The sequence below is a fragment of the Corvus hawaiiensis genome, chromosome 12 (genome assembly GCF_020740725.1).
Source record: "Corvus hawaiiensis isolate bCorHaw1 chromosome 12, bCorHaw1.pri.cur, whole genome shotgun sequence".
NCBI lineage: Eukaryota > Metazoa > Chordata > Aves > Passeriformes > Corvidae > Corvus > Corvus hawaiiensis.
Genome location: NC_063224.1, coordinates 2,575,244 through 2,643,272, shown reverse-complemented (window position 1 = coordinate 2,643,272; position 68,029 = coordinate 2,575,244). Strand labels below are relative to the sequence as shown.

The 68,029-nt window shown below is 53.5% G+C and overlaps 4 protein-coding genes across 10 annotated transcripts; 1 reads left to right on the top strand and 3 right to left on the bottom strand.

The window, feature by feature from the left end:
* Positions 1–23,044: 23,044 nt before the first annotated feature.
* Positions 23,045–32,054, bottom strand: IRF8 (interferon regulatory factor 8). Its single transcript, XM_048317001.1, has 9 exons — positions 32,005–32,054; positions 30,083–30,257; positions 28,792–28,975; positions 27,725–27,813; positions 27,209–27,320; positions 26,881–26,928; positions 25,837–26,223; positions 25,147–25,262; positions 23,045–24,242 (listed from the first exon to the last, which is right to left on the bottom strand). Exons 2-9 carry the CDS (start codon positions 30,254–30,256, stop codon positions 24,072–24,074), a joined length of 1,281 nt encoding a protein of 426 aa, XP_048172958.1. The 5' UTR covers position 30,257; positions 32,005–32,054; the 3' UTR covers positions 23,045–24,071.
* A 2,812-nt stretch (positions 32,055–34,866) lies between these two features.
* Positions 34,867–47,584, bottom strand: LOC125332299 (dual specificity protein phosphatase 22-A-like). Of its 7 annotated transcripts, XM_048317053.1 has the most exons (8): positions 47,518–47,584; positions 47,304–47,379; positions 45,963–45,996; positions 45,398–45,480; positions 43,081–43,130; positions 40,410–40,484; positions 39,865–40,036; positions 34,867–36,169 (listed from the first exon to the last, which is right to left on the bottom strand). In XM_048317053.1, the coding sequence occupies exons 2-8, from the start codon at positions 47,322–47,324 to the stop codon at positions 35,963–35,965; spliced, it is 642 nt and encodes a 213-aa protein (XP_048173010.1). In that variant the 5' UTR covers positions 47,325–47,379; positions 47,518–47,584; the 3' UTR covers positions 34,867–35,962. The 7 variants fall into 7 exon arrangements, 6 of the variants coding, with proteins under 6 accessions (XP_048173010.1, XP_048173008.1, XP_048173006.1 ...); XM_048317052.1 differs by having other exon boundaries at positions 36,077–40,036; XM_048317051.1 differs by lacking the exons at positions 47,304–47,379; positions 47,518–47,584 and having other exon boundaries at positions 45,963–46,182.
* Positions 47,585–48,314: 730 nt separating this feature from the next.
* On the bottom strand, positions 48,315–52,736 carry LOC125332105. The gene is made up of 5 exons (XM_048316727.1): positions 52,639–52,736; positions 51,810–51,889; positions 50,832–50,999; positions 49,422–49,553; positions 48,315–48,580 (listed from the first exon to the last, which is right to left on the bottom strand). The coding sequence occupies exons 2-5, from the start codon at positions 51,886–51,888 to the stop codon at positions 48,444–48,446; spliced, it is 516 nt and encodes a 171-aa protein (XP_048172684.1). The 5' UTR covers position 51,889; positions 52,639–52,736; the 3' UTR covers positions 48,315–48,443.
* Positions 52,737–54,999: 2,263 nt separating this feature from the next.
* EMC8 (ER membrane protein complex subunit 8) lies at positions 55,000–62,375 on the top strand. Its single transcript, XM_048316726.1, has 5 exons — positions 55,000–55,266; positions 59,338–59,414; positions 60,825–60,894; positions 61,356–61,450; positions 61,703–62,375. The coding sequence occupies exons 1-5, from the start codon at positions 55,069–55,071 to the stop codon at positions 61,860–61,862; spliced, it is 600 nt and encodes a 199-aa protein (XP_048172683.1). The 5' UTR covers positions 55,000–55,068; the 3' UTR covers positions 61,863–62,375.
* The last annotated feature ends 5,654 nt before the right edge of the window (positions 62,376–68,029 follow it).

Here is a 68,029-nt window from a genome sequence, read left to right as displayed (position 1 = left end):
AGTCCTGGCTGAAGACAACAGAGGTCAAACCCCACTGCCAAGTGCCAACCCAAACTTTCCCAGAACTGGAGGTGTTTGGATCTTCAGACGGTTTTTTATGAGCTCTTCCTGGTTCCCAACCAAGTGCTTACACATCAGTCTCTGCTCATCTCATCCTGCACTCAAGAGGAGACCAATAGCCTATGAGCCATAAAGGAAACCCTTTTCCCACTCTAACCCTGACCAGCCTCCCTGGAAACCTTTAGGGACCACTAGATTCTGACAGGATTTGCAATTTTTCCATCTTTTCAAGCAGGATGGGCTACCAGAAGCAGTTGTGGAGGATCAGGGACCCAAATCCTGGTCTCTGACCAGGCAACTCCACCAGATCCCCATCCACCCAGGAGCGCTCACCGTGCAGCTGCCTCCTCCTGCCCTTCAAAAAATGCAGAACATTTCACAAGCACAATCCCTCGTCGTAATTTGTGACTCTCTTAATTCCACTCTCAGACAGAAAAAGAAACAAATTACTGGAAGAGGCAAAGCACCCTTGGAGCATTTGACTCCCATCCGAGCCAATCCTTAATCTGGGGCAGCCCTGTAAGACAAACAGATAAACTCCCTGGAACGTGTTTATTCCCAGCACCCCAATGTATTTCCTCATACTGATCATATTTAAAACTCCTCTCCTGGCATGAGTGCATTCAGTATTTGGTTAGAAGGCGGATTCCTCTGCCAAGCAGGAAAAAAAAGAGGTGGCATTGCTTAAAAAGGATTTAATGGAAGTAGTGCCGGGCCCGGGCTGAGTTTTTGTCACTTAAAAGCTCTGTAACCAAGGCAGGAAATTTGGTATTAATGAGCAGGGGAGCAGCTCGGAGTTTCAGCAGCCCTTCTAGGGCAGCACAGCCACCCCAAAGCTCCGGAGGAGATCTCGTTTCTCTCATGTGCTGCTTCTGACAGTCCCGCCATGTAAAATTAGAACATGGAAAGTTTCAGGAACGAATTCTCAAATGTGCTTCAGCTGCAAGAAGTAGAAGAAATTAATACCATGGGGAAAATTTCCTCCCAGGCTGAAACTCTTGTCTTGACAAATGAAGAGAGAAATGCTCTGCCGAGTCACGGGCACAGAGAGCGGGGAAGGATGGAGGAGGCCGAACATTTAATCTCCAAAATTCTTGACTCAGACTTTCATGGGTCTTCGTATGAAGAGTGCAAACGCTCGTGCGATTCCTGCTTTGCCAGTTCCTGCAGCGACAGGAGAGGCAGGAACAGAAGGAGCATTTCTGGGCAGCCGAATCAGCCCCGAGACTCGTCTGCAAAGCCTGGGTAATGTCACTGTATAAATTCATGAGCCCATTCCTCTGGGGAGCCGGGCTTTAGTGCCAAAAGATATTGCAGAATTACAGCAATCAGAAAACAATAAAGAGCTTGGGAAAACGCTGATGAGGGAAACCAGAGAAATTAGGGTAGTTAGAAAGATAAATGAGAAGGAATAAAACCCAGGTATTAAATAATTGGTGGGAGGCGGGAGGTAGATTAAGAGCTGTTTTCATGGCTTGGACTCCGAGCACAAGGAGCCATTAGATGAGAGGAATAGATGGGAGATCAAACCCCCTCCAAAGGGCAGCACTTGCACTTGGCAGAGGTAATTAGAGTGGGGAGTTCAGGCTGCAGCCACCATCTGAAGAGGTTCACGTGAGCAACGAGAATTCCATGTGCTCTGCCATTAACAGCAACAAAAGCAGCTCTGAAAGGGCTTTCAGAAACCCAGCCTGGCCCCCGCCTCTCGCTCTTTGCCTTTCAACATCTGCAGGGAAGCAGCTGCTGGACCACAAGACTGAAGCAAGAGCCTGATGAAGTCTTGACCAAGAGAGACCTCAAGCACACCAGGGACTGCTGACACCCACAGGAGTTTTCCCCCACAGCCTTGACCCACTCTGTCAGGGAGATATTTCAAATCAAGCCCATTATTCATCCCTATGGATGACCTTAGCCCGGCACATTTCTGGGAATCCAGCGCTGAGACACCTCGTTAATGTTTAACTCCAGATTGGGGGGGTTGCTGCTATCAGAGCACGGCGCAGGCAATTTTCCCCTGAGCCCTGATAAGCGATAGCACATCCTACTCTAGGAGTTAAATAATCAGGGATTAAATAATCCCAGTGAGTTAAATAACACACTGGAGCTGCTGGAGTTTATGGCCTGACTTGCTCGCTCTTTGCCCTATATTGATACAATCCTATAAACCAAACCATATTCAAGAAGAAAAGTGGGAGTCCCTTATTGGAGTGCTGCTTTAATAGGATCAGAGTTTTGGAAGCACGGGTGATTATTCACCCTTTTAGGATGAGTTGTACAATACTCATTAATTCTTTTTCCCTGTAAATCTCCAGCTCCCGGAGTCCTGTCATTACATGAGAATATCACTCTTCCTTTTTTTGAAAAACAAGAACTGCCAGGGCTCCCCGAATGGAGGGACAAGACACAAATGGGTATTTTTCGCAGAGATTGTGCCTTTTAACCCAAATTTTCTGGGTTGTCTCGGGGCTGACTTGTGACAGTCTGGAACATCTTGATTTTTTTTGCGTGGTTCCTGACCTTGGCAAAAGTACAAAGAGATGGTGGCCAGCAAGATAAAATAACTGGGGTGATTAATGCTGCCTCTTTAATTTGGCCAAACTTTATAAACAGCTTGACCTCAGAAGGCAAGAGCTCAAAAGTGAAAATAAAAGCCAGGACAAAGGTCACTTATTCCACGCCAGGGGGGCAGAATTTGCTTGGCTTTCACAAATACTCTCCCAGAAGTTTTATGAATGACTTGTCAGATTTCTTGGTCGTTCTCACGTCCCCAAACAGCCTCCAGCAGCTGGGACCAGCCCAGATCCAGCACTCAGGGATCCCAAAGTGGGAAGGACAGGTCAGGGGCAGCCCCATCCCTGCACCACAGGCTGGAAATGTGATTTCCTCTCCATTTCATTGCAAAACTTGCAGGTGAAATTTCTAAGGGAATGGCTGCAACCTCTGCATTTCCAACTTCTCCACCTCTCCAAACGTCAGCAGGTGACATTTGGAGAAGAACAACCCAAAAACTGAAGACCTTGACATTCGAAGCTGCATTGCAGATGTCCTTCTCTAAACAGTATTTTTAGTTCAGGAGCAGAGGCTCCGTCTGTTTCTTCCTCCTTTCCTATAAGTTAAATAAAACCAGAATTCCTGGAATCAGCTCCTCGTTCATTTAAGTGAGCTACAGTTTTAAAATCCCATCACGTTTTGAGTTTTTCCCCTTCTGGTCCCATCAGTTTGCATTAACACTGAAAGCCAATTCTCCAGCAGCCACAAGTACCTGGAATTTAGGATTTCATTTTCTCTGTTATTCCACTCTCTCCAATCAGCAAAACGTTTTCCTTCAGATGAGGAGAAACTGTCACGGCCTCTATCACATCCTGGGGGCCAAAGAACACCTGAAACAAGGTCTTTGACATGGGGTGACACGTCTTCTTAGCTCACAACCCATGGAATAAAATCACAAACATGTGTCTGATGATAGTCCCAGTGTCCACCCCATCTCCTGGAGGTGCCACCACATCCGCCTTGGAGATTGGTTTTTGTGTGGGATGTGCCTGGTCTGGAGTGGGGCCACCTCACAAGTTTTGCCTTCATCTTCTGTGGGGTTTTTCAGTTGTTTGGAAGGTTTCAGACAGAAATAGTTTTCCCCAAGCCAAAAATAGGCTTTCAAGTGTGTAATTATTTTCAGGGTGCCTGCAGAGAGCTGCTGTGAAAGCCGTGCTGCACCAGACACATCCTTCCCCCACTGCTTTGGGTCAGCAAGTGGAAACACCAATAAACCCCAGGAAAAAGGAAAAATGGATGGGACTAGGACCCCAAAAATCCTCATTCCCCTGGTGTAGCTGTGCATACAAGATGCTGGAAGTCTGTTTGACTTTGAATGGAATTGTTTGAGGTGTTCGAGCATCCTTTGACAGGTAACACAGACGCTCCTCACAATCCCCACCGCTGCTGCTCTTTGGTGGGATGTGACGCGGTTTTCTGCACGTTTGCTCACGCCTTCCACAGCACCATCACCCAGCCCCCGAGCCAGGCAGAGGCCGAGCAGAGCCGTTTGAGCCCTTGCAAAGGCTCCTCAGGCCTGGCTGGGGCTGTGTTTCCTTTTCTGGGAGGGCGCTGGAGCCGATGCCAAGAGCTCACAACTGGTGTTGCACAACCCCAGGCCAGCGCCGGCTCCCAACCGTCAGCGCTCGGAGGCAGCACTGGCGGCGGGAGGGGAGGACGTGCAAAGTCGATGCCTTTTGCGGCCCCTCAGGCTCTTTTTATACTTTAGAGAAGTTGGGTTCATCCCTAAGTTCCTCTCCCACAGATTGTTCCTGTTGTTGTCGCTGCTCCGACCTCGCAGATCATGTGGCTCGGAGTGACCTGGGCGCAGCAAGGCCGGTGGCTGGGAGCTCCCGGTGCCTGCCCGTGCTGGGGGCAGCAGGGACGCTGTGAACAGAGGTCCCTGTGGCTCCACAGCTGGGTGCTTGTGCCTCTTCACCATCTCCTCACCCTCAGTCCATCCCTTTAGGGAACTCGCTCCCCCTTTAACTTCCTAAATATCAAGCGCTCTCTGTTCCTCTACCACCTACCTTGGCAGCTGTGCCAGGGAGAAACTCTGGCTTCCAGCACCCCAAAAAGCTGTGCCCAAGCAGAGAGAAGGGATTTCCTTTTGGGGGAGCATCCCTTGAACACACTTGGCAGGAAGGGCAGAGTCATGGGTAAAGGTGAATCTTTCCCATCCCCCCCGCCGGGCTGCTGGGTGTCTTTCAGATTTTATTCTGCCGGCTGGGTTCAAATTCCCGGTTGTTTGGGTGCAATAAACCCTCACTTATTTATGGGATCGGGAGCTTAAAACCCAGAGCCAGGGGAGTCGGAGGCTTTGCTGTGGATGAACAGGTGATGAACAGGTGATTAACAGGTGATTAAGCTCCCTTTCGAGCTACTGGCCTTGGATGGACACTCAGCGTTTTTTCCAAGTTTCCAGTGCTGGCGGGCAGTGACGAATCCCATTCCTTGTGCTACTCCCGACAACTCCCAGGAGCACGGAGTGGATTTGAGCACAAAAATCTATTTTTCTGGGGGGAAAAAACCCCAAAAAGCAGAGCAGACACTTGGCAGTGGAGCATCCACTCAGCCTCCCCAGAGACGGACCCAAATCCATGCCCTGCATGCAGAGGTGCAAACCAGCCCATTCTGGGGAATATTTAAATTTTTCCATGCCAATGACCAGTTCCTGCATTAACTGGATCGTCTGACAGCGCAATTCCTGATGGAGGGAGCAGTCGGCGAGTCAAAAGAGTGAACTTGGCTGTTATGTAAGAACAGGATGAACAATAATGGTTTGACTCTGACCGTGCAGTTACATTTATGGCCGGAGCACGTGGGGAAGGGGATCAAGGTGTGCGGGGAGGAGGGAAAGAGCAGAAAAAGAGCCCAAACAACCCCCAAAACATGCAAAAAACCGCAGCAAATGGGTGGTGGAGGGCTGTTTTTGCAATCGCCCAGCCCCTAATTGAGCTAGAGGGGGTGGTGATGGAGGTCCTGGTCCTGGTGCTGCACAAGGCACCACAAGCCCCAGCCAGGATTGTCACTTATGTCACAGCAGGGTTGGTAAAGCTGTGGGGATTTGTCACAGCACAAAGAAAATCATGGAAAAGTCACGAAATCAGAAGTTTCAGGGTTTGGAGGAAGGGGCAGGGAGATGGTTCCCAGGGGAATGGCCTCTCCACTGAGCCCTCGAGGCTCTCCATTCTCTGAGCTGCAGAAAGCACATTCCTAAAGCCTGGTGGAGCCGCTTCCCAGGCTGGCAGAACCCTCCCTCCCCGGCATTTTCTCTGCTTTCTCCACATTTTCCCTCAGCAACACGCGTTGTGCCCACCTGGTTTCTGCAGGACCTGCCAGTGGCGAAAGAGCAGCGCCGATTTGGGGAAGTGATTTTCCACAGCCCTAAAGCTTTCTCTGCGGAGAAGAGCACCCTGAGGCAAGGCTGGATCCATCCAAAGGAGCTCTGCCTGCAGAGGGAAGGAGGAGAAAGACTTCTCAATTCCCTCTTTCCCACCTTTTGAGGGCGTGGAGCCACATTCCTGCCTTCACGGGGATGCTCATCCCTGGTAGAGACATGAGATCTCCCAGGAGAGGCTTCCCCATCACCCTCTGAGGGTGCAAAACGAGGCTGGAGCTGGGGAACAGGGGGTACCATCGCCAGGATTTGGGGTTGCTGCCCAATTCCAGGCTCCTCCATCACTCAGGATCATGGAAAATCGCACCTGCTCATATGTTTATATTTTTTGTTCATTTTTTTTCCCCTCTAACAACAGCCTGTGGTTTTCCCAGTGACTCAGCAGCAGCTCTGTGTGTCAGGCTCTGTTCTCAGTCAATCAGCCCTAATTAACACTGACTCTAATGGTTCTCCATGGCTGTGGATTCTTCCTGTTCAGACGGAATATTCCCGCTGCTCCCTTCCCAGGCTGTGCCTGTTATTTCTAGCGAGATCTTTTCCTCCATGAAGGGGAAAATCCAGAAGGATTTAAAGCTCCTGATTTCCGAGATTTGCTTAGAAGTCGTGTTTTTCATGCTGTTCTATTTATTACAAACAGAAAACCACATTTTTTTCCAAGCAAATACCAAGAATAAGCAGCTAAAAAAGAAATCAACACCCCGAACAAGTCCCTGTGATCTCAGCTCTGTGTTTTAGCAACACTGGAACCGGGATATTTGCATTTTGTTAAGGCGTGAGCAAAGTTTGTTAGCAGCAAAATAATTCCCAGGCTCCCTAAAAGATCCTCAGCACAAACATTCCCACTCCCAATGATCCAGACGGTTGCTTTGGGGGTGGAATTTAAAGGAATCCACACAGAGAAATGCTTTTAGCCCCTGGAAATTCCTAGGAACTCTTCAATGCACGCAGAGGGAGGGGTTTGGCTGGGGAAGTGCAGGGCACCAGGGAATGTGGGATTCATGGCAGACGTCAGGGAATGCACCAGGGGCTGTCCATGAGCCTTAAAGGTCCAGATAAATGGAGGGAAAACCCTCTGGATTTGTTATGGGTGAGCTTAATCTTGTCTGGAGGAGCGGTTGGTGTCTCTGGAGGTTTTAGGGGTGTTGCTGGTTGGAGGGGGGATGATTTAACGAGCTCATCACAGCCTGGAGGTGGGGATTCACAGAATGACGGAATGGCTTGGGTTGGAAAGGACCTAAGGATTGGAAAGGATCACGTCCCACCCCGTTCTGTGGGCAGGGACACCTTCCCAATCGATCTGTGACCCCACAGCACAGGGCAGGTTTGTTCCACCTAACCTGCTGGAGCGAGTCCAGAGGCACCAGGGTCATCACAGGCATGGAGCAGCTCTGCTGGGAGGAAAAGATGGGAGAATTGGGATTGTTCAGCCTGGAATAGAGAAGATTTAGGGTGATTGAATTGTGGCCTTCCAGCGCCTGGAGGGAGCACACGGGAAAGATGGACTTTTGGATGGGGCCCTGCATTGCTGTGCAAGAGTGGGAATGGCTTCAAACTGAGTTTAGATGGGATTTTGGGAAGGAATCGTTCCCTGGGAGGGTGCCCAGAACAGCTGTGGCTGCCCCTGGATCCCTGGCAGTGTCCCAGGCCAGGTTGGACATTGGGGCTTGGAGCAGCCTGGGACAGTGGAAGGTGTCCCTGCCCATGGCAGGGGTGGCACTGGATGAGCTTTAAGGTCCTTCCAACCCAAACCATTCTGTGATTTATGATCCCACTCCCAGTGCTGCTCTGGCTGGATCCCCCCTCCCCACCTCACTCTCATGCCACCCTCCCTGGCCAAAAGCCACCCCAGAGCCAACCCAAGCAGCCTTTCAGTGGCACTCGGTGCCAAACAACCCCCACCCTCCCCACCCCGAGCAGCCCTCGCCTGTGTCCCGGCCGGGAAAGTGGTCGGAAAATGAAAATGCAGTTTCCCTCAGCAGCAGAAATGCTGGGGTGAGCTTTGATTATTTTGGGTGACAGCTCCAGCCAAGCAGAACCAGGCCTGGGCTGTCCCCGCCTTCGAGCAGCACCCGCTGCGCTCTCACCCCTCTCTAGCGTGGTTCCTGCCAGCACCCAGCAGTGCCTGGGGGGGCTTTTGTCACTCATCCCCAGCTGGGTGGGATGAGAGAGGTGCCCAAACCCCACCAGCATCATGCCCCGACTGCCCTCAGCACCCCCAGGAAGGTCGAGGGGTGATCAGTGCAAGGCACAGCCATAAAAAGGCTTTATTTCCTTACAAACGCCATCATTTCAGCTCAAATCTGGGGGGCTTTTCCCCCCTCACTGTGGCTTCTTGCATGCAAGGAGCCTTTTCTTGGGAAAGCAGTGGCTCAGGGAGGGTGGGTGACCTGCCCTGAGCCATCCCCACAAAGACGTGGAATCGGGAAACGCTCCTGAGAAGCTGCACTGAAAGGCTGAGCTGGTTTTCAAAAACATTTTTAATTTTCTTGTCAATTTTGCACTGCCCTGTGGCTTCGTGGGAACTCGTGGGAGTCTCTGGGCACGGAGCTTTTTCATTAAGGAACAAGAATCCTGGCTTTTTACAGCCCTTCCTCATCACCCAAACCCAAAGGGAAGAAAGAAGATTATTACCCAGGAGACAACGAAAGTGAGCCTTCCTAAATCTGCGCTTTGCAGCTCGTGGCTCCTTGCAAAAGCTGCAAGCAGCAGGAAAAAACTCCCTGGATGAGGATGGGATGAGGTTGTGATGCTCCAATCCCAGAGCCTGGCCTGGTTCTGCTGCTCTCCAGCTCCTTTTGGGCCAGAAAATGAGATTTTTGGGGATGGGAAAAGCCCCACAATCTCTGTAACCACCCACTTCACGTTTCCTAATTGCCTTTCTGCAGGGGTTATTATTGAGTAATTCCTATTTTGTTGAAAAATTGCACCATAAACAGCCATTGGGGAAGGAAATAAATAATTGCTAATAAATGTCAAAGTGGATTAGCAAAGCAGAAAGGCCAAGAAAAGACAAGGTGGTTTTTTTTTCTTTCTGTTATTTTTTGTTGTTGTTTGGCTTGGAAAACAACTCCTTGCAAAGATTGGCTTTAAGGAAAATTATTTCAGTGCCTTGCAGGGGAGTTAATGCTTTGTCATTTCCTCAGAGTGGGTTAAAATCTGTCTGACTCCCACACAGCCTGGAAATAACAGCCCTTCCTTCTGTAAAACAGGGAAAAGGCACAAAAAAATTGATGGATTTCTCCTGAGCACACCAGGAGCTCAAGGATATTGGATGCAAAGCATTCAAATGTTGGGAAAATTGGCAAATCTGGCAGGTTTAGGAACTCTGCAAGGTTTGAAGCCTCATCACGTGCATTTCACTGACATTTAGCAAAAAAATCAGCTTCCAGGCCCGTTCAAAAGTGGGGGAATAGGATTGAAAGCCTTCAATAAAGTGTAAACCAGGTATAAATTAGGAAAAAGTGGAATAACAAAGATGAAAATGCTGCTCCTTCACAGCCAGGCAGTGTTCAGGAGTTCTCTGAGCAGCCCCAGCGTGGCCCTTTCTGGAAGGAGACACCAGCTTTGCTTTGGCCACCACAAAACTTTGATTTAAAGACTCATTAACATCCCTGCAAAGCTGGGCTTGCCAGGCCGGCTGCTGGGAGCCGTAAAAGTGACTTATGGAGATGGGAAAAATGGGAAAAATAAGGAGAAAGCCCCCTCAGCTCTGCCCTTGGACCAGCAGCACCATCCCAGGGTGTCCCCCTTTGCCAGGCAGGGCTGGTTCCTCTGCTTGCTGCAATGATCTCAGGTTTTAAAGCTCAAAAAGCTCATTTTTTATTTATTGTTTTTTTTAAACCAGCATGCAAAGAAACAGCTCGATTTTGAGCCACTTCAGCACAAATCCCGGGCAGTTCTTTCTCCTTTTCATTGTCTCCTCTTTCTCTCAGGAACTCGTATTTCCCTGCAGAAATAAAAGCCTCAAGAGCGCAGAGGATGCTGAAATGAGCCGCCAAGCCCTCTGTTATTCCTCGTGGCTCCCCCAGCTCCTGCCAGCTCAACTTGTGGTTGAGATTACAGCGATAAATCACAAGCTTCTCTTTGAAATAACAGCTCTGATTTCACCCAGCGCGAGGAAGGAGAAGGAGAAGGAGAAGAAGGCCAGGAGGGTTGTGCAAGGTGGGGGGACGGGGATGGGATGGATTCCCCTGGGCTTGGTGGGGAATAGAGGAGTCCCAAATAGGACCACAACCAATTCCAGGTGTGTCCCAAGCTCCTGGATCATGGGTGGAAACATCAGAGAGAGGTTTTCATGCTCCAGCTGCTGTCCTTGTGTGAGGATGGAGGGTTTGGGCATCCTCTTGGGCAGGATGGGGCTCAGCTGGAGGGTGCAGCTATGCTGGGATGCTAAACCAGACACTCCGGATGAGGCAAAGGTGCCAAACCCCCAGATTTCAGCCACAAAATTAAAATCTGTGGATACAGCACAGCTTTAGCACCTCTGGTCCCCACAATGCAGCTCCCTGTGAGGGTGATGACCCCAAAAAGCAATCACAGGCCATGCCCCGAGGTGAAGGGGGTACTCCACTAAACCCATGCCCAAGAAGGCTCCCCCATTTCTCCTGCTGGGCCCCCCCAAGCAGAAATAACCCCAAAGACACCCTCTGCTCTTCAGTTAACCCAGCCCGAATTTCACCTCACGCTTTGGGATCTCCAGAAACTTGCACCACACCCCTATTTTTAGCCTGTCCTCTCAGCCCCAGCTGCTCTGACTGTGAGACCCTCGCAGGACTCCTGTGGCCAGGCGTTATTTGGGGGTATTTTTAGCTGTGTCCATCTGCCATGGGCCAGGCTGGGTGAAGGAACGTGTGGTTTGAGCATCTGCGAGCGAGACAGGCCAGGCAGGAGGAGCAGAAACGGCTCCAAGGGCTTTTAGGCCGTGGCCAGCAGCAAATGTGGAAGTGGCTCCTTGATGCTGGGCTCGGGGAGGGTTAAATAAAGAAAAGGGTCGCTGTGACCGGTGGGTTTTGGTGCAGCTGAGCCCGACCTCACTGGCAGGAGGGGAGAGATGGCGAAACTCCGTGTCCAAACCCATCCATGCCCCTAAAGGGGCAGAGAGGGAGGAGAAGAGGCTTCTCCTCTTCTGCATCACCCCCGTGTCTCGTTCTGCAGCTCCTGGCTCTGCCACGGGAACCTCAGCATCGCTGTTGCATTGCTCAAGCTCAGGGTGCTGGATTTTACCCCAATTTTCCTCTCCTGAGGGGCAGATGCACAACTCCCCAGCACCCATGGCCCCAGCGCTTCCCTTTTCTCAGAATAAAGGGTGATGTCTCTCCAAGAGCAACAACAACATTGAAAAAAAAAAAAAACACAACCCCCCAGAAAAGCAAGGCTGGAACTTTTACTTTCCTTGTGCCTTTTGCTACATTTCAGGTGGGATTTGGGAAGTTGCTGCAGGTTCGGCAGCTTTCGACTTCGTCTTTTCACTTTTTAAAGTCTGCTGCGGTGACTGAGATCTGCCTGCCCCTCTCACACTACCTTTGTCTGGAAATACCCACTGGTACACGGAAAATAAAAAGAAACAGCTCCAAAGGAGCCTCTGGTTTCCCTGACGGTCTCACCAGAGTCCCTGGGGACCGCTGGGGACCAGGGGCCCGTGGGTGGGTGGAAGGCAGCTCTCCTCCTGCCTCTGAGGCTGCTGGGGACATGAGCAGCCTCTCCAGAGGTGGTGGTGACTCCAGGTGTGGACCTGGAGTGGCCACCTGGCCTCGCTGATCATGGAGTCTTGGCATGGTTTGGGTTGGAAGAGACCTTAAAGCTTATCTCCTTCCACCCCCTGCCACGGGCAGGGATACCTTCCCCTAGTCCAAGTTGTTCCAAGCCCCATCCAACCTGGCCTTGGACACTTCCAGGAATTCAGTCCTGGATGTTAATCCCTCATCACCCAACCCCTGCAGGGACATGGAGCCACCCAGGATTTCAGCCTCAGCTGGGCACTGTGCGTTGGATCCCAGCACCACCCTCACCATCATCGACACAGGGGATGCCCATGAGCTCCTGGGTGGAGTCTCCACCCCAAAACTGGTCACACAGAGCTGTCCCATTCAAGCCCCACCACCTCAGCTGGCCATTTCCAGCTGGACGTCACTCCAGGCCATGGCACGGAGCATCCAAGCCTGCCCTGATCCCACCCACACACCAGAGCCGGACTTTGGTCCACGCCGCGCCGGCTGCCCTTCCCCTCACCCTCTCCTGCACCCTTCCCAACCGGGGCTCATCTTCAAAGCACACGGCTCAGGATTTATAAATAAAATAAATAAATAAGGTCTTTTTATGTTCAAATTTAGCTCCGGGCAGACAATGTGTCCGCGCAGTGAAAGACTCGGTTTCCTGTCTGTTTGTCGGGGCTCCTTAAGACGCTTCCTCTGCATAACAAACCCGGCCGGAGGGCGGAAAGGGTAAGGACCGAGCTGAAACGTGAACAACGCGATTGCACAACATCCCTGGCCATCGGCAGCCTCCCAGCTCTGCAATCCACCGGGATCTGGAGGCTGGGGGTGCCGTGTCCCTTGTGCACCCACCTGCCCCGGGTGGCTGAAGGTCCCAGGGCAGCATCAGCAGGGGAGAGCGCCGGGGCAGGCGCACACCCCGTCCCAAAATAGTTCTTGGGATCCACAAAATGAGTCATTTGATTTCTCGACCAAAAATATCTCCCTCCTCAACACATGGGGCTGAGAGGAAAAGCCGGATGCCGTCTGCGCCGGGCGCTGCTCGGCGATGCCGCACGCAGTGCCAGCGGATCCTCAGCCTGGAGGACGTTTGGGAGGCTGATCCCTGCTGGGAGTGTGGGAAGAGCAGAGCCAGAGCTGAGAATGATGATGCAGCGTTGTTCTTGTGGTATTTCTGGCCCAGCCAGAAGTGGGAAGTGTCAGAAATCTCATGAGGCGCAACTCGGCCTTGTGAGATTTCCAGCTCTTTTGCAAACCCCCTGAGGCCTGGATTCATCTCTGACCTGGTTTTCTCTCTCTTTTGATTGTTTATTCCTATAAAACACCCTTTTGCCCTAAAGGGATGCTCAGTTCTGTCTTCCACCTCGGTGTAGCTACAAGGATGTGGAAGGAGCACAAGGATTGATGTCCCATCCCACCCTGAGACCTCCTGCACCAAAAATGGTGGGGAAAAAGGGACAAGGAGTCCATCAATAACAGCAGGAAAAGGAAATACATCTCTCTCCTTCAATGTGGCAGAATAAACCCTCCTGCCCAGCCCTGCAGCTCGTCTGACCCTGCATTTATTGGATAAGGAATGAGTGGGATGTCACAAAAGCTCCTTCATTAAGCACTGACTCTTAAACGTGTCCCTTTCCACATGGATGTCCCCAAGCTCAGCTCCTGCACCCATGCCCAGCAAGTTGGGGCTTCAGGGACATGGAATCCTGCAGCATTCCAGGGTCAGACCACGGGAATCCATCTCCCAGCATGGCTGGAACACCAGCTCCCCTCCACAAAGCACTTCTATTTCCTTCAGGTGCAAAGATGAACACTTGGACAAAATACCTCGGGGAATTTTTCTTGAAGAATTTTGTTTGCTCCAAGCCCCACCCAGTACTTCCAAGAATGGGGCAAACCTCCTGGGAGGAGCAAATACGACAATAAAATCATTTAGGTCAGAAAAGATCTCTGAGGTCATCAAGTCCTGACATTAAACTAGCCAAGGCCACCACAAATAGAGGTGACAAAGGAGAGGCTCAACCCCATTACAAGACACCAGAGAAGGAAGGAAAAGAGGTTTGGCAGCTCTCAGGCCTTTTCCCTCTTCACGATCTTGCTCCAGCCCTGACACAGATGAAACCAGCTGGGGGGTTTTAGGGCAGAGCCTGGCGCTGACAGGAAAGCGGCTCACGCCCGACTTCTCACCCGCCGAGATGTAAATGAGCCCCGAGGCCACTCCTGCACCCAGCCCGGCACTCATCACTTTTTCTGCCAGAATTTCTGCGAGGAAATTCTGATTTTTAAAGCAGGGGCACCCCCGGGCTCAGCGTCCCACGGTGGGAAACCCGAGAACTGAGATCTCGCTAGAAGCAGCGCGCTGTGGAATAATTAATTCCCGGCAGAGGCCAAAGTCCAAGCTCAAGGCTCATTTTGTCAGAGGGAATGGATCTCATCCTGGCTCATCCCAGCAGGAAAAGTCCTCCCCGACTATTTAGGAAGCTTCAGTCGAGTAGAATAAATATTTATTTAGTGAATTTTGGTTTTCTCTGCACACTGGTTTTCTGCACTGCAGCTCATTGGTTGAATTCTTTTTTTTTTTACTTGCTTTTCAAAATTTGGTCTCAAGCCAGAATTCCTCTCAAATTCCAGATTCAGGAGGAGGCTGTGACACGACCACACGATAAAGAGCTGCAAAAGGAGAGGAGTTACAGGATGGGGAGGACTTTTTTCAGCTCGTGTCAGTGAAACTCCAGGTTGTGCCGGTACAAAACTGAGAGCAGCTCTTGGTGTTGGGGGAACGGAGTTGGGGAAATTTCTTTGCAGCTCTGTGAATTTCCAAAGCTTAAGCACTTGCCTTTTGTAGGGCAGAGGGGCTCCCTCAGAGTCAGCTGAGATGGTCACACCTGCAGACTCCGAAGCTGAAGCATGTGATGGAAAGATGCTGGTTTTGGGGAAAATTGGGTCTGTCCCAAATCCAGCCTGAGAAAAGCTGATTGAACATACAAGACAGCAGCTCTGACTCTGCCAGCCTCCCCTTGCACCAAGAAAACCCTAATAAAGCAGCTAAACCAGCAGAAAATTAAGGAACAGGAGAGATATGATCAACTCACCACTATTTCTTATCTCAAGGAAAAGTAGAGGCGTGCTAAAGTCAGCTCACCCTGGGGTCACAGGTCCACGGGCCACCCCAGGCACGATTCCCAGAAAGCCAGGCTTACCACATCGTGCCCAACTGATGGCTCAGGCTGGAGGTGAACCTTTACTCCAATAAAAGGGACAACAAACGTTACCATTTATTCCCGTCCTATTTTAAGATCCGGCCCTGCCCTGAAATCAGATCCCGTCTCTGGCAGCACCTCAGCGTCCATCGGTGACAGCCACACAAATCAAGAGTGAATTATTAAATTCACCGGGCTCCTTTCCAGCCTCACCTCTCCCGAGAGCCCTGCGGGGGTGATAAGGAACAGGATGTCCCAAGGACTGCGTTGTGATGAATCAGCTCCTCCTGAATGGCTCCTGGTTGTTTGGAGATGAATGAATTCACCGTGGGGCAAGGTGAGAACCGGCCCTGGGGGATTCAGCTTTTGGAAGATAAACCTTCATGGACAGGCAAAGTTTTTCCTGCACCTGGGGTTGCTGCTCCTGTGCAAAAATGTTCCAGAGGTTCCAGGCACCGTTTATTGCCTTCCTGTCATTTCTCATTTTAGAAAGAGGCCGCTACAAACTCCACCAGTTTCAGAAAAGTTAGGGTGGAATCCCCAGTTTTCCACTGTTGTGTTTAAGTGTTTAAAGTATTCAAGCTGTGGCTGCTCCTGGATCCCTGGAAGTGTCCAAGGCCAGGCTGGATGGGGCTTGGAGCAACCTGGGATAGTGGAAGGTGTCCCTGCCCAGGGCAGGGGGTGGAACGAGAAGATCTTTAAAACCCCTTCCAACCCAAACCATTCTGGGTTTCTGTGATTCTGTGGAGAACCAAAATTAGGAGAGAGGGCCAGAAAAGACACAGTGACCCCTTTTCCTGCAGCAGCTCGAAAAGACGATGTCACTTTACCAGAAATATGGCATAATTTCTCCACAAGGCAAAACCAAGGCCAGGTTTTTCTTTCACACCAAGACCTCTGCAGTTTCAAACTCACAGCAGGAAGAGTTCCAGGCTGGGTAAAATAATTGGGGATGGAAAATCTATTAAAGGTCATCTAGTCCAAACTAGATGGCCCAAAGGCCATCCAAATGCGATGGGTGCTGGCCAGCCAGCCTGGCCAGACACCTGCCTGCATCTCAAAATCCTCCCTGGTACTCAAAACCCTCCTGCAATGACATCTCTTGGCATCATGACTCATCCTGCTGGTGAGAAGCTTCACCCAGAAAATCTGACGGGGGAAAATTAAGAATTTGTGCTTTTTTCTAAACACCCCAAACCAATCCCCTCCTTGCAAACCGATTTCCCCTGAGCCATCACTGCTCTGCATTTCATCAGAGGGCACAGCCCTCAGCCTGAGAAGATGGGAAAGGACATTCCAGGGCATCACAATCCTGCCCCACTCCAGCTGGGACTCGAGGTTTCTCCTGGGAGAGTTGCACCCCGTGACTTCACTGCCTGGCACAGCAAAGCTGTAAAACCCCTCAGTTTCTCACAACCCACGGCAAGGTTAAAATTACCCCAGAATTTCCAGGCTCTTGTAGAGACTGAGAGTTTCCCACAACCACCCCAAGGGCAAAGCCACGCAGGGTGGGCACCGGGGGTTTGCTTTCCCCACCATTCAGCCTGGTGTTGCTCTCCTGCCTCATCTCAGCCCCACAAAAGGAGACCCAGCAGCGTCACTGGCTGCGGGCAGGAAAGAGGAACTGAGTAGATGCCGTGCACCAGAGGTGCTCCTCAGGAGGAGCCCAGGAGCCTCTCCCTCTTCCAGGAGAGCCTGCTGCTGTATCCTGACCAATGGGGTTGAAGCCCTCTCTCCTTTCCCATCCCATCCCCACATAACCCAGCTCTTGGCCGTCGCTCCACGGGGCCCGGTCCCCACAGCCACGAGCAGGGTAAGGGCATTACAGACGTCCATGGAGAAGGGCTGGGCTGGGGCCACTGACTCTCCATGCTGCAGCCACAACCCATGGTCCAGGCTTCCCTCAGCCATTGGTTTTGGGGTTCAGCTCAGCCACGCTTGCTCCTTCCCCTCCCAGGGATGTGCTGGATGATGTTGCGCAGGAGCAGGGCTGGACACTTGGCAGGGCAGATGTTCACCCTTCTCCATCGACTTCCTGAGCTGCATCAGCCATGAACCTCCCTCCAGCCATCACCATCTCTCACTTTCCCTCACCTTCTCCATCTCCTGCTCGGTGGTGAACACCACAGACCACCTTCCCCACCTGCCCAACCACGAGCCTCCCTCCTCTCCTTCCTCCAGGCTCTCCTTGCCCTTGCTGCTGACACCACAAGCAAACATTTCCCGCTGATTTTTCCTTCCTTGCCTTAAATGCAACCAAGTGGTCCCTTCCCTCCTCCACCTAAAGACAGAGCTGAAAGGCTCTTCCCATCTCTCCACGGATCAGGTCTCCTCCAGACCTCACCAGCTGCCTGAGGAAGGACTGGAGGTCACAGTGGCTGTGAGCACTTAGGAGCAAACAGAGAAAACTTGGGTTGAAGCAGCAAAGCAAATCAGCAAATTTGAAATATTTGGGATTTTTACAAGAGAGGTGTCCAGACCCTCTTCCAAAACAAAACCAGACTGTATTTCTGGGGCAGAGGTGTAAAAATATTCCCCAAAATGATCCCTCTTGCTATTTTCTAGCCATGATCCCTGAGAAGACCAACCTGTCTTTTGCACCCTGCAGACCTGTCCGTGAGCCAGATTTATCTCAGGGAGAAGTGGTTACTTCTCAAGAGGAATACAGAACAGAAAGACACAGGCAGGGAATCACTTGCTTCAAACCACTGTTGCTTCCACATCCCTCAGTCCTCCCTCTGAAGCCCAACAGAAGAAGAAGAAGCAGGAACCATGGGATGCTGGAATTATTGAAATTAATTGCTCCAAAATTTCAAAATCTTGTTATACTTTTGGGGTTTTGAACAGCCTGGCCTAGTGGAAGGTATTCCACCCTCTAAGGAGAGGTTGGAATGAGATAACTTTAAGGTCCCTTCCAACCCAAACCCTTCTATGTTTCCATGATTTGCATTTCTCTGTAAATACCCAGCACAGACAAAGGAGGTTTTATATAACCCGTGTGAATTATTCTCTCAGCAAGAGCTGGAGCAACTCTTCTGAACCCCCAGCTACCCTCACACAATGTGGGGAAAAGGAGGGAAAAGGAATATTTCTCCAGCTTGGAGAATTTTTTTAACCATCACATTGCCGAGACCTCCTTGTGCAATGGCCTGAAATGCCCTTTTGCTTCTGCCCATTTCCATTTTAGGGCGGAGTCCAAGCTCCTCCGTGCTGCTCTAAGGAAGAGCAGCAGAGGCCCAGATTGCCTGGTGGCTCTATGTCACACAGACCCACACAAAAAGCTCCCACTGATTTTTATGGCTCCTCGGCACATCCGGGTGTTTCGTTACTGCAAACAAATCACCTGCAATAAAAATATGTCAGAGCAGGACCCAGCCCCTGAGCACATGCAAACTAAGGGGGAAGGGAGGGGATTTCAGCCTGGACTTGGTTTCAGGCTCAGTCTCGTGATGAACCCGAAGTTCTGAACGAGTATCACCGTGTTTCTCCTCATCCCTGTGTTGTTTGTGCCTCTGTGGCTTGGGTGGAGCCCGTTTTCACAGCCTGGTGCCTGGTGCTATGGCAAAGACCTGCAGAGGGAGAGCTCATCTGGCAAAAGCTGGGTCTGAGAATTAAGTGTCACGTTTTCTGGGGTTTGGGATCTCCTTTCCTCTGCACGAGACCTTCCTGCAGCCAAGTTCAGCTTGAGGAAATCCTGCAGCTTCAGCCTCCTCACCCTCAGCTCTTCCCACCACCTCCTCTTCCTCCTTTTGATGGAGCTGAGATGCCCAGAGCTGAGGAGCTGCCTTTGGCCCATGCCTCTCCTCCCGTTGCCTCTACAGGTCTGACCTCATGGTTTGGCCCTTGAGCCAGGTCCGACCATCCACCCAAACCGAGAGACAATTGAAAAGTGCCACATAACACCGTGTCAAAAAAGCAGCCAAAAAATGGAGCAAGCCCCTTGACATCCACTAAAGTCAGCTCTGGGTGGGTCTTCCTGATCACAAGACATCATCCTTGGCCATAAAACCACCCAAAGGGATATAAAACCTTCTTTTCCTGCCTTCCCAAGGAGATATCCTGCTGCCAGGGCCCGTGTGGAAGGGGCTGCTCCCGTATTACAACACGCTGGCAGGAAGAGCCCGGAGATGCTCGCCGTGGACGGGCTGCTGTGCTGAAACGGGGGCATTGAGCAATCAAACCAGTTGGAAAGCCTGGTGGCTAGAAATAAAAAGTGACTGTTTGCTTTTTAACGCCTCGAGAGGCGCCTGGGGGGGCCGGTGCCAAGGGGGGGCAGGTTGGAGGAAGCAGCTGGAGCTGCTGGGTCTTGGATTCCCGAGCAGTTCAACTGTGAGCCGGGACCTGCCACTGACTTGTGGTTGCAGAGCAGTGGATGGAGGTGCCTGCAGAGCTTTTCCTCTTTCTCCAGGCTGAGTTGGGCTAAATCTCAGGATTTAGCTGGAACAAACCTCATCTTCCTCCTCCCCAGCCCATCAAACTTGTTCTCCACACAGATTTAGCATTAGGAAACTTCTCACACTGGGTTTCAGGCACGTGGGAGGGTTGGGTTGTCCTCATGGACACTGAATTCTTCTTCTGAAGCCACCTGCAGTGGTGCTTCTGGCGTTTGGTGAGCAGCATTTCCTGGGAAACTCCAGAAACATGTGATAAACGAAACTAATACAACCCAGGACAGAACCCAGCTCATTTTCTCCCAAGGAAAACGCTTCCCAGAGGCCCAACCACAAATCTCAGGAGAAAGGTTGGCTTTGAACCCAAATAACATCCCCAAGTCAGTGAACGAAACATTGAGGGGCTGAAGCATTGATCAAATCCTTCACAGCACCCAGAAATCAAAGTGTTCCCGTGTCCACCATGGAGTAGGTGTCTTTATGTTGGAAAATTGTAGAAAATTCCCCCAAATTGCCTGCCCCAGTCCACCCTTCTCTGGCAGATGTTAGGAGGATTTGGTAAGCACAGGACTCCTTCCCAAATATTCTTGAGGGAACCCTGTATCTCCTGCAAGTGAAGGTTTCCTTCGTGGAAATCAAGCTCTGCTCTCCTTCCCCCGTGGAACTTTCTGCTCCTAAAGGCAGGAGTTCAGCCTGGGCATCTCCCAGAAATTCCTGTCCCATTCTCACAGGATTGCAGCCCTCTCTGGAGGAACAGCAGGACCCGCTACCTGGTTTGGCCTTCCTGGGAAGCAAGGAAATATCTTGACATCAAGCTGCTCTGACTCAAAGTGTGGGAAACCACCAAAACAAGCAGCAAGAATTTTGGGGAGGGCGGACAGAGCTTCTCCTTTATGCTCCACGATCCTGCTACACCACGAGGATCATTCAGTGGAGGGGATGCAGGGGATAAACCATCCCCAGGGTTTGGGGGACAGGGTCCTCAGACAAAAACTTGGGCCACTTTTGGGACTTGGCAGCGGACGAGGCACTGACGGAGAGGAGCCGACACCGGCACTGAGGTTTCACTTCAGGGAGGTAACAGAGAGGAACCCAAATGAACAGAAACCAACGAAAGTATTTGAGTCACCAGTCGCCCAAAACCACCGAGACAGGGCGCAGCTGCACCAGCAGCTCCCTGGAGCTGCCAAGGGCCGGGCGAGGTACAGGGTTGGGTGCCCAGAATGAGGGCACTGCCTCTGGATTGGGGCACTTCCAGACACCACGAGCTTCCCAGATGGGGATGGCAGTGCCATTCCTGCCTGGCTCGCAGGAAAAGTGAGAGGTGTGCAGGAATTCCTGCTGGAATTTCACAAAGGCCACCGTGACTCTGGGCCAGAGTTCTCTTGTGTGAAATCAATGCAGTCACCTTGAAATCTGCTCTGGAACGTCAGCCTCGGAGGATGCCTCGTGATGGATTTCAGGATGGGGAAATCCAGCTTAGACCAGGCATTAAACCTAAGCCCAACAGTTCTGCAAGCCCTACCTGAGCAAAAAGTGGCCCCCTGCCCACTGTCATATGCCCACCCCATTATCCTTCTTGCACCCCACTGTCTCCTTTCCCAGTCCCTCCTCAGCCACCAGGTATTTCCTCCTGGAATCTGTTTGGGATGGAATCCATGCTGCTGGTTAAGGTCCCAAACCGAGCCCTGAGCTCTGACACACAAAGACAACACTAAAAATAACCAGTGCAATAAAAGGCACCTCAGCTCCCCGCGGCTCTTCCGCGGTCTGGGGTGGAAATTGAAAGAGCCCTGGGTAGGAGCAGGTGGCTCCAGGCGAGCACAAGGTGGTGGTTTCCGAGGAAGGACTTGGCCCTGCACATCTGGGGAAACCACGAGTGGGGTTTCTGGTGTCCCAGGCCGTGGTGGGTTTCACGTGTTGTTCCAGCACAGCCCACAGCAGGTGCCTCGCTCCCGCTGCCTCAGGGTTTCAGCTTTTCTATTTTTCATGTATTTGTGATCCTGCAATTCTTTACTCCAAACTCCATCTACAATTCTTTTTTCCAAACTTTACTCTAAAGTCCATCTACAGTGTGAGCTGCTGGTCTCCCGTCTTGGCCAGACGAAACAATTCCTCTCCAGGCCTGCAAATCAAGGACACCTCACTGCCTCAGGCCCCAAGAAATGTAAACAAAAGGGAGGTGGGGGGGGGGCAAAGCAAATTTGGGGTGAATCACTTCATTACCTGGAGCTGTAATTGGAGGATTAACCCCCAATATGCAAATGGACCAACCTTATAAAAGTATGAAAACCAGAGAGCCGTTGTCCATTTTTGGGTGTAGCCTCTGGGGTGGGGCTTCAGCTGCCCTGAATGTACCTGAAGGTCCTTCAATAAATATAACCGCTTCTCATTCTCTTAATTGGGTCTGGCCTCTGCTTTCAGGTCATCCCAAGAAGGCATCACTCCCACCTCTGCCCTGCCAGGCACCACCGGAGGTGAGGCTTCCCCACCCTCTGAGGGAGCAGCAAGGGCCAGAGCAGGGTTAAAGCCCGTGGGCTCCTCAGGAAGAGCAGAGAAAGGCTGAGCAGTGCTCACAGTGCACCCACAGGTGCCATCCCCACCTCAGCGACAGCATCCCACAGGAGGTACAAGAGTTGGGGTCTCCTTTGCCTTTAGGATCCTTGTGCATCCTAAAAAACCTTGGTCTGCAGCCAGCTCCTGTCACAAGCACCAAGTCCAGGTGCTGTAACACCTGCAGGGGATGCACACAAGGGCACGAGCATCGCAGCAGCAGGGCTGGGGCAGGGATTCAGGAATTCCCTTAATCCTCATGTTTGATCACAGAGTTCAAGCTGGCTCTCCCATCTCGCCCTAGACAATCTCCCTGGATGGAGAAATGTCCTGGTTTCTGCTGGGATAGAGGTCATGCTCTTCTCAGTAGGGCAATTCTTCTCACCATGGCATTGTGCATTGCTTGCTTCCCTTGGCTCTTATTCCCCTTTCCTTTTCGTTGCAATTATTTTACTTTTTTTTTTTTTTTTTTTTTTGTAATTAGAATCCTGGAATGGTTTGGGTTGGAAAGGACCTCAAAACTCATCTCATCCCACCCCCTGCCATGGGCAGGGACACCTTCCACTATCCCAGGTTGCTCCAAGCACCACCAAACCTTGCCTTGAATATTTCCAGGAACTGGGCAGCCACAGCTGTGCCTGGGCTTCAGCACCCTCACAGGGAAGAATTCCTTCCCAAAGAATTTCATCCAGCTATTATTAAACTGCTCTCAACCCGCAAGGTTTACCTTTTCTTTCCAGTTCTCCTGCCCATGAAGGGGTAACAGGGAATGAGGGAGGCACCTGGCTGCCAGCTGCGATTGCACCATGAGAGGACACAGGGGAAACGCTCCCATTTCCCATGGGAAAAGAGGAAGCCTTTGGGCACAACCATAAAAACCTGCCCCAATCCCATAACCTTGAAGCTTCACACCCAGCTCAGTGCTGCAGCAGAAGAGCAGGGACACATCCTCCTCCTCGCTGGAATGAAGGATCTCCAAGCGATCCCATTTCCCTCCCTCCATCACATTACTGCATTTTGACTCTTCTTTCCTGCCTGGGGATGAATCCAGGAAGTTGTGGAAGAGGAAAGAGGTGACAGAGGCTTAACACAGACACCACCACAGGTAAAACCAAATTAGGGAAAGTCAGAGATCCCAGACTCACCCCACCAGCTTTGAGACCCCACTCAACGCACCCAAAAACCACATCACAAGAGAAATACAAAATATAGCACTTTAATTGCAGGGAGATATAAAAATTTACCCCCCAAAAAATTAATAAACCTCAGGCATACAATAAATAGGCAGCTTTGGTGGCACGCACACATGTGCAGCCCTGCTTTGGGAGGCACCAGCAGCTCCCCAGAGCTGGGGGCACACTCAGAAGCTGTGAAAACGAGGATTTACACATGGATGACGCTGCCTGGACACGCTTGGGAGAGCCCCACACGTGTGTTGGGGAGGGTGAAGCCAAGCTATTCACACTACGCTGCAATCTTGAAAAATTAAAATTCTCTGTGTTTATATAAACTCTGGCTCCGGTCAGGAAAAATGAGGATTCCTAAGTTCTCATAGTCAGTATTTACACATAGAACCTCTGCATCGGTTTCCAAATTGCAATCCACTTTGGCACGAAAGAGAAACGCATAAATCTCACAGCAAAAATAAAGAGGAATCTCAGGAGTTCTCTTTGGGAGGCACACCCTGCCTTCCACCAGCAGGACTCTTTGAAGGGGGAAAGCTGATTCCTGGATGGAATTTCCTAAATTTGAGCATTCTAAGGCTTTTCAAGAGTCACCTCCTATCAAGTTGCTGCTCTCAGCAAGGTCTGAGTTGCAGATTGTTGGGGCAGGTGCTTAGAGCTGCTGATTTTTGGTTCTGCTTGACTGGCCATTAACAAAGGCAACACAAAGCAAAGCCAGCCCTGACCTCCCTGCACAGCTTGGATGCTCCCTGGTCCCCCAGCTGTGAGCTACAGACAGTCCTGGGACTAGAAGAGTCATTTTTATCATAGATTGTTTGCAGGCACTGAACATCCAACCTATTTGCTCACGGCAATTTCCACCACTGGATTTATACAGACTCTGCACTGGAAATAGCAAAGAAACAAAACCCAACTTTCAAAAAAAAGAAAAAAAAAAAAAAAAAAAAAAAGAAAAAAAAAAAAAAAAAGGATTTTAGGCACTCCTGGGACTAATCTGGGTGTGGATGAGGGCAGCCCAGCAGGCTGGGAGGGGAGCAGGGGGCTCAGACTGCGATCTGTTGGTTTTCCCGGAAGAGCGGCCGTGTGGCGCAGATGTCCTGGAAGATCCGGTAGCCCTGGTCGTGCTGGGGCTCATCAGCCATGGGGAGCATAGGGCTGGAGCTGCAGGTCTTCCCAGCCTCGTCCACCACCTGCCTGAGGTACAGCTGCTCCACCTGGGACAAAGGAAAAAGGTCAGGAGGATGCTCAGTGAAGAGGGAGCTCTTTGGGCATCTCCCATCCAGGAGCTGGGGCGGGGTGGGGGACACACAGCAGAGCACAGGCGGCCAAGGTCCTGCCAGGACAGCAGGTCTGACTCCACAGGCACCTCCAGGAATGAAGGAGCAGCCCCAGGAGCTCCTCCCAGCAGGGATATTGAGGTGCAAGAACAGGCTGGGGGATGTCCCAGCACATCCTCAGTGATCCTCTGGGGCAGACACCCACAGCAAGGAGAGGTGACCAGGCCAGAGCTGTGCAGGAGGCACAGGACCAGTCTGACCTTGTAAAATCCCCCCCAGGACCTCACAGACCTGGTGGGTCTCTGCTTGCTCAAGAGGGAATGCCACACCCTGCTTGGCCCAAGAGGCTCCAAAATCCCTGTCCTGAGGCTTTTCAATCCCAGAACTGCTGCAGCTTCTCCATGGAGAAGTTTCTGACCAGAGCCACGAGGACTGACCCCATATCCCACCCCATCCTCCACCCTCCTAAGGTTTCCCAACCCCACTGCTGCCAAGCACGGCTGTTTCACCACATCACTGATCTTAAATCCACCAGGCCAGGGATTTACTCCCCCATTCCCACAGGAAAAGGCAGAAGTCCCAGTGCCAATGCAGGATCAGGAGTTAAAGAAGAGACTTCCCTGCAGTTCATAGAACTTGTGCCCTTAGGAAGCTTCCCTGGCAAACCCAGACCCAGGAATGAGATAAGCAACAGCCCAAGCACCGATCAGGAGGCTGTGGAAAAGCACCCAACTTCCCCGCCCAACCCAGCCACCCAAATGCCCCGTGGCTCCAGGGGGTGGAGCTCTGCTGGCAGAATTCCCACCTCGTCTGGATCCCTTTTTCTCCCAGCTCTCCGTACCTGGACGAGGATGAGTTTGCACCTCAGCGGCACGGCATCCGGGAATTCCTCCCCGAAGCATAGCACGACTCTGCTGTCTGGGAAGCGGCCCTGGTTGTTGTAGTACTGCTGCAGCTCTGCAAGGACAGAGGAAAACCTGGAATTTGCCCTCCAGAGGCTGCCAGCCTTTGCTACACGCCCCTGGGATCAAACACCCTGCAAGGAAGCTGTGGGCTCAAGCAAAGCCTCCAACTTTGGAATTTGCCTCGTGAGCCAAAACACCACTTTATTCCTTCCTAGGTCTGGGCGTGTCACCTGCTCATCCAGAGCACTTGGGAAGCCAGCAGTGACGGCTTCAAAGTGGTCCAGGGAAAAAGGGCTCCACCTTTTCAACCCCATCACAGGGCCCAAGGGGCTCCCACACTGGGTGCAAGCTCCAGAAACTCCCTGTGCGTTGTCCCAAGGCTTTGGGATCCCAGAATGGCCTCTGCTTTTCCAGGGAGCAGTCTCTGGTCAGAGCCACGGGGACTATCCCTGTTATCCCGTCCCCTCCTCCACCCTCCTGAAGGTTTCCCAACCCCAAACTGCTGCCAGTCAGGGTTGTTCACCACATCTGCTGGCTGATCAGCTCAAATCAACCAATCCAGGGCTTTATTTCCCACAGGAAAGAGCAGAACTCCTCGCACCAAAAAGCGGGAGGCTCCTACAAACCTCGGAAGAACAAGTTGGTGTCAAAGATCTTCACCACCTCATCCCGGTCGAGTTTGTTGGGCCTGTCCTTGTAGGCCATGGTGTTCCCGCTCCAGAAGACCCTGCCCTGGCACAGCCTCTTGATGAAGATGCCCTGCTTGTTGCTGTGCAGGAGGACACCCCTCTCCAGGTGCCCAAAGAGCTTCTTGGTGATCTGCTTCTGGCGGTCGTTCTGGATGGCGTCGGCCGAGGGGAACCGGACGTGCTCCAGGGCATCCGGGGCGTAGAGCTTCTCCCCGTGGCCCGAGGGCTGGCCCAGGGAGATCCTGCAGCCCTCAGAGCACGAGGTGCTGACGTGGCCCACCAGCCTCCCGCTGTAGTAGAAGCTGATCACCATCTGGGAATAACCTGGGAGGTGATGGACACGCACATCTCATCAGGAAAGGACAAACCTGCTCCTCACTGCTGTGCCCAAATCCCAGATTTCCTGGGAGGGACATCTCCCTCAGCCTGGTACAGGGCTGACCAGCAAGTGAGAGCTCCCAATATCACAGAACCATGGAATGGGGACCTCTGGAGATCACCCAGTCCAACCCCTCTGCCCAGGCAGGGGCACCTGGAGCAGGTGACACAGGGACAAATCCAGGTGGGGTTGGGATGTCTCCAGAGAGGGAAGCTCCACAACTCCCTGGGAAGCTGTTCCAGTGCTCTGCCAAGCTCCATGGGAAGTTCTTCCTCGCACTGAGGTGGAACTTCTTGTGGTTTAGTTTATGGCCAAGAAACACATGGAACCCATTCCTCCTGCCTTTGCTTCACACTCCCCCCCATGCCGTGGGCAGAGCCCCCCATTCCAAAGGCTGGCTGATCCCAGCATCCCAAGCAACTGCTCTCTGCCCCATGACACCAGGCAGGATCCATCCCAGCATGGAAATGTGGGCAATCAGGAGGGTGCAGCACCTCCTGAACCCAAAGCAAAGCCTCCCTCAAGGTGGGGGACAGAGTCAGAGCCACCTCCTGCCACCACACACAGAGAGGGGCACCTGCTAGCCAGGGGAGGTGCCTTACCTGAGTGGTACTGCTCGTAGCTGGAGTATCCATTCATCAGGGGCAACGCTGTGGGCACACAAAGCCGAGCTGAGCCTCCATTCCCAGCTCCCAAATCCCAATCCCCCAGCTCCCCCCCCACCAGCCCCCTCATTTTCTGTCCCAGTATTCCCAGCTCCCACACGGGAGATACCAGCAAAACCTCCCAGGTGGATTTCTTAATGAGCACTTTAAACATCCTTAATAAGGAAGATAAAATAAACTGCTCCCCACCCCACATCCCTGCACAAGGAAGATTTTTCCTGCCCCAACAATCTCCCAAATCTCACACAAGCTGTCGGCTACTTACCAGGGCTGGGCTGCTGCACCCACCAGTCGGGTATTGGGGGGTTCCTGCAGGTCTCCTGGGGGGGTGAGGGGCTCCTCTTGATGATCCCCAGGTATTCATCCACACAGGAGGGCTGTGGGATACCAGAAACGGGGATCAGAGCACGTTGGATGCCTTGCAGCACTTGGAGAGGATCCAAAAGGCAACGCCAACCAATTTTTGGGGTTGGAAAGATCAAGTTTGGCATTGCCCAGGTTGTACATTTGAATAAAACCCTCAAGAGCTACTGAGGGGAAGCAGGCAGGTGTGACAAGGCCAAGAAGGGGCACAGAGCTGGGACAGACCCCATCCCCCAGTGAATTCTCTCCCAGCTGGATGCACATGGAAAGCAGGAGCCAACACCAGAGCCAACACCAGGTGCTGGCTCCCAGGAATGAGCTGCAAATCCAGCCCTGCAGACAGAATTCTTGGAAGGCAAGGAATTTTTATCAGGCAGCCTGACCCAGCACTCCTCCTGCAGCCAAGGTGAGGCCTCACCTCTTTGATGAGGTCATCGATGGCAGAGGAGCTGCAGTCCATGTCCGTGACATCGTTCAGGCTGCTCCCGCTGGCAATCCCTGCTTTGCCTGGAAGGACAGGTGGGGATGCAGTGAGAACACCCACACACATCCCAAGCACAGCTCATCTTGAGGGGTTTTAGAAACCTTTCAGCCAGTGAAAGTTATGAAACCAAGAACCACAGCGGAGCCACGTAACAGCACCTTGGAGAAGCTCACAGCCCTTCCAGAGCTGCTTTTTGGGGACAAAAAAAAAAAAAAAAAAAAAATCACTTTACAACCCATTTCCCCCCTGCACAGCAACCAGCAGCAAGAAAAATCAAAAGTCTGGCTGGTAACACAAAGCTGGAGAAGAGGAGAGGGTTTGGGGGGTTTTTTTGAGCACCCCAGAGACTGGGGCTGCTGCTTCTCCTTTTTCCACCAGCCACCCCAGTGCAGGGGTGCTGCTGGTGGGAACCTGCCGTGCCATTTGCATAGCGGCAGCACAGCCCCTGTGTGAACGGGCTGGAGGGGACAGAGATGCTAAAGGCAGATTTCCTGACAGCAAAATCATTCTTTTTTTTGCACATTTTTAACATTAAAAAAAAAAAAAAAAAAAAAAGGACAAAGCGCACGCACTCCCCTAACCACAAACAGGGTTATAGTTAGTGTGACCTGAACCACACCGGACAGCAGAGCAGCTCTCTGCGAAATCATTGCAAGAAAAGGGATTTACTGCAGCTCCTCATCATTCTCATGGGGCAGGGGTTGGGAGGAAAAAAGGTTGAGGCTCATGTTCCTCCCCTACAACATCCTTAGGGGATGGGAGCTTCCACGAGGCTGCAGCTGTCCCTTATTTCCTAAGGGCTCAAGGGGTTAAAAGAAAAAAAAACCAAGCCTGGCCTTTCTTCCTCCCCTCCCTGTCACCACAGGGGGACATCTGCAAAGCAGGACAAGCAGAGAGCCAGAGCACAGAGCAGGGCCTGGCCAGGAAGCTCTGCTCAGGTGCAGGTCTGCGCTAACAGGATGGACCCACAGCAGGGGTCACTCCTTTGCTGGGGAACTCACATTTCTGCTCCTCCTCTGGCACGATCCTGTAGACCTTGTAGGGCTCAGAGATGTCCAGCTGGGACCTGTCTGTCACCTCCTCAAAGTCAGGGCTCTTGTTCAGAGCGCAGCGAAGCCGCGTCTTCCACGTGGCCGGCTCCGCTTTGTCACCTTCCTTGAACTTGCCTTTGAAAACAGCCCAGGCCTAAAGCAAAGAATGCAAAAAAAAAGCCCTAAGAAAATCCTCCCTGCGAGCTCTACAAAGCCTCTCAGGGAGGAAGAGCTGGGGTTGCAGAGAGCATTTTGCATCTTGCACCCTTCTCAAGCATCCCCTGGGGATTCGCTGTTTCACTCCTAGACTGCACAGCCACCACACCTGGGGGGGCTTTTGGGGTGCAGAGCAGCACCATGTACCCCAAAAATGCAGAAAAGTCTTTTAAAACCCAGGTTTTCCAAAAGTAGAGGTCAAAATCATCATGTGTGGCTTTCACCTCTGCACCTCGAGCTGCCGGGAACACGAGGAATTGCTGCTCAATTAAAAATCAAAATAAACCTCATTTTCCAGCTCCTGAGTAAGAAGAGAATAAATAAATAGGTTTCTCTAAGATCAGAACAAAATTTGTGCTTTCAGTAAGAAAAATGATGAGGGAATATAAGGTAGGAGAATATATTTTACCCCTGAAGGGAGATTGCAAAATACTACATATTTTTAAATATACATATTTATTTCTTTTATAGTTATTTCTGTATTTTCAGATGGCTGAGTTCAGTACCATCCTCATAACTCGGTGCTCCCAACCCAGTTGTCACTGAAAGTGAACTCACTCACCTGATACTTAGAAGTGGGGTCAGAGGGAAGGGAATTCCTGGGGAACTTTTTGCTTCAGGATAGAATTTTCCCATTTTTCCCCCAAACTGGAAATCTCCCCTTTAAGTAAAATCCTTCCTTCCAACCTTCAAAGGCTTTTTAGGGTAGTTTTTTTTTTTTTAATACAAATCCAGCATTTTATCAAGAGAAGCTGATGAGAAGTTTCAAGCAGGTCAAAAGCTCCTTCTCATGTCAGAGCTGGATTCAAAGCTGCTGAAAACAAACCTAAAACTGGTACTAATTTTTGATAAAAAGGAATAAATCATCCCCCCCAAAAAAAAAAAAAAAAAAAAAGAAAAATCCTAGGAGACCAATCACAGCATCTCCTGCAAGGGTTAAAGATGTAAAACCCAGAGACAGCGTGGCCACGTCCCACCAAGGGACAAAAGCAGCACCACAGAGCCCAGGAGGCACCAAGAAAAAGCATCAACCACCTGTGCCTACCTTGAAAATAGAAGCATCCACCTCCTGGTTGTAGTCCTGCTTCCCGGCGTGCTTCCACGGGATGCGGAACATGGATTTCTCCTCGTTCTCCCAGATGAGGCCGGGGTACAGCTCGCTGTCGATCTGCTCGATCAGCCACTGCCGCAGCCGCCTGCCGCCGTTCCGGTCACACATCCTGCAGGGACAGAGGGGGCCAGGCCCCGTCAGCTCTCCCAGTTCCATCCCAGCACAGCTGGGGAGCAGGGGTTGGGCTGGTTTGCCCCAGGCTCAGCTGGCAGTGGCACCACCTGGAGCTTTTGGAAGCCCCACATGCCAACGTCTGCCCGTGGAATGAGATGGAATTTAACATCCCTTCCAACCCAAAGCCTTCTGGGAATCCCCAATCCTATAATTCTAGGATTAAAATACCCCCCGGCCCACCCCCTGCTTCTTTTAAAATGAGAAAAGAATCAAGGCTATTTCCTTCTGAGTTGCTACAAATCCTTCCTCCAGCTCTACCAAAGTTCCGCTCCCAGAACCAGCTGACTCAGTGCTCTGCTTATTCCTATTTTGCTGTGGGATAAGCAGATGGATGGGGATTAAAGCCCCCAGCTGTGCTGTCACCTGAGCAAGTGACACTGGGCAGGCCATCCCAGGGTGCCAGAGCTGTCCCTGGCTGGTCTTGGCACAAGGACCTGTCCCAGAGGGAACAGCAGCTCCTCTCACCAGGCACCATCCGGGGAGCAGATGCCGGCTCCAAACTGCATCCCAAATCCTCACAGGGATAAGGAACACACAGCCACTGGAAGCAGAGTGCCAGGCTCAACCCTCCCTGTCACAACAGGAGCTGGTGGCCTGGCAGAAGTGACCAGCAGCCCCTGAATCAACTTTCCAGGCAGTTTGGGCTCCAGATTTTACTGGACTGCCTCTCCCTCATTCGTTTGTTATTTACTGCCCCAGTGGAAGATTTTGGGGGGGAAAAACAAGGATGCTCCCAGCACAGCCGGAGACCCAGTGGTCCCTGCTCTGCCACGGGATCCCACCAGCTCAGTGCCATCAAATTCCATCCCTTCTGCACTGCCCAGCAGGACACAGAGATAGCCCTGGCTACTCAGAGCACAGCCCCTGGTTTTTAGGGATGGTGAGCACCAACACCACCAGCCGAACACCACGGAGGGCACAGCTCTGGATGTCCCAAAAGACACGCCACAGCTCATCCCAGGAGGAATGGGGGCACACAGCAGCCCCTCTGGGAGCTCCTGCACCCAACCCGAGTCATGCCAAAGGGAAAAACCTCAGAAATCCCGCAGAAATGGGACGCTCTTAAACCACCCCGTTTTCTAGAAAGCTGCTTCCCATCACAGCCAGAGGCCGGAGCTCCATCTCCCCTCCCCGAGAGGGAGTCACACGCTCGGGACGATGTCAAGGAGCCCTCCCGAGCGGGCTGGAGGCGGCAGCCCCGCACCGTCACCCCGCGGCTCCAACCCGCTCAGCCCGGGCTCTGCCGCGGAGCACCGGGGGCAGCACCGGGAGGGCTCGATCCTTGCGCAGGGGACCGCGAGCACCGGGCTGGGGACATCCCGCATCCCTACGGTCCCGCAAACTTCCTGCCCTTCCCCGCAGGCGTGCGGATAATCGGGGTAGGCGTCGGGACCTGCTCCTGCCCTCCCGCCGCTCGGTGCCGGTCCCGGCCCACCCACGGGAAATGCCGGTCCCTGTCCCTCAGCCTGTCCCTACCCACCCACAGCAAATGCCGGTCCCGTTCCCGGCCCACCCACGGGAAATGCCGGTCCCTGTCCCTCAGCCTGTCCCTACCCACCCACAGCAAATGCCGGTCCCGTTCCCGGCCCACCCACGGGAAATGCCGGTACCTGTCCCTCAGCCTGTCCCTACCCACCCACAGCAAATGCCGGTCCCAGCCCACCCACGGGAAATGCCGGTACCTGTCCCCGGCCGGTCCCGGCTCAGCTCCCGTCCCCGCGCTCCCGCTCCCGCCGCCGCGCCCGCGCCGCTCACTGCGCTCCCTTTATATAGCAGCGCGGTATGGGGCCACGCCTACCATCGCGCCCCCTCCGCACTCCACCAATCACCAGCCCCTTCCCCCTGGCGCTGCACCCAATGAGAAGACAGCGCCCTGCGGGGCCGGCCAATGAGGAGCGACCCGGCGGGGCACGCGCCGCAGTTTCTGTTAAAGCGCGGCTTTCCCCGAAATCAGCTGAGCGGGAGGGGCGGGGCCTCGGCGGAGGGGGCGGGGCCTCGGCGGAGGGGGCGGGGCCTCGGCGGAGGGGGCGGGGCCAAGTCGCCTCTGAACCGGGTCTCTCCCGGGCTGGTTCGGCCCCGTGGTTCCCAAACTCTAATTAATCCATCCCAAATTCCAACCCAGTTTCCCCAGTCCCAGAGCAGTCTTCCCAGAGCCAGACTGGTGCATTACCAGTCCCAGATCAGTCCATCCCCAGTCTCAGACCAATAGCGCCAGTCCCAGATCAATCCATCCTCAGCCCATGATCAGTATATCCCTGAATCAACCTCCCCAGTTCCAGACCAGTCTCCTCAGGTCCAGATTAATTTAGTCCCATACCAGTCTTTCCAGTCTCAGTCCAGCCTCCCCAGTCCCAGATCGGTTTCCCCAGTCCCAGACTGGTCCCTCTCCAGTCCCAGATCTTTCTATCCCCAATCCCAAATTGCCCTTCCCAGTCTCGGGCCAGGGTCCCCAGTCTCAGTCCAGCCTCCCCAGTCCCAGATCAGTTTCCCCAGTCCCAGACTGGTCCCTCTCCAGTCCCAGATCTTTCTATCCCCAATCCCAAGCCACCCTTCCCAGTCTCAGAACAGAGTCCCCAGTCCCAGCTCAATCCATGCCCAGTCCCAGACCACTTTCCCCAATCCCAGATTCGTCCACCGACAGTTCCAGATCAGTCCGTCCCTAGTCCCAGTCCAATCTCCCCTGTCCCAGATTGGTCCATCCCCAGTCCCAGTCTCCCCAGTCCCAGACTGGTCCATCCCCAGGCAGTTCCCAGTTCCTTTCTGGATCAACCCCACTCCTGGATCATTCCCTCCCTCCCTGCCCCAGCAGTTCCCACTGTTCCCATGCTGGATTTGGTGTCCTGACCATACCCAGCACCCCAAACCCAGCCAGGGCCACCAGAGCATAAAGGACCATCTGCAGCCTGACTTCAGCGGGGGTTTTTTTGGGTTTACCAGATTATACGCACATTTCTTGGAAGAAAACCATAATTACTCCCACATGGGTAATACAGAGAAATGGGAAATGTATGGAGCTGCGCAGATGGTTTAATAAAAATAACGCCCCGAGGTGCACAACCTTGCCTGTCATTTCTAATAAAGAACGGCTGTAATGGCCCTTGTTTTTAAACACCCCACTGATCCTCCTTGGATTCCCCCCCAGGAGATTTGGGGTGAGCCAAAACCATCTTCTGCAATACAGTCAGGAGGATTAATTCTCTTTTTTGACCAAAAGTACAATTTTAAACTTCGCAAGGGGTTTGCAGCGCCCCTTCCCCCTGCTAGATAGAGACCCTCCTGTAAAAAGCTCTTAATTTTGTTAAAACCCTGGAAAATTTGTGATATTTTAAAGGGTCTTCACACAACCAAACTCCATCTCCTTTGGAGACCAGAGACCTGGAGATTCATTGTGATGGAGAGGGGTGACTTCATCATTCCCAGCTTCATTTCAGCTCTGCAGCTTCATAGGCAGCGTGGAAAGGTAAATCTAAATTCCCTGGGGCGAGGATAAAATATTCAACCACTTAAAATGGGGTTTCAGGCACTTGGAGTAGGCTGGGAGACGCCTCACAGCCCTGCTTGCTGCTGGGAAGGGAAGATGAGGATGCCAGCAGGGCCAGGAATTTGTTGTGAAGGATTTCCCTGTGTTAGCAGCACCCTGGGAAGCTCAGCCGGGCTTCAGCAGAGCCGTTTCCCTGTTGCCAGAGGCACCAGGATTTCGGGAAGGCTGATGTGGGACAGCAGAGCCGAGCAGCCAAGCGTGAGCTGCTCTTGGAATGCAGGAAGAAGTTGAAATTAGCCCGGTTTTACCTGTTCAGGGTTTGCCTCCTGGCTCCCAGAATTCCTAAAGCCACTACTGATGGAGAAATAAAGTGGAAAAATAGATTTATTCACCTGGGACACCCCGCAAATCCAGGGAAATTTGGGATGGGGGGAGCTTTTTGGGCACCGATGTCGCTGGTGGCGCTGGTGCATGGAGGGTGCTGCTGCTCTGGGGAATCATTCCCTGTGATTCCCCAAACTGGGGGGATTTTCCCAGGTTTTGCTTTGGTGCCGTGGTTCCCTGGGGAATGTCTGAACCCCGGGAGGGGCAGGGCCCGCCGGGCTGTGGAGGTTATCACACCTCGTGCAAAGCCAATCTCTGCTTATCACCCATCTCCAATGACTTCCTATTAACTCCCACTTTCTTCTCTTTTCTCTTCCTGCGTGCGAGTTCCATTTTTCTGCTTCCTAAAATGATAACGGGGGCTTTAAATCCAGCATTGATCCCGTTCGCTCACTCAGCCCCCTCCACCAACAGCCTTGATCCCATTCATTGCTTTCCCACGCATGGCATTACTTCCATGTGGAGTAACAGCCACAGGGACCCTTTTCTCCACCTAAAAAATGGGAAAAGTCCCCGTTTTTTTTCCCCCTGGAATTCTACACGTCATGGATAAACACCGAATATTGAAATCTTTTCGTTTTGCTGGTGGTTCTCACCAAGAAAATGGGAAGCAGGGTGGTCATTTCAGTCCATCTCTGTATTCCCACCAGGAACAAATTAAGTCCAGGCACCCTCGTGATTTTAGTCACTCTCTTCTTTATTAGGAGCTGGGCCAGTCACCCCTGGTGCCGTCACATGATGAGTACCCAGAAATCTTCATTGACAGAATTCCTAGAAATGTTTTGAATCCCTTTTTTCTTAGAAGGAATTGCAGAACAGATGTTTCTGAGTGGACAAACAAGGTATTTATGGCGAAAGGCCGAGATGGCACGGAAGGGTTGAAGGTTTCCGTGCAGAAGGGCTGAATCCATGGCATGGGACCCTCCTTGTAAGGCAGATGGGGGGATTCCTGCCAAAGGAAGCTCTAGAAAAGCACAGCACGAGCTTGGGATGAAAAACTGGGAGTGGCTATGGGTTTTAGGTATTAAAAAGGTTTTTGGAGAGGGACAGAGTTAAATTGGTCCGTGGGTTGAGTGAGTCCAACCAAGCTTTTGGCATCTTTGGCAAGCGGGGACACTCAGATGGGGCTCAGGGCAAACCCAAAACCACTCTGGCTCCAGGGATGGAGGCAGTGGGACAGGCACCACTGGATTTTCCCCCTCCCTGGGGTTGGGATAAGGAAAATGCCAGATATTCACCTGCCTGGGACCAGGCTGGACTGGGAAACTCCATGCACAGCAAAGGGCAGCCCCAGAGAGCCTCCAGCCTCTCTCCCCATCCCACTGGGTGCTGGCCGAGGCTCAGCAGCACCCCTACATCCCAACATTCATCCCTCCTTCCTCAGGGAAGCAGAGGACAAGGCGGCCTCTCTCCATCTCCTCCCACCTTGGATTTCCAAGGTCGGCAGCACCATTCCCGTGCCCTGCCAGAGGAGCGCCCAGGTATTGTAATGAGGAGAGAGGGACAGGGCTGGCTGCTGCTCCGAGGGTGGAAAAGCGGCTCTAATCCATTGGGAAAGGGGGAATGGGTCAGAGCAGGACACTGTCACCCACAAACTGGAGCTGGCAGCTGATGGGGAGCTCCGTGAGTCCTGCCCCCCCCTGCTCCAAGCCTGGAGCCCACGCTGGTGCTGGCGGATTTCTGCCCTAGACTTGAATCCCTGGGGGTGCTTGGCAAAGGGAAAACTGAGTTTTCCAAGCCCCAGGGCCAGCGCCTGCCGGGGAACAGCCGGCTGCTTATCTGTTCATCCATCTGCTGCCACCGGTGCCACCTGCGTGGCAGGGAGGAGGGAAGGTGGGAGCTGGGGAGCGGAGCCAGGAGCAATCCCTGCTCCCCAGCTGCTGCTCCTTCTGCCCCTCGTGCTGCTGGCCCAGCAAGCGCTGCAGCTCCTCCTGGTCCTGGAAGGGGTTCCTGCCATAATCCCGGCGGATCCAGGCGCGGTACTGCCAGGAAAAAAGGTTGTCAGGGTCACCTGAAAAGGCTGAGAGACCCCCAGAGAGAGAGCAAGGCTGCTACAGCTCCAATGGAAAGCAGGGAGCCAAGCAATTCCTGCTGCATTCCCAGCCCTCCGCAGCCTCAGGCGAGGCCGGGGGATCCCCAGGCACATCCAGCACGCAGGAAGGTCCCAATCCCACCGGAGCTCACACTCATCTCACCACGGATGCTGTGGATCCCCCCCATCCCAGCACTCCCCACATCCCCAGCCCGGCACAGAGCTGGCAGCACCCTCAGCTTCCCGCAGTGGCTGCAGCTGGGACAGCAGCTTTATTTATTTCTGCTTGCCAAGAAGCTGCTGCTGTTCCTCATGTGCCTGAATTCCCGTAAGGAATGCTTCCCGAAGCTTTCCCCCCCCCCGCCGAGATGGCCCTTGCAAGGTGGGGCAGGTTTGTTGTCAGAGCACCTCGCTCACCACCGGGAGGTTGTGGGGAACTTCTCATCCCCCTCATCCCGACTGCTCCCGAGGCAGGAGTATCCCGGTGGCCAGGGGCCAGCTGGAAGCAGGCTGAGGCCTGGAGGTGGCTGGGAAGGAAGGGATGGTCCAGAGAAACTGTTCCCGTTACTGCTGGGATGAGGAAAGAGCCAGACAGTCCCAAATTGCAGCACCGAGGAGCGTGGGCAGGAAGGGGCAGCTGTGCCAGGATTCACCATTCTGGCTGCCCAGGGCTTGTAGGGAACAACCAGAGCTCTGCCAGCTCCCTGAGGAGCTGGGAACCTGCTGCTCCAGCTAGGAATTACTGGGATGAGTAGTAGGGGCACACGCAGCAACAGCAAACACCTCGGGAAAAGGATGGAGGGCACCCGTGGGTGCAAAGGGTGCAGAGAGGGACCAAGCATGGGAGCCCTGGGATGGGGTGGCACAGGGACAGGATGGGATTCAGCTAGGGGATCCAGAGGGAGATGGAAGCAGCTCCCACCTTGGATGAGGTGCCTTTGCTGTGGATTCGGCTTCCCAAATGGGCACTAGCCACCAAGTTCGCAGGAAAAGTTCGGGATGCAGGACAGCAGGATTGGCAGCTCAGCACTGGATGAGCCACAAGGGCAAAAAAGCCTGCGACTGACCCTGGTGGTATCCCCCTCTCCTGCAGCCAGGGAAAATCAGCTGGGGCAGGGGGGATTTCCAGTGGGAATGTCTGGATTTCCCAAATTCACTCCGTCCCACAGCAGGACTCGCCATGGCTGTTACACAACTGCCACCTGCCAGCAGGAAGATCCCGTGCTCAGGGCGCTCCCCCAGAGCCAGACCATGCTAGGAAACAACCTCTGGGAAGTGAGACCCAAAGGGTTTGGGACAGGATTTGGGACAAGAATCCACGCCAGGATCTCATGGGGGGAACATCCCTTCCATGGAAACCATGCAGAGGGATGAAGCTCCATGGGAAGAGCTGCCTGGCACCCACCAAGGCTCAGCACCCAGGCTCGGAGCTGGATCCCACCACCCAGGGAGGAGGGAAGGAGTGGGTGAGAGATGGGGGAAGCTGCCAGGCATTTCCTTTTAAAGCCAGAGCAAGAAGTGGTTCCAACCCGTTTCCTCCAGCGCAGACCACCAACCCACTGCCCTCCTCCTCCTCCCTCTCTCTCCCAGGCCAGGAGCACCCAGCCCATCTAGGATGGCACCAGGGGGAGAAAGGCAGCCTAGCCATGTTGTGCCAGTACCACAGGGCACGGATCTGTCACCAGAGTGCCCATGTGTGCCCTCTGTCACATCCACACTGTCTTGTCTGTGCCTGCTGACTTCCTTTTCTAACCTTACCCATCCTCCTGCTGCTGCTCTTGGTCCCTTCCTTCCTTCTTTATCCCTCCAGCCCAGAGAAGCCCCATTTGCCAGCTTGAAACCGCAGCTGCATGCTCCAGCAGCGAGGCTGGGCAGTCCCAGGGAGCATCTTCCCCATTCCTTCCTCTCATGCTCCCGTCTGAGCTCCCTGGGATGAAGGAAACTGAGGCACCACAGCCTGAGGAGGTGCCCAGAAGGACCAACCTGCTTCCTCACAGGTTTCAAGCAGCAAGGTTTGAGGCTTTTCCACCCCGAGGGCCATTCCCTCCCCAGTGCTGTCATCACGGAGTGGGAGTTTCAAGGAAAAGGCAGCTCTTGCTAAATCCCACGGTCAAGAAAACACATCCAAGTTCCTCCACCCTTGGCTGTGCCTCGGGTATTTCAGGGAAAGCATTGCAAAGCCACTGGCAAAACTTGGGAGGTGATGGAAAAGCAGCTTCCAAGGGATAGGGAGGAAAGCGTGGTGACCATTGAGCCCAGTCTGGATGCTGGGAGCAGGAGGAATAACTGGGATGAGCAAACCCCAGAGCAGGGCCTGTGCCGGGACTCAGCCAGAGTGTGGGAAGGGCCAGGGAGAGCTGGCCCAGCCAGGGGAAGCCCTGCAGGGAATCTCCAGCCCCTGGGGTGTTTTGTAATCCCTTGGAGCATTTTCCACCCCCCTCCACGGGCGTTTCTGCAAGCTGGTGATAACGGGGCACAGCCACATCCCTCATGTGACAGCGCCCGCCGCAGCCGGGGAAGGGAACTTGGGGCTGGGGAAGGGGCTGGCCTTTGGGCCAGTGCCTCATGCTGTCCCTGCTCCCTCCTGGGAGGGCAGGAATCCCCTGCAAGGGCTCGGCAGGGCCGGAGGGACCTCAGGGTCCTGTCTGTCACGGGGCCATCGCAGGATGCTCGGGGCTGCAGAGGGTGGGGGGCTCTGCCTCCAGGGATGGTGCCGAGTCCAGGGGTGACATGGGCGGTGACATCCCTGGCACACCTCTTTTCCACGGCTCCCCTTTCCTTGCAGAGGTCCAGCTGTGTCCCAGGTGAAGTTTGGGACCCCAGGGATGGGTGAAGGAGCAGAGTCCAGAGTGGGAGGCTGGAGGCAGCCGGAGAGCCAGGTGGGAGCTGTGCTTTTAAAGGCCTTTTCCTTTGCTTTTTAAGGCCTTTCCCTCTGCCTTTCAAGGCCTTTTCCTCTGCTTTCGGAGGCTTTCCAGGTCAAAAGTGCAGCTCTGATCTCTGCTCCCAGTTGAACGTGCCACTGTCATCCCAGCTGCTGGAATCCTGCTGGGCTCTGCTCCATCCTCCCTCCCCTGCACGGATGGGAACCCATCCAGCCCGAGCTTCTGCTCTCCCAAAATCTGCTGCTCCATCTCATTTTGGGGAGGAAAGATTGGAGATTTCTCCACCCACACTTGCTCCCACCTGTCACCTGCCTCTGCAGGCTGGCACAGGGAGCCCTGGCACATCCAAGCGTGCCCAGACATCCCGAAACTCCTCACAAGAGCCTTCCTCCCTCTCCACTCCCCCTCTTCGCCTCCAGCTCCCGCCGTGCTGCATTCCTGGAAATTGGCCCAGCTCCTTCCTAAGGTTCCCAAGGGACAAACTGCTCTCCCATCCCTCCCGCTGTGTCCTAACTCATGAAAACAAGTTTAGGGTTTTCTAGTTTAGGGTTTAGGGTTTTCCAGAGCTTTTTGAAGTGCGCTCACATAATATCGAGGCACTTCTTAAAAATTTATTTTCCTTTTTTTTTTTTGCGTGCAAACCCCCAAATCCCCAGGTAATCAATGACATTCCCAAAACCCAGCTGGGACAAACAGAGAGCTGCATGCAAAGGAGCTGCACCTGGTTGCAAACCCCTCCAAAATGTATCCAAGGGGACTTTACCTCCCAGAGCAGGGTCCTCTCGTAGTCCTGCAGCTGCTGCTGGAACCCGGCGTTGGGGCTGGCGTAGGAGCGCACGGCCTTGGTGGCAGCCAGGCAGCTCTGCCAGCCCAGCTCTGTCACCGTCATCAGGTAGGCCACCAGGATGGTGGTGCTGCGGGACACCCCGGCCAGGCTGGAACGGCCCAGGGAGCCGCGTCAGGGAGAGGATCCCGCGGGGATCACCCGTGGGACGCAGGTTCCCTCGCTGGGGCGCTGGCAGGCATGGATTGGGAGGGGGTAAGGAGCTCTCTCACCACTGCTGTGACCCCCCTGTCCCCTCCTCAAGCCTGTCCCACGGCTTGGATGCTCAGGTGGTCAGTGCAAGGAGCACCCATCCCTGTGGAGCCAGAGGTGGGCACCTTCCCACGGCACTCCCGCTGTTCCGTGCCTCCTCCTCTCCTTCCTGCCCTTCCCCAGTGATGTCCCACACCAAGGACACTTTCTGGGAGCCCACCCCCAGCTCCCAGGGGATGGATGGGGCCTGAGGGGGTCACAGCAGCTCTCACCAGTGCACCAGGCAGCCTCCCCCTCCGAGCCGGCACTCATGGATGAACTGGATGCACTCCTTAAAATGCTGCAGCCTGTGGGGAGAGGGGCAGGAGGTGAGGAGGGAAGGGCTGCCAGTCCCTGCAGGGCACTGGGACACCCTGAAAACAGCACCAGCGTCACTCCCAAGGACTTCCCACCATCCTGGGGCTACCAGCGTGGGGTGGGAGCAGAGATCCTGCCGATGCCAAGTGAAGGGAATGACCTGGGAGATTTCCCGGGGCATTTCCTGCTTCCTGAGGGATCAAGGAATGAGGGTGATGCCACCAGCTCAGCCCCAGGGGCACGGCCGGCAGGGAAAGGTGTCACCTCGTGCCCAAGGGACACGAACTCTCCCAGTTCTCCTGCCTCACCCCTCACTCCCAAACAGTGCCAAAAACACCTGCTTCCCTCCCAGGGAAAGATGGAGAGATGCCAGTGGGAAAGAAAGGGAGGATGGGAAAGGGAGAGTGGGAAAGGGAGATGGGAAAGGGAGGATGGGAAAGGGAGGAAAGGAAAGGGAGAATGGGAAAGAGAGAATGGGAAAGGGAGAATGGGAAAGGGAGAATGGGAAAGGGAGAATGGGAAAGAGAGAATGGGAAAGGGAGAATGGGAAAGGGAGCATTTTGCAGCAAAACGGGGCAGGTGGGAGCCCGGGCTTCCACACCTGGAAAACAGGATAACTAATTCCATGTGTACTGAGTGGGCAGAGCTGGGTGTTTGTGGCAGGCTCTGGTGAGACCCATCCCTCCAGCCCATCCCTGGCTGGGATTCCAGGAGCTGTTGTCCCACTGAGATCCCACGCTGAGCCAGGTATTCCTCTCCTTCCAATGAAACCTGCCTATCCCTCCCTGCTGCCAGCATCACGCCGAGCCCTGGGGCAGTTTTGAGGCAGAAAACCTGATTCTGGTCACTTGTGCTGCTGGTGGCCTCCCTGAGCACCCAGGCCTGGGTTTTCCAGGAGGAGAAGAGGGTCCCTTTGGCAGCACCTCTGCTCCAGCGCCGGACTTCCTCTGCCTCCGCGTGACGGGGTGGGCGTGCACCCACGCAGCCTTCCGGATTTCTCAGAAACCAAAGCATGACCTCCCACGGTTATTCCCACTGTGCCCCTTGCCAAGGGAGCTGGTGTCCCTCTGGGAACCCTCCAGAATCTCCTCCATCCCTGCTAGCCCATGGAGAAGGGTGCCCTGGGAGCGCTGGGCTTGGCATCTTCCAGGGAGGCAAACAAGGATGAATTTATTCAGGAATAGGAGCGGGTTCTGCTTCCCAGGAAGAGCAGGAGAGATGAGGGAGTCTCTGACACTGCGGTCAGGCTAAAAATACTGAGCCTCTCATTCCTGGGAGGAGCTGTCAGTGCAAGGCTCCTCCAGCACCACAGCAAACGGAGCATCACCCTTTGGGAGGATTTCCCCTGCCTAAAGCCTGTCCCAGGGGATTTCCCTGCTGGCCTTGCTGATCTTCACGGAGCTGCCAACATCCCCCCAGGCCCGCAGGTGCTGCCCACACAGCTCCGAGCTCTCCAGATCCCAATCCTGCCCTCCAGCCCCTCGGTAGGAGCAGCAGGAATGTCCCATGCCACAAGGACACGATGCTCGTGCCTCCAGCCTGCATCCCTCTCCCAACCCATCCCAAAGGATTTTAGCTCCCCATCCATCCTCACCCACTCCAGGGGTGTTTTTCCCAGTGGGAAAGCTCTGCCTGTGCTTTTCCAGCCTCAAAGTGTGGGATCAGGGAGTGGAATGGCAGCGCTGAGAGCCCGAATCACAAGCAGGACACAAAATTCACCAGGATTGTGAAATCCAAGGCACAAACTGACAAGAAGAAAATAGTTTCTTGAATAACTCTTCCTTCCTGCAGGCAGCCTTATCTTTTTCTCCCCCCCCCCCCCCTTTATTTTTTTTTTTCCCTTTCGTAGAGATGCCACAAACGCAAAGAAATGAGCGAAGGGGAAAAAAAAAATTAACAGCGAAAAATCCCAGTTCTTGCTGAGGCAGGGTTTTCTTGTAAAGCTTCTCTTTCCGCTCAGCAGCAGCATGAGCAAGCAGAATTCCACCCCCGGGCACGGCTGCTCCCAAGGATGCTGGAAAAACCAGCACCTCCACAGGCAGGGCTCAGTCTGGGCCCTGGGAATTAAGTTTTGATGCTTTTTAGGGTTTGATTGGAGAGAAAAATCCCGTGGATTTGCCAATTTGCTGGTGCAAATGGATGATTTATTGGATGTCCAGCACCCAAAGCAGCAGCATCCCACAAAATCCTGGGAATTCCTCCCAGCTCCTCTCAGCAGCTTCATCTCCAAAAGATCATTCCAAGCATCTGTGCTTTAGATGGTGAAAAAAAAAAATGTGTGTTTTAATAAATGCCGTATTTCTCTTTCCAAAACAAAAATGCCTGACACAAATCGTCTTTCCAACACTCCAATTTTCAACCCTGCCCAGCAGAATAATTCTGAAATGTGATGAAAAATCAAATTTCCTGACTGCAAACACACATTAAAAATGGATTTTAAGCCCTAAAGTGTTATTTACCACACAAAAAATGAACCCCAGCTTCTGGGAAGCTCAGAAATTTCACAGCATGGATGGACTAAACCTTCATCCTGCAGAACCTGAGCTTTTATTGACCAACAGGAAAAAAGGATGGGAAATAACTTACAGGTTTTCACTGGATGAATCCGAGGCCGAGATACACAGATAGGTCATGTCCTGTAATACAGAATTAAATAGCAATAAAATACCTCCAAGAAGCATTAAATCTCCATTTCTCTTTTTTTTTCCCTTCCTCAGCTGACCCTGAGGGGAGAAGAAAGCTGGAAACCGCTTTGGGGTTTGCTCCACTCCGATGGATGGCTGCATCCATCCCATCCCGGGCGATTTCCTCTCAGTCCCAGAGGACAGGCCAGGCTGTGGGGACAACTGCAACGCTCAGGAACCCCCAAACCCAGAGCCAGCCCTTTTCCAGGCCCCAAACTCCACCAGGAAGATGTGTGTGACCACGCACTGACAAAGCCACTCTCATCAATGAGTTATTTCCTCCCCGTGCTTTTAATACCCCATAAATCATCTGCTGCCTGCTGGCCTAGGTCAGATTACTTTCCTCTCCTTAAAACATCGCTTCCTCGATCCTCCCTGTTCGCAGCTAAATTTAGATCCTTTTTATCTGGGGGTTGGGTTTTTTTTTTAATCCTTTCTTAGCAAAACGGGGGGAAAACCCCGCAGCCAGAGCGCCAGGGATTGCCCCATCTCCGTCAGCTCCCTCCTGGCGCAGGCAGCCCGACCCCATGGACCACCCTCCAGCCCAGGAGGCTGGGAAAAGCGGATTATTTAAGGAGGGGAGGGGCGGAGAAGGATGGGAAAAGGGATAATTCTGCGCTGGAATGACCCGTGCTGCAAGGATGAGCGTGGATTTCCCACATCCCATGCACAGCTCCATCCGTGCCGGCTGCCATCCCGACCTCGCCACACCGGGAAGAGCCACCACGCCATCAAACCCACCGTGGAGCAACCAAAACGACCTCAACCCACCCCAAACCCCGACCCACACCCCCTCAATCCCGCATTAATCCAGCGGCTCCCCGTTCCCCGCGGGGCCGGGCGTCCCCATCCCGCCGGGCGGAGCGGGGCCACGCGTGGCAGCGGTGCTGGGCTTTGCGGTCGCCGTGATTGACACGTTGCTCAACCCCCCCATCCCCTCACCCCCCCGAGCCTTTCCGCTTCCCCTCGGTGCGGCTTTGCTCCGTGTTGTAAGCGCTCCGTGCGGTTTGCTCCCCGTCGGGCCGAGCCCCGCGCTCGCCGGCCCCAGCGGCTGCCCCGGCCCGGCCCGGAGCCGTTTGTCCTTCCCTTCTTTCCCTCCCCTCTCCACGTTACTCAACGCCTCAGGAGGGAAAAGGATCCAGCTGGGGTTTTGTTGGGGTTCCCTCCCTTCTGGCCCCGAAAGGGTGAGGGGGTCCTGGTGGTCCCGTTCGCCTTCTGCAGCATCCCAACATTGGGGTGAAGCAGCCCCGCCACGAGAAGGATGTGGAGCTGCTGGAGCAATTACAGAGGAGCCAGGGAAATGCTCCAAAAGCTGGGAAAACTCTGCTCTGGAGCCAGGCTGGGAGAGCTGGGGGTGTTCATCTGGAGGAGAGAAGGCTCCAGGGGGAACTCAAAGCCCCTTGCAGGGCCTAAAGGGGCTCCAGGAGAGCTGGAGAGGGACTGGGGACAAGGGACGGAGGGACAGGACACAGGGAACGGCTTCCCAATGCCAGAGAGTGGATTTAGATGGGATATTGAGAAGGAATTCCTGGCTGTGAGGGTGAGGAGGCCCTGGCACAGGGTGCCCAGAGCAGCTGTGGCTGTCCCTGGATCCCTGGAAGTGTCCAAGGGCAGGCTGGACAGGGCTTGGAGCAACCTGGGACAGTGGAAGCTGTCCCTGTGGCCCCATCAGGTATCCAGCACCCCACGGCCGTGCCCCTCACTCCTCGCACATCCCGGGAGCCGAACCTGCAGCTGCTCCCGGCTCACGGAACCATCCGGGCAGGATTTGTCCGACACCTCTGGCATCATCCCCGGGGCCGCTCCCTCCCGCCTCAGTTTCCCCACCGGCATCCCGAGGATCAGCGAGGCGGGAGAAGCGGGGACACCGAGCGGGCAGTGCCAGCTCCGGGAGCGGCTCCCGCCGTGTCCCCTCCCCGCCGGGGCTCCATTCGCGGGGCGCCGCCGCCCTCTCGTGGGGACCCCTCGGCAGCACCGGGCACCCGCCCGGCCCGGCCCCGCAGCGCTACCCCCCAAAAACCACCCAGCGATGCCCGTGACCCCATAAACAGCCCGCTGCCCCCTCCCCAAAGCCGGCGCTGTGAGTCGGTGCGAATCGGTGCGAATCCCGCATTGCCTCTCCCCAGGCCAGGGGAAGTTCCTGCGTGTCCCATCTGCACCTTCCCAGTCCCTGCTGCCCCGGGGTGGTCCCCCAGGCCCCCCCCCACCCGGGCACGCACCTCCAGCACGGGCTTGGCGCGGTTGTGGACGGACAGGATGTGGGTCACCCCCTTCCTCAGCAGGTTCTCATGGTCCTCGGAGTCTGGAAAAGGGAGCCATGTGGGAATTACCTGTCTCCTGGGACCCCCCACCCCCTGAGCCCCATTCCAGCCCTTCCTGCTGCCTCTCCTCCCACACGGTGCAGGGAATTAGGTTGGCCACCTCCTTCCAAGCAAAATCCCCCTCGGATGCGCTGGGTACTCAGCAGGTTCCTGAAGCCATCCCCAAAATCAGAAATGATCCCGATAACTCAGAAAAGGCTGTTGTGTCCTCGCTGTTGAGGAGGTTTCCAGACATGTGTTCCAGCATGGCTGGTGACCACAGCTTGCAGTGGACATCCCTTTCCAGGGCTGGAGTGGGATCACTGGCAATTGGCATGGGGATTTGAGGCAGCTCTGGATCTCTGGAAGACACTGAGATTCCCAGCTGGGAGCACATGGAGCTCCCCAGGAGAGGGAATCCTCCAGCCTTGCCAGCCCCCCAGGGATCCCACAGCACCATGGAGGGACAGGGAAAGACACTTACCACGGATATTCCCCAGGTAGAGGCCGGTGACAATCTGGAAGGTGACAAAAAGGAGAGAGAATTCAGATGGCACCGGGAACAAGGCACATCTGACGTGCAGGGAACATCGAGCTCCAGGTCTGGGTCCAGCAGGATCAGGACACTTGACAAGCCAAGGACTCAAATCCATGGACCAGGAAAGGCTGAACCCACTCAAACCATCATCCCCAACCCCTCAGGAGAGCAGAGCTCAGGAAAACTCAGCACAGAAACGGGAGGGGTTTGGATGTGATCCTGTGGAGTTTCAAAGGTTGCATCTGCCAGCTGGGCATGGATGGGCACTATTTATAGCAGGATTTATATTTATTGCAGTTAAGAGATGTCAAGGCTGCAAATTCGGTCTCCAACTCACTGCGGCAGGGTTATGAAGGAGAAGAGGGACAGCTCAGGGTGTTTAAGGGGGGTAAGAACCCTCCAGAGCATTTCCCAGGGGCACAGAAGGGAAGAGCTGATTATCAGCTGGACTTGCTGGTGCCCATGTGGCACAACAGCCCTGGTTTGAGGAGTTTGAAGAAGGGTTTCCAACAGCACTGGGTCACATCCAGATGAACCCCAGCCCTTTCCTGGGTGCAAACACCTGGAGTCAACACAAAGTGTGAAGGAGAATGCAGAGTCCTGCATCTTATGGAGACCAAAATCGGATCCTACAAAAGAGTCTGCACCAACCCAAACCTGGGCAACAGCAGCCTGGGCTCCCCGAAAGGGTTTGGTGGCACTGGGGGGCTGTAAAAGCCACTTTGCCTGTCAGGCTGAGTTGACAGGGGGTGAAACCCCGGTGTTAAACCACATCAGAGCCATGCAGAGCCAGTTTGCCCTGATCTGATCTCTCTGTTGTTGTCCCAGGGTCTAATTTTAAACTGGAGGGCTCACGTTCCAAGTGGTTATTTAAGGACACCGACAGAAATTGATCCCCTCCTCCAGCCCTGGAGGAAAAAGCAGCACCGAAATCCCACTTCCCCCATTGCTGGGGCACATCCTGAGGGTGGAAAGGGGGGAATTTCCCTGCAGGGACCCCTAAGGATGAAAATGCCAAGGCTTTACCCCTCCAGGGATGAGCATTTGAGGCCAGCTGTCACTTTTCTGACACCTGCAGACACCGAGCTCCTCCCCTCGGATCTAAACCTTGGATATAAATCCCTGCTTGTTTTCTTAATTCTCTTGAAGAGCTTGGAATTCCAAAGGGCTGTGGGAAAGGGGAGAGGCAAATAGTTGTATTTAGGGAATTGTGGTGGCCTGGGAAGTGCCTCCATGGGCTGCAGAAGAAGAGGACGTGCTGGCCACCATCCCACCGTCCCCCTGTACCTTGCTCATTCCACTCCCCATGGATTTTCTCTCCCCAGGATCAGGATTCTGGTGGTTTCTCCGCCTCCAAAGATACCTGCAAATAAACACCCGGAATTCCCAGAGAGGACGGTGAGATCTGACCCGCTCCAAGAGCTCATCCTTCTGCCAAGAGCAGGAGGAAGGGAAACACGCCAGGAGAGGAGCAAGCAGAGCCCTGACAAACTCAGCTCACCTGCAGGCTGCTCTGGCGGGTCCTGCTGCTGCTCCGGAGGGAAAGGGAACAGAGAGCGGCTGGTGCCGGGAAGGGGAGGATGAAATAAGGATCTGGGATCGTGGCAAGGCTCAGGTTTCTCTCCCGGCCTCCCTGGGGTTCCACAGCCTTTTGGGAAGGACAGTCCTGGGAGGAAGGACTCCCTTATCCCAGCAGTGCTGCCCAGGTACAGCAGCAGTGAAATGCCAGCATTTCCTGCAATTTTCCAGGCACAAAGCCCTGGCAGCTCCGTGTCCCTCAGCCAGGCCGGTGCCACCAGGCTGCCAGAGGCAGGAGCTGTGCAAAGAGCAGGGGAAAGCAGAATTGCAGCCATCACCAGCCTGGGATTGTCACCCTCATCCTTCTCAGCACCCAAATTTATCACTTAGGGGGTTTTTGAGATGCAGGAAGGGGAGCTCATTGCTTCCTTCCCACCAGATTACCTCACCTTAGAAACCTTCCCAAATTTCTGAGTGGAAGGGAAAGAGGGGCCAGCAAGTGGCTGAGATCCCACCACAGCTCCTAAACCACAACATCAAGTTTCCTGATGGTTTCCTGTCCCATCAGGAAAAGGGCAAACTGAAGTCCAAGTTTGGTTTAGTCTTCAGAGCGGCATTTTTACATTTTGCAGAGTTCAGGGGACACCAGCTTAGCTGGAGGGAGAAATTTGGCAGCAGCTTTCTTAGCCCTTGAAAACATTAAGCCAGGAAGCAAATCTTGTTCAGGAACCGCATGTCCCACCCCAAGAAACACATCCAGAGACCAGCAACAGGCACCTCTCAAGTTAACCAGACATTTATTAGCATTTCTGGAGGTGGAGAGGGTGTTCCAGTACAACAAGCAACGAGGTCACACACAGGTGATGGAATCATTTCATATTCAAGCAGAGCAGGTTCCACTGAGTTGCTTTATTTCTTCCATTCGTTCTTGTCAAAATCCCACTGGGCTGAGATGCCCTCCACGGGGTTAATCCTCATGTCCAACATCCTCTTGGTCTGAGCCGACAGCCACTCCTCGGAGAAGGTGTGCGGGATGGCGCCGTACACTGCGGGGTGGGAATGGCCATTATGGAACTATGTCCTCACATCAGCAAGTTGGGAATTCTGGGCTAAGTTTCACTATCAAAAGAGTTTTTCCCCCCCTGAAGTCATCCCACAGGAGCAGGTTGCTCAGAGAAGCTGTGGCTGCCCCATCCCTGGAAGTGTCCAAGGCCAGGTTGGATGGGGCTTGGAGAAACCCAGGATAGTGGAAGGTGTCCCTGCCCACAGCAGGGGTGGAATGGGACAACCTTCAAGATCCCTCCCAACCCAACCCAACCCAGCCTGTGGTTCTGTGATCTGTTGCAACCTCCACTCCCTGCATCCAGTTTCTGCAGCATCCAGTTCAGACCACATTCCCACACGGATTCTCTTGGTTTCCTCCATCACCAAGATAACAACTCCCTGCTTTCCTTTTTTGGGGAGCCTCAAGGCAGGGAGCAGCTCCTTTAACTGCTGCTCTGCCTCCCAGCACCTGGAGGCTCCCTGGAGGTCAAATCCTTAGCTGGGAAAGCAGCCAAACACGGCAGAAACCCAAATGTTCACTACCAAGGCAGCAAAAGCTTTTCCAGCAGCACAGAGCGGAAGCTCTGGGATCAGGAATATCATCACTCATTCCCCTCCATTTCCTGTCCTCCCAGAGCTCCACCACCTTTCTGTGAGTCAGCTTCCCGAACATTTCTGCTACATGCCCACAAGTTCCAACTCCAGGATGGAGTTTCCAGGGACTAACAAACAGCTCCTGCTGGGAAGTCCCCGTTATGGCTGTTCCATGAAACCATCCTGACCCCACAGAGAATTCCCATCAGGCATCACCTGATCCCGGCTCTCCATGGAAGAGCTACTTACTGAAGTGCTTCTGCCAGATGAGGATGACTCCAGTGAGACCAAGGAAGAACAACACTCCCCCCAGGATGGTTTTCCACTCGTTTGTCCCTTTGTTCATCTCTGCGTAGGTCTCGTTGAATTTCATCCGATACACTGGGGAAAAAATGCATCAAATCCTCTCTTTTAACTTTCCCTGGGATCTGCAGGTGACCAGGAACTCTGCAGAGGGAGGTGAACGAAACCTGAGGCTGCCCAAAAAGGGGATGGATGTTAAATTAGGTTTGGCACACGCCAAAGCCATCAGTTGTTTCATCCCCACATCGATTTTAGTCTCCATTTTACAGATTATGCTAAAGTTGGGCAAAAGTTGCAGTATAGACTGCAGAAAGAAGGAAAAATGGGAGATTTCCTTCCTCCCCTCCAATTCCCAGTGTGGTTTTTGACCTCAAAGCTTCCTAGCACAAATAATTCCAACAGGAATGCTCCGAGCTCAAAAAGCTTCTCAGCTCTGCCACTGAAATCCACAGGAATTTCAAATCCAAAGCAACAGAAAATTTGGAGAGCGCTCAGGAAGACGTGAGCAATTCCCCAAAGAGTTTTAAACCTTTCCCAGCCCAGGTTCTCCCTTCATACCACAAGAGCAGCTGGAAAAGATGAGACAGTTTTATTTGCAAGTCAAAACACCCACGGGGAGCTTTCACCAGCTGGAATTTGGTTCATGCCAAGGTCAGTGCTCATTAACATTCAAATCCACGTTTGTGTTTGGGGCTCATTTCACTCAGCTGGACTAACAATGGCACGTTGTTGCATTGAGGAGATTTTTTTTGTGGCTTGTTGGAAGCAAGGAACCAAGAAATAAATGTAATAATTATTATTATTAGGTTTCTGGAAGAGGAAGGAATGGCTGAATGTGACCTCAGATATGGAGCAGGAGCATTTCATGTTCTGTAACAGCTCCAAAGATCTTGGGAATAAAAACCATGGGTGTGTGCACACAAGGAGCTCCATCATGATTAAGAAAATTCCTTCATGCATCAGCTCTGCTCATAGAGCCACTGGGAAAAACCTGGATTAAGAGCTGTTCCAGGCATGGCCTAGAACAAAAAGCTGTCAAAAGACTTTTGATAAGGACCTGGAGTGATAGGACGAGGGGAATGGCTTTGAGCTGAGTGGGTTTAGATGGGATATTGGGAAGGAATTCCTCCCTGGGAGGGTGGGGAGGCCCTGGCACAGAATGCCCAGAGAAACTGTGGCTGCCCCTGGATCCCTGGCAGTGTCCAAGGCCAGGCTGGATGAAGCTTGGAACACCCTGGGATAAAGGAATGAGATGATCTTCAAGATCCCTCCCCACCCAACCCATGCCATGACACTGAACATGGAAATTGTGTTGCTGCTGCCTGTGGGGTCACTCGAAGCCCCCCCAGAACCTACATTCCACTTTCTCATCCACGGACAGAGCGCTCCACGACGCCTTCTCCTTCTCCTTGAGCGCCTTCTGCTGCGCAGAGAGGTCCCTCACGAAGGCCACCTCGGGCAGGGGCACGTCCCGCCGGTCCACGTAGCCTGGCAGGGTGTAATCCTCTGCCTTGACAACGCCAGCTGAGGGGGGGGACACAGGGACACCAGTCAAGGTCCTGCACAAACATCTCTGACTGCTCACGACACAAAAGCCAACAGCTCCGAAAGCGCAGGAATGCAGGAGGGAAAAGGTGAAGCATTTAGAGTAAGTGCTGTTCTAAGAGGATAAAAATGGAATCCCAGGATGGTTTGGGTTGGATTGGGAAGGACCTTAAAGCTCATCCCATCCCACCCCCTGCCATGGGCAAGGACACTTCCCACAGTCCCAGGGTGCTCCAGGCCCCTTCCAACACTGCCAGGGATCCAGGAGCGGCTGAGGGAGCTGGGAAAGGGGCTCAGCCTGGAGCAAAGGAGGCTCAGGGGGGACCTTGTGGCTCTGCACAAGTCCCTGACAGGAGGGGGCAGCCGGGGGGGTCGGGCTCTGCTCCCAGGGAACAGGGACAGGAGGAGAGGGAACGGCCTCAGGCTGGGCCAGGGGAGGCTCAGGGTGGACAGCAGCAGGAATTTCCCCATGGAAAGGGCGCTCAGGCCTTGGAAGTGCCCAGGGAGGTTTGGAGTGCCCATCCCTGGAGGTGTCCCAGGAAGGGCTGGAGGTGGTACTCAGTGCTCTGGGCTGGGGACAAGGTGGGAATCGAGCTTGGACTCGGTGACCTTGGAGCTCTTTTCCCACCTGCATGATTCCATGACTGCGATTCCTGCCACCTCCCCAAGTTCCCTCCATCCCAACCCTCCCCTCACCCACACCCCACCCAGCGCAGCTCTTTGTGCTCCTGCCCTCCAGGACCTGTTTTATTCCCTTCCTGACCCTCCCTGCCAGCAGCCGGGACCCACCGTGTCCATGTGCCCTCAGGCACAGGGAGGTGGAGATGGATCTCCTCCCGACGAGGCTGAACACTCTGGAAGCCAACATCCTGCAAGGGCAGGCAGCAACAGGTCAGTGCCCAAGGTGAAATAAAAACATTTTCCACGAGTTTATATTTAAATAAAAAAAAAAGCAAAAAAAACCCCAGCCTAGAGGCTTCCTGTTCCTTCTCTAAACAGCAGCACATCACTCTGTGCTTTTCAGGGATAGTCTCCCACAATACTGACCTGGATGGGTCTTTCCCTTCCTGTTTTTAACCCAAGCCTCCCGCACTCGAAGCAAAGGACATTCCCTTATTTCAGTCGCCCTTCTGGGACGCTCCCATTCCAAAATAAGCCATTCCTGGGCAGATTCCAGGAGCCGCAAGCACATCCCACAGCCACTGCGGTGGCCCCTGAGCAGGGAGCAATCCCGGCACATCCCGGGGAAGGGCGGGATCGCACACAAGGGATTCCCACACACACGGCATTCGAGTTCCTCAGGTGACCCCATCTCAGCCCAAAGCCGCTCAAGCTCCCGCGAGGACCCGCTGCCTGCCCCTGACCTTGCCCTCCCCGACTGTCACCTCAGTGCCGCCCGACATGTCGCGACACCGGTGACATAACCCCACACGGACACGCCGGGACCCGCGGGAAGGGTCGCAGCGCTCCCCCCTCGCACCCCTCCCCGCAACCTCCCAACCCGCGCTGCCCCGCCAGCCCGGGCGCGGATGGAGATGGGGGAGGAGCTCCCGTTCTCCCTCCCAGCCCTTTCCCAGCCCGTTCCCGGTCTCCACCCGGCCCGTCCCGGCCCCACGACCTGGCGACCGTCCTCTACCGCGGGCGGGACCGGAAGGAGCCGGGCCGGAAGTGCGGCGCACGCCGGGAGCGCGGCGCAGCGAGCGGCCGGGCCGGAGCGGCCCCGCGCGGGGGCTGACGGGATGCGGGCGGACCGCCGCTGGAGGTTTATCCCGGATTCCCAGAATCCCAGGATCTTTGAGGGTGGAAAAGAACTCCAAAGTCACCCGAGTCCAATCTGGGCCCGATCCCCACCTTGTCCCCAGCCCAGAGCGCTGAGTGCCACGTTCAGTCATTCCCTGGACACCTCCAGGGATGGGCACTCCAAACCTCCCTGGGCACTTCCAAGGCCTGAGCTCCCTTTCCATGGGGAAATTCCTGCTGCTGTCCACCCTGAGCCTCCCCTGGCCCAGCCTGAGGCCGTTCCCTCTCCTCCTGTCCCTGTTCCCTGGGAGCAGAGCCCGACCCCCCCGGCTGCCCCCTCCTGTCAGGGACTTGTGCAGAGCCACAAGGTCCCCCCTGAGCCTCCTTTGCTCCAGCCTGAGCCCCTTTCCAGCTCCCTCAGGAACTCTGCAGCCCCTTCCCAGCTCCCTCGGGAACTCTCCAGCCTCTTCCCGGCTTCCTCAGGAACTCTCCAGCCCCTTCCCAGCTCCCTCAGGAATTCTCCAGCCCCTTCCCCAGCTCCCTCAGGAATTCTCCAGCCCCTTCCCAGCTCCCTCAGGAATTCTCCAGCCCCTTTCCCAGCTCCGTTCCCTTCCCTGGATACGCTCCAGGCTCTCAGTGTCTGTGTCATGAGGGGCTCAGAACTGGACACAGGGTTCAAGGTTTGGAGCCCAGGAGCGGCCAAAATCCAGGATGGACAAAGCACAGAGGGCATCCAGGGGTTGGGAAGGGAAGGGGGTCAGTGTGGCAGCTGGGGACGGATGCGGCTGAGACATTGCTGAAGTTATGTTGGGTGTTACCCTTTATACAGAAACCCAGCGTCCTTTATTATTTGGGATGCCCATCCCTGGAAGGGTCCAAACCCAGGCTGGATGGGGCTCGGAGCACCCTGGGCTAGCATGAGGTGTCCCTGCCACGGATGGGATGGGCTTTAACATCCTTTCCAACCCAAACCACCGAGATTCATGATGACATGGAGCTGATCAGTCACAGTTTGGAATCGATGATCCCAGGGGTCTTTTCCAACCCCACCCACTCCGCGATTCCCCGTGGCTCAAAGCACACGGTGCTGACCCTCACACACCTGACCCCGTACCCCCCATCCCATTGTGACAAACGAGGTTCACTCTCCTGTGAGAATTTAAAGGGTTTAATAGAAAGACAATAAGAGACACATAAAATAAAGCAAAGGGATAATGGCCGGGTGCCTTGGCGCTCTGCCAAGAGCACACCTGATGCTCGAGGTGAGTCCTTCTTATACCATTTTTACTGTCTGTTCTCTATTCATATTCAAACTTTTCCCGGAGCTGTTCTGCATGGCCACTCCTTGGGTCTGCCTTTTTAGAGCATGCGTAGTCTTCGGCCTTGTGGTTTTACTTCTTTTGATTCTTGGCCTTGGGCTCGCCAGGTGAGAGTTGATAGTTGAGTCGGGCTCTTAATTCTCCAGACAGTCAGGGCTGATTGCAGCTTTGGGCCTCTTTGCCCCCCGGGCAGAGCGGTGATAGCGGCTCTGGGCTCTCCTGGCCGCCCGTTCTCCGGGCAGAGCAGCCTTTGGGCCCTTTTGTTCTCTGGACAAAGCGTTGATCAGCAGCTCCTCGGGCCTCATCCTCTGCTCGCTTGGAGGTTCTCTTACTTGCTCACACTTGCTAACATTCTTGCTAAAAAGACAGAAAACTACATCCACACAGCAAAAAGCATTTCTAACATTATATAATATCCACCTTAATACTTGCGAGAAGCCAATATTACAATGTATGTTTAAAACACCATCGCTTTTTACGCGGATCCTCCCGGCCCTCCTCACACCCCAAATCCACCCCAAACGCACCCCAAATCCACCCCAAACGCACCCCAAATCCACCCCAAACCCACCCCAAACGCACCCCAAACGCACCCCAAACTCACCCAAACCCACCCCAAACCACCCCAAACGCACCCCAAATCCACCCCAAACCCACTCCAAATCCACCCCAAACGCACCCCAAACGCACCCAAACCCACCCAAACCCACCCCAAACGCACCCCAAACCCACCCAAATCCACCCCAAATCCACCCCAAACGCACCCCAAACCAACCCCAAACGCACCCAAACCCACCCCAAACCCACCCCAAACTCACCCAAATCCACCCCAAACGCACCCCAAACCGCTGTCGTAAAGCCGGCCGCGCTTGGCGGCGCTTCGCGACAGCCGGCGGCGCTTGGCGGCGGGCGGGGAGCGGCGTGCGGGCCGGGTCGGGACCGGGACCGGGGCCGGGGCCGGGGCCGGGCCGGGGCCGCCGCAGGGCACCATGAAGCTGACCACCCAGGCTTACTGCAAGATGGTCCTGCACGGCGCCAAGTACCCGCACTGCGCCGTTAACGGGCTGCTGGTGGCCGAGCGCCCGCCGGCCCCGCGGCCGCCGCAGCCCGCGCTGTTCGTGGACTGCATCCCGCTCTTCCACGGGACGCTGGCGCTCGCTCCCATGCTGGAGGTGGCCCTGACCCTGGTGAGGTGTTCCCGCTGGGATGGGGGTGCTCGCAGTGCTCGGGGGTGGAGGGAGGTGTTGGCACGGGCGGGAGGCGGTGCCGGGGGTGTCCCTGCGGGATGTGGAGCTGCTGGATTCGGTCCGGAGTGCCCGTGGAGATGCTCCAAAGGCTGGGAAAACTCTGCTGGGAGAGCTGGGGTTATTCATCTGGAGAGGAGAAGGATCCAGGGAGAGCTCAGAGCCCCTTGCAGGGCCTCAGGGGGCTCCAGGAGAGCTGGAGAGGGACTGGGGACAAGGCATGGAGGGACAGGACACGGGGAATGGCTTCCCAGGGATGGATGGGATATTGGGAAGGAATTGTGCCCTGGGAGGGTGGTGAGGCCCTGGCACAGGGTGCCCAGAGCAGCTGTGGCTGCCCCTGGATCCCTGGCAGTGCCCAAGGCCAGGCTGGAGCAGCCTGGGACAGTGGAAGGTGTCGGGGTTGGAACTGGATGGGCTTTGAAGTCCCCTCCGATCACTCCATGATTCCATGATTATACAATTGTGAGCAAAAGAAGATCCGTCCCTTTTTGAGATCATTAAAAATAACGAATTTCTGATTCCTCCAGACTCCTTGGCTTTAATGTTTCCCTCGGTCTTTCTCATCCCCAAAAAAAAAGGAATATATATATATATATATATATATTATTTGTAAGTAAATTCCAGTCAGTTGTGAGTAAATCCCGGTTTTCTCCAGCTGAGATGGTGCCATGGGAAAGTTGACATCTTTGTGAAGCCTGGAAATGATGAAATGCAGCCAGAGACACAGGGACAGGAGCTGAGCCTGAGCCCTGACCATTGAATTTTGCTGTGGAACACACAAAATTGATCATTTCAAATCTCTTTCCAGCAGCATAGGAGTAGCAGAGCACGGTGTGTTTTCATTAAATTGGGATTAAATGGCTTTCTACAGGGTTTAAGCAGAGAATTTTGGTAAAGTCTAGGCCTTCAGTGCAGCTTTTCAGTGCAGATCTTGCAGCAGGATCAGATTATTAGGAAATAAATCCTGTTTCTTGCAACATCTACAGGAAGAAAATTCTCCTGGAGCCAAAGCTGTGGCAGAATTTTACTTGTTTACTCTCAGTTTTTGGTACAAAAAGGTAAAGACTGGAAACTCTTGGTGTTTCCCACATCAGTTAGGATTTGCTACAGCTCTGTGTGCTTCACAGCCACAGATCCTTTAAAACACAGAATTTTACAAGAACCCGGGGCCTTTTGCTGCTCTTCTGGGTTTAAACAAAGGCAAAAGTGTCCATAAATCCTCTCAGAGCAGTTGTGAAAATTGGATTTTCTCGTGGAAAAGGGTTGAAAAGAGGTGATTCCACATCATCTGTGCAGCCTGGCGTGTGGATCCGGTATAAATCAGGGAGATCAGCGTGGTTAAACTCAATTTTTGTAGCAAAGCAGCTTTGTTCCTAAAGGATTTCCCAGCTCTGGCAGGATTTCCCAGGATCTGGTTCTTTTCCAGTTCAGTTACTGCTGATTCTTGGTCGAGGGTGGCTCTGTGGGGGGGTTTTTAGAACGAGCCCCACAAGTTTCACATCCTCTTCCCTGCCCTGAGTCATCCCAGAACGTGAAATGGGAGCAAAAATCTCCGGATTTAATCTGGAAGTTGAGGAGGGACTTCCAAACTCTGGAGCTTTGCCCCCTAAAACTTGCAGGGGGAACAAGGAATCAACAAACCCTGAACAAAACATCGTGGCAAGGGAGGTTTGGGTGGGATATTTTTCCCCCAGAGGGTGCTGGGGCACTGAATTCCCCAGGGAATGGGCACATTCCCAAGCTCCAGGAGCATTTGGACAGCGCTCCCAAGCACAGAGAGGGGTTTTGGGGTGTTGGAGTTGGACTGGTGATCCTTAAGGGTCCCTCCCAGCTCAGGATATTTGAGGATTCTCTGATTTCCTGAGGTTTGTAGCTCCGGAGGGCAGAGCAGAAGCTCCCGGGTTTAATTTGCACTTTGAAATCCCTTTCAAAGCCGGAGTCATTAAGAAAAAGTGAATTAAGTTGCACTCGAGCCTCTGAATTTCTCAGCTAATTGATGTGGTTTTACAAGCACAGCTCCAAAAAGGAGAAACCAGGGAGCACTTCCCTCTCCTGGAACAGCACTCAGCTCCTCCTCCTCCTCCTCCTCCTCCTGCTCCTCCTCCTCCTCCCAGGGTTTTCCAGACCCCCAGGCTCCCCCTTTGGTGGCTGCAGCAAAGCAAAGCTACTTCGGATTTTTCCTTGGCAGGGCTGGCCGTGACTAAAAATATCAGGAGCTAATTGCTGTAGGATACCTGCGGTGACAGGGCCTGGGAATTGCAGCTGGAAAAGCTTGCATTCCAAAATGAGATTTGGGGGGTTTTTTCTCCTTTTTTTTTTTTTCTTTTTTTAAATGCAGAAGCAATTTTTAGTTACCAGTTAGGAAAGCGAGAACTTTAAATCATTCTCTTCTTTTTGAGGCAATTTTTGGTACAGAACAAAAATGGATTTAGGACTGTTTCTAATTTTTAGATTGATGGACTTTTTTTTTTTTTTAATAATAATTATTATTATTATTAATTTTACTGTCTGGGCTGCTGGCTCTAATGCCAAGCTTTCAAGCCACTAACAATTAAAACCAGAGTCCTAAGCCCTTAAAATGGGTTTGGAATGGAAACAGCAGCTCTTGCAGGGCTGCACAGCTTTTTTTTTTTTTTATCAGTTAAATCCATGTCATCCCTTGGATTATTCACATGGCTGTTTTGTTGGCTTGATTCTGCAGTCTAATACTATAATTATTGCTGAAAATGAGATTGATTTGACTCCCAGGATGCGACAGGTCAGCACCAGATGTATTTTTGGAGTCCTTTTTAATAGAGCTGGGGAGGGTTTTTTGAGGCCGTGCTCTCTAGGGACTGCAAAGGAAAATTCGAGCTGCTTTCTCCCCTTCTGCCTTTCAGGGCTTTGTATTGTGCTGACTTGATACCCTCAATTCGAATGGAAAACATCATATATATAGATATATATAGATATATATATATAGATATCATAGCTATAGATAGATATTTTCAAAGGCAGACTCAGCAGGAGGAATTCAGCTCCAGTTTAAAGCAGCAAGAACGGCGGTGCTGGAACTCCTTTCATTAAAAAACAACACCCGACAAAAGTACCTCAGTTTTGGACTGGTGTCAATCAAAAATGGTGTCAATTATGTGCCAAAAATGCATCTGTTAAAGTATTTACATACAGGTGTTCAATAGGGAAGAGCTCTCAAAGGGAAACAATTCCATCCCAGTGGAAAAGCTGGTAAATGGGACAAACTTCTGCCTCACATTCACCTTTCACCTCAAGCTTTTATTTTCTAATGAAGGCCCGCAAAAAATGGTGTTTAAAGCAGCCAGAACGGCGGGGTTGAAACTCCTTTCATTATAAAACAACACCTGACAAAAGTGCCTCAGTTTTGGACTCGTGTCAGTCAAAAATTGTGAAACTTAATAAAAAAAAATACATCTGCTGAAGTATTTACATAGAGGTGTTAAATAAGGAGGAGCTCTCAAAGGAAAACAATTCCATCCCAGTTGAAAAGCTGGTAAATGGGACAAACTTCTGCCTCACGTTCACCTTTCACCTCAAGCTTTTATTTTCTAATGAAGGCCCCAAATGGTTGCATTTTCCCCTAGGAATGTTACATTAGCAATAAAACCCTTCTGCAAGGACAGGGCAGCCACGCATCCACGAGGGGAACGTTCTCTCAAGTCCCTTGTCAGGTGAACACTGACAGAAAATTGTCCCAACCATCGGTGGGTGAGACCCAAACCCTCTCCAGGCAGGGTTTAATTGTCCTGTCACTCGAATTTAGGCCGGGCTTTGACTGAGACAGCTCCTTTTGCTCCGTTGGGTTTCTCCATCCCAGCTCAATCAGCCCCACCATGCCCGAGCAGGTGCAGAAGGGGACAGAAATTTGTGTAAAGAACCGAGCCGCAGAGCTGGAGCAACGCTGCTTTCTTTACAGGACAGCCACGAGATTTCCTCAATCCTGAGGCGGTGGGGGGCTGGTTTTCCTAGGATTTATTGTTCCCATTGCTTTTCCAGATTGATTCCTGGTGCAAGGAGAACAGCTACGTGATAGCTGGATATTACCAGGCGAACGAACGCGTGAAAGATGCCAGGTGTGTTGGGCCAATATTTCCTTCTGTTTGCTCTTTTAGCTTGTACCTTGGACTCTGCCAGCAGAAATCATCCCCATAAATCAGGCGTGTTGATTCCCTCTGACAACTGTCAGCTGCTTCCACATTGTCTCCGTGGGGCTGCGGGATGTGGCCTTTGGTCAGGTGCAGAAAGTCCAGGCTTTGCAGAATCCCTCCTCGCCCGTGGCTGCTATAAAAGGCCACTCTTTGAACGAGTGCCAGCCTCTTGAATTGCAGTTGTCAGGGAAAAAGCCAAAATCTGCAGAGCGTTTGCTTGTGCAGTATGGATCTTGTAAAGTCTGACGACTCCCAGGATCTTATGGAAAGTCAGGGGTGACCTAATTCTTTCTAAATTTCTTCATTATCTCCAGAGTTTTTTCAAAGAGTTTTCTTACGTGGTGGAGAAGTAGAAGATGATGTCAGTCAGGCAGTGATATCTCTTATTTAGCACTTCTTTTTCCCCAGGATTAGTCATTTTTTTTTCCCTGCTGGCTGACTCAGATTACTCACTAAACAATAAGGGACCTTCCTGCAGAGCCACAGTTTCATTTTAGAGCTGTGTATTCCATGTTTTCCTCTCTATCTATTGGACAAATCCAGGATTGGGACTAATCAGAACAACTTATTTAAAGTATTATGCCCCATCCCTGGAAGTTTCCAAGGCTGGATGGGGCTTGGAGCAACCTGGGATAGTGGAAGGTGTCTCACCGATGGCAGGGGATGGAACGAGAGGATCTTGAAGGTCTCTCCCAGCCCAAACCATTCCACAAGGATCTGATCCCAGTTATTTGTTAATGGATATTCAGACTCAATTATAAGGAACACTTGTGACTTCTAAGGTACCTATCAGGGATAAAGGCATTATTTGTCCTTTCCTTATAAATCTGCTGGACACGTTTTTAAGGAGAAGGTACAGTTTGTTCTCTTTGAGGTTTGAAAGAACATCACAGGCTTGATGTTTTTTTAAAACTTCAGTTTAATTTCTGAAGATAACTGGTGCCACACAGAGATTGACATTGGCACTACAGTGAGGTTGTCACCTTTGAAACGTGGTTAAGGTTTCCAAAGGTTATCTGATTTTGGTAGAGAAACTGGTCGAGTTTCTAAGTTTCTCTTTTAATTGCCTGCCAGGGCAACGTCTTTGGTCTGGGGGAAGAAGATAGGCGGCCACAAAATGTTGATTCCATGTCATTCCAAAGCCGTTTCCTAAACACAGCTGAGCTGAACTTCGGGTGCTGCAGAGCCCTCTATCAGCTGTGGCATCAGCTCCTTATCTCGTTCCTGTTTGCGAGCACCCAGAGTCACTCTCACATCTCTCTGAGCTCATTTCCTGCTGCTTTCAGCTGGAACTCGTGGCTCACCTCACTCAGTTCCTTTTCCCTTCTGCTCCAGCCCCAACCAGGTTGCAGAGAAAGTGGCCTCCCGGATTGCCGAGGGCTTTACGGACACGGCGCTCATCATGGTAACTTCCTTCCCTTCACCCCGCTGTGTGCTCTGACCCTGCTGCTGCACCAGGGAAATGCTGTTCTCTGGCTCCTTTCGTGAGGAATTCCATTTCTCTTCCTGTCCAAAATGCTCTGGGGAAGAGATGCAAGGAGCAGTGAAGTACAAAGTAAATCCACAGAGAGACTGTGGTGAGCTCTCTGTCACCTCAGAGGAATAGGGGCCTTCTCTGCATGTTCAGGCAGCAATTTCTGGCTCCAGCCCTCTTAGTGCAACTTAAATTCTTACATTTAACATCACAAAACAGGGCTTTGCCTCCTCACTGCTGGGACAAATGCTGGCATCTTAAATTTGGCAATTTGAGGGTAAAACAGTGGATGTGTGTAAAATTCTCTTGTTTTACAAACTGATTCGGGGTTTATTTCATCTCTTGGGGTGCTGGGGAGGAGACTGAGGTGGTGTTTCTGTGTCCCACCCCAGGTTGACAACACCAAGTTCACCATGGAGTGTGTGGAGCCTGCCATCCACGTGTACGAGCTGCACGAGAACAAGTGGAGGTGCAAGGACCCACACGTGTGAGTGAGCTGGGAATTTACTGGGGTTTGGGGGAAAACTGGCTGGCTGTGTGAGGGCAAAACTTCATGGCTGACTGACCCTGTGGGTGTAGCTGGCAGGGATTTTAAAGCTGCTTCTTGTAGTGAGAGGGAGCAGTTGGTTCTTGCAGGCAGGCCATGCTATCCCCACCGTGTCCACGCTGCAGCATGGCTTAATTTTCCAGAGTTTTTCTTGGTTGATTCTGATGTATTCCGGATTCTTTTCCACCCTAGTGACTTCTGTGAAGATTGGACCGAAGCCCAGCGAATCGCTGCATCCCTCCTGGACAGCAAATCCTACGAGACACTGGTGGATTTCGATAATCACCTGGATGACATCCGGAACGACTGGACAAACCCGGAGATCAACAAAGCTGTGCTGCACCTGTGCTAGGAGAGATTCTCCTGACTCATCCACGGGCATTCCCCCTCTGTACTGAAGAGAGAAAAATGCTATTTTTGAATGTAAATAGAATGAATATTCAGTACCTTGTGTGGAAAGCTGACTGATTAAAGAGGAGTGGCCTGTCCCGTGGCGCGGTGCTGTGTCCGTAAAGCCACGGAATGCTGGCGGTGACATTCCCTGGAAGAGCTGCCAGCTGTCACTTCCAGCTGTCCTCGTGGACACCATCCCACTTGTAGTGAATGTTGCTATTCCTTGGAAACCAGAACTGCTTCTGCTTGGCCCCACTGTTCCTATTCCAAAGTTTTGACTTCAGCTTTTCTAATCTTTAGAGAGGTTACCTTTTTAACGATTTATGGAAATACTTTTCCAAAAAAAATCAATCCTGTCCTCAGATGAGAGATTTTAAGGGCAAATAGATCAAATGGGAGGTGAACGGTTTTCTTCTGGCCTGGGTTGGAAATTGTAACTCTCTTGGCACAGTAAAATGCAAACTGCTGAGGATGTTCCATGCTCATGTGTCACCTGTTTCGCAGTGCTTTAGCATGACACAGCTACAGAGAGTTTCAAAGCAGTGTTCCCAAATAATCCGGTGATTCCTGCTCTCCATGGGCGTGGCAAGCACAGTTACTGCTTGAATGTGTTAAACCCAAAGTAAATGATTTATAAAAAGGACTGGAAGCACACTGCTGAGTTTGAATCTGCACTTGGAGCCTACAGTAGTGAAATATTTGATGAATTTCGTGCATTTTGGGGGGTTAATCAGCAGATCTCATTTTCCACGTGGTGTCCATTTAAGTATGTCCAAAATCCCTCCTTCTGAGTTGAAGGCAAGTGATCCAAGTACATGGAATCAAGGAGCCTAGTTCAGCTTGCCTTGCCTTTGCCATTAATATTTATTTCCAAGGAGAAGTTCCCTGGACAATGAAGCTTTATACCAGCCTAGAAGAGCTCTTTGTAAGCCCTCGTTGCCTCGCTTCTCGTGGTCATTTGCCCAACTGTAGTTAAACACAGCCTCAAGCTGCAGCAATTCCTCCAGATTTCCTTCTCTGCCTGCCCAGAAATGTTGTCACAAGGAAGATCCAGATACCCACAAAATGTCAGCCTGTCTCCAATCTTGGTGTTAAAATCACAGGAAAGTTTGGGTTGGGAAAGATCATCTCATGCCATGGGGGCAGTGACACCTTCCCCTAGACCAGATCGTTCCAAGCCCCATCCAACCTGGGCTTATTTTAAAACAATGGAATTGTCAGAATCTCTTTATTTTGACTCAACAAGCCCAAGTTTCACTCCTGCTCTTGGAGAGGGATGGGGTAAGGCTGAAATCCCATTTGCAGCAGGGAATAGAACCTGGATGCCTCCGGGCTGTGGAGTTCCTTCCAGCTGAGATTCCGCAGGGCCACGAGGTGAGGTTGGAGGGAGGAGAGGAAGCTTTGGCCACTTTGTTTTTTACTTCCCTGCCGTGCACGGGTGAGATGTGATTACAAAAGAGATTGGCACCGAGTCAAGAACCTTCCCTAGGCTGAGTCAGGCTTGCAGGAGAGGGAAATGTTTTCACTTGTTGACTGAAAACATGTATTTAGCTCCCAAAAATCAGCCAGATTACACATTCCAGTGGCTGCTCCGCTCCACGTCTGTAGGAAAAGATATCCTGGGAGCAGAGGGTGCAGGAAGAGGGCTTTGTACAAACTCCCAGTGAAATCCAAGGCATTGTTCCAGAGGCAGATCGTCATCTTAGCGAGATTCCTCTTGCGGGGTTGTCAGAAGGAGCTGCTGTGTCTCCTGAGCCACGGGAAATGTGTTTCTTGTTCTTTGTGACAGGATCTCCTAATCAAGCTTTGATCATAAATATGCAAATTCAGGCTGATCCGGCTCCCCCTGTAAGGCAGAGTGTGGCTCCTCAGTGTGTAACCTGCTGGAATATTCCCTGGCACTAACTTGGGACATGCTGCTGGAAGGGGAGCAGCTTTTAGTGCTTTGTCTTCCCCTTTTGTAATCCTCCCTTTGCTCTCAGCTGAGGGTTTTTTGCCACCAGCAGAAGCCCAGGCTGGCTTGAAGCAAAGAGGACAAACCCGCAGATCTTATCTCCCCTGGCCTATTTGCATTGAAGGCTGGACAAAAGCAGCAATTCCATAAATCCATGCAGCCACCGTGGCTCTCCGGAAAGAATGAGGAAGCTGCAGGGCTCAGGGAAGGCTGCGTTCCCCTTTCCTGCTGATGCTGCTTTCCTGGCTGGTTGATCCGTTGGATTCAGCAGAGGAATTCAAGGTAATTCCTTTCCAAACTTCACGGGGAGGAAATCTTGGGGAAGGCATCTCTCGCTGGAGCCCTTGTGAGAGCTGGGAAGGCAGCACTGGGAATGCGTGTCCCAGTCTTTTTTGGTTTGTTAGCAGTTCCTGACATTCTGCATTAATTTTTTTTTCTCTCTATCCACCAAAAGTTGGAGATTTGGCATTTGCCTGCCCAGATGTTTAAACTCCCAAATTTTACCTCATCCACACGAGCTGAAGCACTTGGAAACTGTAGAATCCCTGAGTGGTTTGGGTGGGAAGGGATCTTAAAGCCCATCCCATTCCACCTCCTGCCATGGACAGGGACACCTTCCACTGTCCCACGCTGCTCCAAACCCTGTCCAACCTGGCTTTGGACACTTCCAGGGATCCAGGGACAGCTTCTCTGAGCACCCTGTACCAGGGCCTCGCCACCCTCACAGGGAAGGATTTCTCCCTGATATCCCATCCATCCCTGCCCTCTGGCACTGGGAAGTCATTCCCTGTGTCCTGTCCCTCCATCCCTTGTGCCCAGTCCCTCTCCAGCTTTCTTGGAGCCTCTTCAGGCACTGGAAGAGGCTCTGAGGTCTCCTTGGAGCCTTCTCTCCTCCAGGTGAACACCCCCAGCTCTCCCAGCCTGTGGGATTCTCTTTTCCCCACTCTGAACCCAATTTTGCAGAGCAGTGACAAACACCCCCACAAGCAGGTGGGCAACAGGAGTCGCAGGGTGCCTGCCCAGCTGTTCCCAGGGCACTCACGAGTGAGGTACCCATTGCCAGGGAATGCCAGGTCCCACATTCTCCCCGAGCTCATCGCTCTGTGTGTGCATACGAGGATTTGGGGAAGTTTTCCCTTCATCCAGCAAGCGAAGCAGCCTGCTGCTGGCATTTTCCCTCTTCCCATCTGCTCCTGGGATGTTCCCTCCTCCCCTGTGAAAGCGAGCAGAGATGTAACAGCTCCTGCTTTTCAAGCTGATGTGGATGCGGGAGCAGGTGAGCGGTTCGGAGTTCACCTGGCACAGCTGGAGCTGGGAGCAGACAGATGTGCAGAGCCCACCCCAGCCATGAGAGGCGGCTCCTTGCCCCCAGGAACTCCTTATGCGAGGAGAGGTGACAGTGACAGATGCGGGAAGCAATCCCGGGTCTCTCAGCTCCCTGGCTCCAGGCCTAATCGCTGCACTCCGCGAGCTGGGAAGCGTCTGGAGATGCCGGTGGAGGAGGGCAGTGCCACGGGAGAGCTGGGATGATGCTAATGGAGGAGAGGCTGTTAGTGGGGTGGGCTTGCGGCTGAGTGCAGCTGGGAAAATGGCCTCGAGGGGAAATGGGCTCTCTTTGTGAGCTCTGCTTCTCCTTCGGGTGGAATTCAGCTCCTGGAGCCGAGCTGGGGCACCCACATGAGCTGGTCCCTGTTGGGCTGGTCCAGGCTGCTCCCCTGCCATCCTGCCCAGGCTCTGCTCTTCCCAGCTGGAGTTAAACACCTCAACACATCCCACTCCTTCACCACAACCCCCTCCTTGCTTCCCCCAGCGCCCTGACCCAGCCCTCCCGCAGCCAGCAGCGCTTTCTGTGTGCCCAAGGATCCGCTGAGGACTTGATCGATTTCCCTTTTTTTTTCCACTGTCGCTTTTAGACCACATTTTCACCCAGCCTTCCCCTCCTGAAGTACACCCCAGCTGCATCCCTTCCCTTTGGTTTTCCGTGGAAGGCGGCAGAGGCGGATTCGGAGAGGACGGAGGCGGGGGGCTGGCAGGGGGGACAGCGCTCCTGCGTGTGGCACTTCCAGCCTGCCGGAGCTGAGATGAGGGAAGCAGGGAACTCTGCTCTTGCAAACACCTGGTAGGTGGGCTGGGGATGAGAGGTCACTCCGTGAGTGCTTCCAGGCAGCGCCGCTCCGGCTGCAGCGCTTTAGCGGGATGCGGGCAGGATCCGTGCCAGGCATGGCCCGCTCTGCGCAGAGCCAGCCCGCGAAGGCCGAGGGAAACGACGCAGCCCTTCCTAGAAATGCGCCCTGGAGCTTAAAAGATGGACCTAATTGAAAAGCCTTATCGAGGTTGGAGCAGGGGATAAAAGGGAAAGCTGGGCCCAGATTACCCTGGAGCTCAGCGAGCCGGGAAGCACGGCAGCCGTGGCCACGTCCCTAAGCCAATTCCCGGCCGTGGCCTCCCGGCTGAATCCATGCTGGGAGAGGGGTGCTTTGTTCTGGATGCAGGAGGTCTGTGCCTCAGGTACGTGCTCGCTTCCCACTTTGCTCCCGACCCCCGCCACAGCAGCTCCCGCCTCATCCCAGTGGATTTTCGGATTTTCTCCGGGGCTGCTTCCTGCCCACGCGGTTCCTGCCGGTTGCTCGCTCTGCCGGTCCTGCCAAGAGCCTGTGCTTGGGGAATGCTGGAGCTGCTCCAGTTTCCCTGGAGCCTGCAACCTTCAGCTGCCTCCTCGTGACATCCTCCTCCCTCCCCATGCCTGGCACCCCCTCCGGGTACCGCTCGCCAGCCCTGGATGACTCTGGATGTCTGGGAGGGAGTTTCTTCTCCCTTCCCAGCACCGGTTGCCACTTCCAGCTCCAGCAAGTCCCGGGCAGGACCCTGCAGCTCCTTTCTGGGGCAATTCCAGAGCCAGGCTGGTAGCAGCCCTTTCCCCTGGCCGGGCCAGAAGGGACGGGGGCAGGAGGGGACAGGTGGCCTCGTTGCTCCGTTAGCACGGAGCCAGGGTGACGTGTCACCTGCGTTGGCAAACCCTGGGACTCTGTGACCCAGAAAGCCGCTTCCTCCCCCTCCCTGCTGAAAGGAGCCCAGCTGGTGTTTGCAGGAGCAGCTCCTGAAGGGAGCCAGCAGAGCTGCCCCGGGCTCTCCAGCCAAAGCTTTTCTTGTGGCCAGCGTTTGCACAACGTGTCCCTTGTCCCTGCGGTTCCTCTGGCTCCTGGGAAGCGTCAGCTCTCCCTGCCCTGCCCCCGAATGGAGGTTCAGAGGCTGCTCTCCATCCTCACCCCCCACCAGGGCTTCAGCCCCTCCATCCTCACCCCCCACCAGGGCTTCAGCCCCTCCATCCTCACCCCCCACCAGGGCTTCAGCCCCTCCATCCTCATCTCTCATCAGGGCTTCAGCCTCTCCATCCTCACCCCCCACCAGAGCTTCAGCCCCTCCATCCTCCTCTGCCCCGCAGCAGGATGGAGCTGGAGGATTGGGAAGCACCGGGAGAGGAGCAGCCCAGCTACCAAAGGGACACAGCCAGGACTGGAAACCAGTCAGTGACCACCCCAGGAGATAGGCAGGTGCTGGTCAGCTCTTCCCCCAAGGAGTGAAGGCTGCTCCCTACCCACGCATCCCCTGAGCCCATCCTCTTCCTCCCCGTGGCCAGCTGGCTCTTGGTGGGCTTTGGCCACTTGCCCTGATGTGATGCTCAGCAAGTCCCTGCTCAGAGCCTTGTGACAGGAATCAGGAATGCCTGGAAGGGATGTGGGGGTCTCACAGTGACCCTGGAAAGGGGGTGTTGAGCCCACTGGGCTGCTCCTGTTCCTGGCACTCAGCTCTCCCCAGCCCTGGTCACCCAGCAGTGACCAGGGCTCCACACCAGACAGGCTCCAGTCACCTCAAGGTGGACAACCCCCACTTTTTAAACCTTCACAAAGGTTTTTGCTTTGCTCCCCAGCCCTGGAGAGGACAGGAAGGGGTGTTTGACGCTGTGTTTGTCCCTATCAAGTGTCAGCAGAGCAGCTGGAGCTGTGCTGCACCCGCAGAACTAACCACAGGTATTTTAGCAGCCTGCTGTTTATGTTTCCCACCCCTGCTGCAGCAAGACAATCTCTTTCTGTCACTGTTGTAGCAACAACTGCTGCTCCAGGCCGGGCTAATTCCAGCCCTCGTGGGTTTGGGGCTGTTTGTTCTCAGCCAGC

Bases quoted from the DNA above. Each gene is read 5' to 3' on its own strand.
- IRF8 (XM_048317001.1), bottom strand. From the start codon at position 30,256: ATGTGTGACCGGAACGGCGGCAGGCGGCTGCGGCAGTGGCTGATCGAG. The intron at 27,814-28,791 runs GTGAGTTCCCCA...CTGTCCTTCCAG, and splicing joins GCCAGAGGAGGAGCAGAAAT to GCAAAGCAGGGATTGCCAGC. The intron at 26,929-27,208 runs GTAAGTAGCCGA...GTGTGCCCACAG, and splicing joins GGTGCAGCAGCCCAGCCCTG to CGTTGCCCCTGATGAATGGA.
- EMC8 (XM_048316726.1), top strand. From the start codon at position 55,069: ATGAAGCTGACCACCCAGGCTTACTGCAAGATGGTCCTGCACGGCGCC. The intron at 59,415-60,824 runs GTGTGTTGGGCC...CTTCTGCTCCAG, and splicing joins GAACGCGTGAAAGATGCCAG to CCCCAACCAGGTTGCAGAGA. The intron at 61,451-61,702 runs GTGAGTGAGCTG...TTTCCACCCTAG, and splicing joins AGGTGCAAGGACCCACACGT to TGACTTCTGTGAAGATTGGA.
- LOC125332299 (XM_048317048.1), bottom strand. From the start codon at position 41,508: ATGCTTTGGTTTCTGAGAAATCCGGAAGGCTGCGTGGGTGCACGCCCA. The intron at 40,485-41,095 runs GTGTGGAAGCCC...CTCTCCCCACAG, and splicing joins TTAGTTATCCTGTTTTCCAG to GCTGCAGCATTTTAAGGAGT. The intron at 40,037-40,409 runs GTGAGAGCTGCT...GGGCCGTTCCAG, and splicing joins GGAGGCTGCCTGGTGCACTG to CCTGGCCGGGGTGTCCCGCA.
- LOC125332105 (XM_048316727.1), bottom strand. From the start codon at position 51,888: ATGTTGGCTTCCAGAGTGTTCAGCCTCGTCGGGAGGAGATCCATCTCC. The intron at 51,000-51,809 runs GTGGGTCCCGGC...CCCCCCCCTCAG, and splicing joins CCTGAGGGCACATGGACACG to CTGGCGTTGTCAAGGCAGAG. The intron at 49,554-50,831 runs GTAGGTTCTGGG...TTTTTTCCCCAG, and splicing joins CGTGGATGAGAAAGTGGAAT to TGTATCGGATGAAATTCAAC.